Source organism: Lactuca serriola, chromosome 1 (assembly GCF_051521515.1).
Source record: "Lactuca serriola cultivar US96UC23 chromosome 1, Lser_US96UC23_V15, whole genome shotgun sequence".
Classification (NCBI taxonomy): Eukaryota; Viridiplantae; Streptophyta; class Magnoliopsida; order Asterales; family Asteraceae; genus Lactuca; species Lactuca serriola.
This window is the reverse complement of record NC_136408.1, coordinates 6,094,824-6,166,912: the sequence shown is the minus strand read 5'-3', so window position 1 is coordinate 6,166,912 and position 72,089 is coordinate 6,094,824. Positions and strand designations below refer to the sequence as shown.

The 72,089-nt window shown below is 34.4% G+C and overlaps 5 protein-coding genes and 1 long non-coding RNA gene across 10 annotated transcripts; 3 read left to right on the top strand and 3 right to left on the bottom strand.

Moving 5' to 3' along the window:
• Positions 1-2,924: 2,924 nt before the first annotated feature.
• Positions 2,925-10,189, bottom strand: LOC145089680 (3beta-hydroxysteroid-dehydrogenase/decarboxylase-like). 5 transcript variants are annotated; one of them, XM_079028141.1, is made up of 14 exons: positions 9,837-10,189; positions 8,933-9,337; positions 8,749-8,838; positions 8,532-8,665; positions 8,280-8,450; positions 7,876-8,001; positions 7,677-7,756; positions 7,420-7,618; positions 7,205-7,310; positions 6,955-7,129; positions 6,724-6,880; positions 6,452-6,518; positions 5,980-6,126; positions 2,925-3,173 (listed from the first exon to the last, which is right to left on the bottom strand). In XM_079028141.1, the coding sequence occupies exons 2-14, from the start codon at positions 9,165-9,167 to the stop codon at positions 3,160-3,162; spliced, it is 1,701 nt and encodes a 566-aa protein (XP_078884267.1). In that variant the 5' UTR covers positions 9,168-9,337; positions 9,837-10,189; the 3' UTR covers positions 2,925-3,159. The 5 variants fall into 5 exon arrangements, with proteins under 5 accessions (XP_078884267.1, XP_078884231.1, XP_078884341.1 ...); XM_079028105.1 differs by having other exon boundaries at positions 8,933-9,327; XM_079028215.1 differs by having other exon boundaries at positions 9,861-10,189.
• Positions 10,190-36,535: 26,346 nt separating this feature from the next.
• Positions 36,536-37,866, top strand: LOC145051055 (uncharacterized). The gene is made up of 2 exons (XM_078999206.1): positions 36,536-37,352; positions 37,430-37,866. The coding sequence occupies exons 1-2, from the start codon at positions 36,536-36,538 to the stop codon at positions 37,864-37,866; spliced, it is 1,254 nt and encodes a 417-aa protein (XP_078855332.1).
• A 238-nt stretch (positions 37,867-38,104) lies between these two features.
• LOC145051047 (uncharacterized) lies at positions 38,105-38,446 on the top strand. The gene has a single exon (XM_078999200.1). It carries the CDS (start codon positions 38,105-38,107, stop codon positions 38,444-38,446), a length of 342 nt encoding a protein of 113 aa, XP_078855326.1.
• A 373-nt stretch (positions 38,447-38,819) lies between these two features.
• LOC145067365 (uncharacterized) lies at positions 38,820-51,234 on the bottom strand. Its single transcript, XR_013688835.1, has 2 exons — positions 51,006-51,234; positions 38,820-39,013 (listed from the first exon to the last, which is right to left on the bottom strand). It is a non-coding gene; the product is annotated as an uncharacterized LOC145067365 (long non-coding RNA).
• Positions 51,235-53,109: 1,875 nt separating this feature from the next.
• Positions 53,110-54,585, bottom strand: LOC145089620 (uncharacterized). The gene is made up of 2 exons (XM_079028051.1): positions 54,268-54,585; positions 53,110-53,640 (listed from the first exon to the last, which is right to left on the bottom strand). Exons 1-2 carry the CDS (start codon positions 54,490-54,492, stop codon positions 53,437-53,439), a joined length of 429 nt encoding a protein of 142 aa, XP_078884177.1. The 5' UTR covers positions 54,493-54,585; the 3' UTR covers positions 53,110-53,436.
• A 1,078-nt stretch (positions 54,586-55,663) lies between these two features.
• On the top strand, positions 55,664-56,683 carry LOC145051041 (uncharacterized). Its single transcript, XM_078999194.1, has 2 exons — positions 55,664-56,138; positions 56,187-56,683. The coding sequence occupies exons 1-2, from the start codon at positions 55,664-55,666 to the stop codon at positions 56,681-56,683; spliced, it is 972 nt and encodes a 323-aa protein (XP_078855320.1).
• Positions 56,684-72,089: the final 15,406 nt, after the last annotated feature.

Sequence of the window (72,089 nt, the reverse complement as noted above, 5' to 3'; positions counted from 1 at the left end):
TATTAACAATAAGAAAAAAGAGTATCAGAAATGAAACAAAGAAGTAAGGACCAGGATCTTCAAAATTGATGTACCTCCAAAATTCTAAAATCGATTTCCTCAATATTTTGTTCTGATTTTCGAAACTGGTCTGCTTCAGTGCCTGTTCCTCTGTTTCTCAAAACTCAATTTCTTGTTCCTTCAAAAATTAGAAAAAAAATACTAAGCAGAAGAAAAAAAAGTAAGGAGTCAGGAAAAAAAAAATCGGAAATAACTTAATCCATATCTTCTCCTTCTGATTTTGAAACCTCAACATGGAATTTGAAGCTTCTAAAATCTACTTTTTCGAGATAAAGAAGTGAAGAACGATTTTCTAATTTTTGAGACAGATTGTAGGTTATTTGTTTCAAAATTTAGTGCAGAAAGAAGGAAGATTGTCGATTGCCTCATTCAAACAATATCGTTGCAGATTTAATTCTTGCCGCATGCGTAAGCAAAGAAGAAATCGAAGAGTTGTTTTTTTCTTTTCCTGAAATTTCTTACTTTTTCCCGCTCCTTTTATCTTGCTTGCGTCGACTGATTTTTGTTGCTTTAACCTAATTTTTGTTTTGGGCCATTAACTGAACAGAGGGTAATACAAATGCTAAAAATAACTTGCGCCCTCCGTTTTTTTGAGGCCCTGCTCATAAGCACCTTGTGAACTTGCCAAGGGTCGGTCCTGATTACCCCTTTGAGCATCTACAATGAATAATCTAATGAGATAGTTGAATGATATGACATGCCTAATTGAATTTAATGGATTAAACTCTACCATTGTAGAATGTCATATTGACATTCAATGAGTATGTAGTTCAATGGTTATTGAACTCTCCAATGGAAAAAATAAAACTTTTTACTTATTAGAAATATATTTCATTGAACTTTTATAGGGTTCAATGTATTATAAAAAAATTAAGGTAGAGTTGTATAGATAGTAAAATAGTGATGTGTTAATCTACTAAACTCTAATAAATCTAATAAATTGAATGCATTGTAGATGCTCTTAGTAGATAATTACATATGAGTATCATGAATGCCTTGAAAGCTCCTCCATACATCTTCATCTTAGTAGGATTTTTAAAATATAATTAACAATCAAATATATTTGATGTCTTTTTATATAATCACCAAAGTACTAAATAATGTTAGGCGTGCCTTTTGCGGCAATGTCAAACCTTAAATTTTTACAAGCCATGGTGAGCCACGTTGTTTGTAAGACGTGACTTAAAACTGCAATTTTGTATATAATTAATATTTTTATATGTATTTTCTAGTATTATTCATTTGTATATACATATATGACTTAAGGCGACATTTTGTTAAAGTATGATGTAATGACGTCGAGTACAAGTTTTAGAGTCATGGTGCGCAATGACGAGTTTTTTAGATCCTTGATAATTACATTACGAATATCCCTCCTAAATTACTTGTATAAAGTTATGCTCTTACACAAGTTGATCATGTAAATATATTTGTCATTTTACTGATATAAACCAAGGCTCTAAAAAGTTCGTCATGGCATGCCATGACTCTAAGGCGTTGCCGTCAAGTTTTGACAAAATGTTGTCTTAAGTCACACACACACACACACACACACACACACATATATATATATATATATATATATATATATATATATATATATATATATATATATATATAGGTTTAGGTTCTATGGAAAACAAAAAACCCTAAAAATCATAAAAATGCATAAAAAAATACTTAGAGATCACAAAAGTTTTTTTTGAATTTTTTTTTTTTATAAAAAGTCACAGCTTTTTATAAAATTTTGCTGAAAAAAAAATAAAAAATCAATTTTTTTTAATAAAAAAAAAGTTTTTTTTTCATTTTTTTTTTCAACGATTTTCTTTAAAAACCTACGATTTTTTCTTAAAAAATGTCAAAAAAAAGTTTTGTGATCTCTAGGTATTTTTTTATGCAATTTTATGATTTTTATGATTTTTTGTTTTCCAAATAATTTATATATATATATATATATATATATATATATATATATATATATATATATATATTATAAACCAAAATTGTCGCCTTAAGCCATGCTTTACAAACGGCATGACTTATCACAACTCAAAAAAATTTAAGAATTGACATTGCCGATAAAAATAAAACATGTTTAACGTTATTTAAAACCTTAATATAAACCATATATAACATCGAATATATAACAAGTGAATAATATATCCACATCATAAATATATTCAGTCGGCCATCGTCTAACTCATGTTCCCCTATCATTACTCACATTTAGTGAATGGTGGGATATATAACATTCAGATTAGTGTCCTTATAGAATAATTTATTACAGAATTTAGCCTTTTTGACCATTCACAAAATGATAGTGGAAAAGGACATGTCATAAAGAGCTATGACAAATTTGTCACGATAACTGATATCGATAAAAGGTTTTGTTTAAAATTGATAAAAAGAAAATATAAAAACCATGCAAATACTAAATGTTCTCCAACATATTGTATTATTTTTAATAAAAAATGTATCCTAAGTTTTTTTTTTTTCCTAATCTATGGGTGTAATAAACAAAAATATCTAGGTCCAAGAAAAAGTCATCGATTTATTGGAAAGTATTAGAGAGAAAGTGTATTCAGGGTGAAGTGGAAGTAAAAGTTTTCTTTTAAAATACAGATGGTCTTAATGTTGGTTGCCTTAATAAAATTGTTGTAGAACCATTTTTATATGTTTTAAAAAACAACCGTTCTATTTGTTAGCTTTTTATAACTTGATAAAGTTGTGTTTTAACTTGTAATTTAATATCACAAGTCACAATATTAAATATAACATAAAAGGTTTATCGTGCGTTGCACGGGGCAGAAGGTATTACTTTGTTTAGTATAACAACGTACTTTCATTTCATCATATTATAACTCTATAAAAACAAATATTTGGAAGTATAATGTTGTATTTGGATGTTGTACAAAAGATAATAGGATGCTATTGCTATAACAAATGAAATACTTGAAAGTACACTACTTTAGGTGGACCGTGCCCACCCTCATCCTCCTTCTCCACATCTTAATTCCCAAGTTGCTCAGGTCCCATTCTAGTGACGTCTCCTATAATCATCTGGTATCCTTTCACAGAAAACTCTCATGTCCCACATCCTCATTTTCCTTTCCCTGATAGGAATATATAATTCATCTTAATGATCTCGAACGTTATAAATACAAACAAAAAGTTTAAGCGAGAACAAAATTTAGCAATATTTGTGTTTAGATAATTGGAAAGGAAAGCAGAAGTGTTAAGACGTAAGACAATCTGCTCGAATAAATGATTGAATATTTGGTTTGTCTCGTAACCGGTGGGAGATGGCAAGTTAATGGAACATGATTTATATAACAACCAAAATGATATTTTTCTACAAAACTTTTTATATAGCAAAATGATTTCGTAGTCAAACCAATTCATTTCATAGTCAAACTAAAAAAAAATACAAAAAAAACCACAATTTCGCAGATAGAATGAGAGTAAATCGCAGATGGACCTATTCCATCTGCGAAATTACCCCTATATATACAGAAAAAAAAAACTAAAAAAAAAATAAAAGCACCTACGAATGTACAAGCACCTAAAGCACAGCTGTGCTTTAGGTGCTTGTACATTCGCAGATGAGATGTTCATTTCGCAGATGGGGCATCTCCATCTGCGAAATCGTAGGCTAATTTTGTTATTTCGATTTTTTTGGCTATTTTTGTAATGCAATTAGTGTAAATGGCTATTTTTGTCATTTTCTCTTTACATGTAACACTATATGTTGTCATTTACTCTCATTATATAGCAACATGATTTCGTAGTCAAACCAATTCATTTCATAGTCAAACTAAAAAAAAATATACAAAAAAAACCACAATTTCGCAGATAGAATGAGAGTAAATCGCAGATGGACCTATTCCATCTGCGAAATTACCCCTATATATACAGAAAAAAAAAACTAAAAAAAAAAATAAAAGCACCTGCGAATGTACAAGCACCTAAAGCACAACTGTGCTTTAGGTGCTTGTACATTCGCAGATGAGATGCTCATTTCGCAGATAGGGCATCTCCATCTGCGAAATCGTAGGCTAATTTTGTTATTTCGATTTTTTTGGCTATTTTTATAATGCAATTAGTGTAAATGGCTATTTTTGTCATTTTCTCTTTACATGTAACACTATATGTTGTGATATATTCTTCATAAACACCAACTTTGATGTATATTTGTTGTTTTGCTGGAGCAACTCTACATGAAAAGTGATAGAAAAAATAATTTGTAATTTTGGGTTGAACATGTACTAAAAGAAAAGTTGTAATGTTTTTAAATAATTCATATAACTACAAAAAGGGACCCTATAATATGAATTATTTTTGGTCGGTTGTACAAAAAATCCAAATTTTAAAGTCATCTTTAAGTTAACAAGCTTTATTTGTCCAAAAACAAAAAGTGAATGACAAAACACACATCCAAACTCCTCCAAAGACGTGTGTGGACTGTGGACAACACTTGGGACTTGGGAGAGAGTCTCATTTCTATATTTTTATTTAAAAAATCAATTTTATATTTTATGTTTATTTTATTATTTTATGGACTCTTGTTCAGCTTTACTCTGCATACGCAGCCGGCAGCTCATTGAGTCTGAAATGGTAAAATAATACCTACAAAATAAAGGAAAATAAAACATGGTATAAACAAATGCTATGAACTCTAAAGGCCATACCTACCTAGTTGACTTTGACCAAATTACAAGTACCTCCAAACAAATATAAAATTATCCATTCCTAGCATATACCCTTCTATTTTTCTTCCATATTTAATGGTTTTTTTTTATAAGAAACTAACTTTTATAAAATAATATTTTTAACGCAAAACTACTCAAGCATATAAAACAATGCCAATTAACTTAACATCATCTATCTTATCACCAATTTAATTCATATAACGTTTCGGGCGCTTTAATATAAATTTTTAACTTTACGTGTCTAACTACTATAATTTCATGTAATGAACGAATTAATATGTCATTATACAACTAGAAAAAATATCCTTAGAATTTATTAAATAGGTAACTACTTAACCATAAGATTATAAAAAGTCAAGGTTTTTTCACTAACATCTAAAATGTTATTATCATACATAATGTTTTCTCCATTTATAGGAATTTCTGTTTTGTAAAATATTCTATAAAAAATCATAGTCCTCGCATTTGGGTAACAACAAAAGGGTGCCCACTATTTAGTATTTAGTTTACCCACCATGATAATGGAACCGAACGGATTGTGGCCCACTTTAACCCACTATGATTAGGAATCCAATTGGTGCACTATCGACCATTGTGGTCCAGTTATGTAGGCCCTATAATATGCTCGTGTAATCATAGTTACCAAGTTAAATGAAGGTTCACATCTCAAAATGGATGATCGAATCACACTTTTTTGTCATAAAATTACGCATATATTTCTAAATGCTTCTTTAATGAACAAATAAATCATTAAAATGTTACGTGTTTAATCCAAAATCGTCATTGGAAACGTATATGGCATGGTTTCAAAGTGGTATATTCACAGAAATGGTCTCAAAAGTTCGATTCTTAACAACTACAATGTGAGTTTTAATTCCAATACAAATTGGCCTTCTTGAAGGAACTAGGCTCTTTTATACTGCTATGTATCTGATTTACATTTCATATCGTCTATCGTACTCAACATTATGAGCCAACTAAAACATCTGTCAATCCTAATGATGCACGACTTCCATACAACAAATACAATAGAGCCATTCAACATGCTTAACATAAATATAACCATAAAAATAGAAAGTATGGGGTGCTTGTGTGGTCTTATGATACCTTTTTTTTTCTTTTTGTATTATAAGACGTGTAATTTTAGACATACCGATGTCTGAATGAGATGTGGTCAAACTTTGTAACAGTCAACAGTTCAACTACTCACGTTTGTTAATGGGCTTGGAAGGATTAAATAATCTTGGAAAGAAGGAATTTGACAAGCGTTTGATCGGGACACCTTTTTCAAGAAATTCATCAATTTCGTTTTCCTTTTGCTCATAAAGGTAGAAAGCAACAAAGGCAAAGGGAAGCACTGCATAAAATGAAAACAACTTGTTTGTAGTGAATTAAATATTTAATTGTCAAAAACCATTTGGTTCAAATTTTATGGGATCTCACACTACCATCAATTTTCATTCCTAAAGAATCTATCCCATCCTATAATGATTCTTGTTTCTTCTCAAATAAGACCAATTCATTTTTAATACAAAAATATCCAAATCTTGTTTTGAGCTTAACAGGCATGTATTGCATTTGGTATGCATTAGACCGAGACTGGGACTGATATCTTTTTAGTACAAAAGACGTGAATGCCCTTGTTGTCAAAATAAATAATCCTAGTAAGATGAAGAACGAACCTTTCGAAAAGAAACTTTGAAGTGACAAGGATCCAATCAAGCCAAGCATGAAGAGTGTTATAACCGTCTTTTTATCATGAAAGCAAAACAAGTCTGTTATATATATATATATATATATATATATATATATATATATATATATATATATATATATATGTGAAAGAATAAAACGCAAAGAACTACATAAACAAAATAATAAATGTTGATTAAAGAATATAGTTTAGAAATTGAAATAACAAGTTGAATAGAGATTATACAATGGAAGTAAGTACCTTGTAGAATATCCTTGAGTCACTTGCACTGGAAATAGATGTTAGACTATTAGCTGCATAATTCCATGAAGAAGCCACTGATAAAGCAGTTTGGTGGTATGATTTATCTGTGAACTGAAACTTTGATTTTGGAATTTTGTCAATTGAATATCCCATGCTGAAACAGAAGAAACCATGGGTTACAAGCTTTTGTATTTACAGCATACTATTTTTAGATTAGAGGATACTCACAAACTATTTGGCAACCTCCCATGGATAAACAAAAAAATGGTTGCCATGATGAAGACTTTGGAAATGGAAGTAATCATGGTTTGTCCAGGTACTACAAAATTGACATAGAATCCAAACAAAACCACCATTGCACCAAGTGTCACTTTTGCATCCCTCCATAGAAGTATGTCTGCAACTGCAACCCATAAACAAAATAAAATGAAATTCAACTATGAAAAAACTAATTAGATTATTAATCAAAATCCCATACCAATTCCATTTCCAAGACATACAGCGACTTTAGAAGGTCTTTCCTTACTATGCCAAAGTTCAGCTCTGAGTTCAGCATATGAGTCAACAGTTCTTTTCACACCCTCCTGCAACAAATCAAGAGTATGATTTTTTTTTTTACTCAAAACTACGTAGTTTTAGGTGTTTTAAGTTAGGAATAAAAGATGTATATAGTAATGGGAAATGAGTGATAACCTGAAGTGGTACAATAGGTCTGTAGCCAAGTCGATCATTTGCTTTTAAAGAAGTAAAAGTTGTGTTGCAAGTGAGGAGTCTGATTATTGAAGGTGTCAATTGTGGTGGCTTCATCCCATAGGGTGCTAACCTCTGATATATACACTCTACTAAATGGGCAATTGGCATAATCACAAAAGCAGGAATCTTGATTTGTGGCCTGTAAACTACATCATATCAGAAATAAAGACAACATAACAATGTACTCCAAATAATACCTTTCATAGCCAAGGCCTGAAAGAATAAGTCCCATGAACTCCCAAAACTTGATCGGCTCCATGTTAGTTATAAAATAAGCCTGGAAAATCAACATGCATGAATAGATAGCCTTTTAAGGTATGAAATACTTCAAATCTACTAACTATACATGTGTTTTTTTTTTATCATGATTGATTATACAAGTAAATTAAGTATTACCTCGCCTGAAGCTCTCTTTGATACAGTGCCTCCTGATGCAAGAGCTCTTTCAGCACATACATGTGCATGTGCCACATTTTCAACATAAGTGAAATCATACATGTTCTTTCCATCCCCAATCATAAACTGCTAGTTCAGAATTCATAAATTAAGTCTATGTTTATATGTATTCATGTAAGATCATGTCATTTGTAGATAACAAAAAAACTGTAATATATTGTGCATAAAATCAAGAAGCCAACCCATGTGCATAGAGTCAATTTGATATAAAAATGTCAAAGAAACAATGCCAAGGGTTAGGAAACCTTTTTTTCACATCATCAGTAGTTGATGCATAACCATCATTTAGATATATGAATATGTGATTTAATTTCAGATTGAGAAAAAAAAATGTAATCTGTTACCTTTGATTTTCCTGCTCTTGCTGCAGCAACTAAAGATGGAACAAGCAACTTATCACCAGGACCAAAAATACTGCTGGGACGAATACAGCATGTCAAAAGTCCATTCATTCCATTTGCCTTGATAACTAATGCCTCTCCTTCAGCCTTAGTTGAAGAATATGAATCATTGTGCTGAAACATTATAATGCACCTCATTGTTAATTTAAGAAAAAAAGATAATGATTTTTCTTCTGACATTGATGGAAAGAATACCTTAGCAGGATATGGCATTGCTTCAACCCCATCAAGTATTCCATGTATCCCATCAAACACCACACTAGGAGAACTAGTATAGATAAGCCTTTTCACATTTGACACACTACAAGCATCAATTATGTTCTTTGTGCCTGTAGATCATCAAACAACAACAAGTCATTATTAAAAAAGTAAAATGTTTATAACTGAGACATAAATATTAAAAGTGATTTACCATGAACATTGACTGAATAATGCAGCTGGTGGTTATTGATTGATGAATCTGGAGCAGCCATATGAAAAACAACTTCAACTCCTTGACAAGCTTCACAACAACAAAAAAGGTGAATGTGAAATCTAAGAAGCAAGAATAGACATAGATTTGTAAAATTGGTATTTGGATGTAGCAACAAGGTTACCTTTATATACTTGAGATTTGTTGCGAAGATCCATAGATACATATTGAGCACGACCTGAGGATAATGCTTTCCCAAGAATTCCTCTCTCTTCATGGCTTTCAAGCTTGATATCAGGCCCAATATCTGCAATTCTAACTGCATATATATCATAACGGATCAGCATATCCACTAAATGCCTTGCTACAAACCCTCTTCCTCCAGTCACAAGACACCACATCTCTTGTGCATCAGCCATTTTGTACTTGTGGTACCAAATTGCCCCTGTGATCCTATAAACATACAGGTTCACACCTTCTTATGGCACAGACAGTTATTTGGAGCTATAAATAACACTCCAAAATGCAACCTACAGCTCCATCCTTTTCAAAAGCAAATATTTACAACTTTCAATCCGCCTGCATTCAACTTTTAAAAGCCAAATGAGTCTTGTATTCAATTTCACAAATAATTTTCTTCTTGTGTAGGAGACAATTATAATCACGTTTGACCATATAAAGATTACTAGAATAAGAAAAAATGGATATGAACATTTTAATGTGCAATCTTTTTCTGAGAAGTTGAAATTCATCTAGGTTAATATAATAGTAATAATAATAAGCTGCTTAATAGACAACTAGTTATACATAGTTATAAGCAAAGTTTCCTAATTATGCTTCCATTCAGGAGTTGAGAACCAAATTAACCTTTTCTTCACAAAATTCTACATCAATGTCGGGATCTACTTCACATAATTACCACAAAAAATTGATAACCACATCAGATAATGCCACATTGTCATTAAGAAGAAGACTTTTTGTTATAGGAATTTGAATTCTAAAACAAAATTTGGCTTTTCTTTTTTCTAACAGAACCATTATATATATACTAGTGAAGAAAAAATCGAAGTTAAATTTCGAACGTATACCACGATTCTTCGTGCAGGTGGTACCTGCAAATCGGAGATTAAACGGAATGGGACACCGGTGGTTTCACTACGGTGACAAAGTAGTTGCAGTTCTGATCCGGCGAACGATGGAATATAACCTCCAAAGAATATTACAACTGAGCATGCACATCGATATGATTCGATGACAAACTATCAAACACATCCGAAATAGGGTTTTCTTTTTCGCATTTCTTACAAAAGCCCCATGTGATTTTCACATTCGAAATAAGTAGCAAATATCACTCAAACATTACATATTTTCTAAAATTAAATTAATTATCACCGGTCTTTGACAATTCTTGCATCAAAAAACAAAAATTCAAAAAGTATTTTTTTGAAACAGAAAATCTTGATTTAGGTAAAAAAACAAATATAAACAATTTCGTAGTGAGCAATAATTTTGTAGGTCTAATTTGTGATTATTTCACTATCTTTTTTTTTTTGTCAAAACATCATTGTGGACATTTTTGCATGTCAAGCGTGCGAATTGGTTGATTAAACCTCAAACCTGAAGCTTCGTTTTAGCAATATAAAACTTATTTGGCTGTGAAAATCATCTTTGAATATTCCTAACACAAAAAGACATCAAGAAAATAGTTACATAACATGAAATCATGATTTCCATAAAAATATGAACAATTTTATAGTGAACAATAATTACACAACTCATACATGCAAAAAAAAGTACGTACTTTTTTATAACTTTTTCGGAAGTCAAACCTGCTATTTTTTTCTGATTTTTTTTATCGAAAATGTTTGTTGACGATTTTGCAGGCTGCGTCTATCAAATTTGTGGTTATCAGGTAAAAAAGTTTGATTTTTGTCTAAATCTTGAAAAACTTATAGAAAAAGATGTTAATAAAAAAAGGTCCGAAACTTATCTACGAAAAAGAAATGTAGATAGCGTTTTTCAAACAAAACCCATCTAAATATGCCAATTTTTTTGGCCCACCTCTTAAGGTGTGTTCTATTGTTTTTTATGAAAGAAAAAAAATTATAAAAGATCTCTTCCTAATAAAAGACTCTTTAAGGAGCCACATGTCTTCTTTATACACCTTCTTCATACCATGTGTCATGTTTTGGTTCACCTTATGTTTTACATTCCCGCTCATTTTGAGTCTACCTTAAGATCAATCAAATCCCACAAAATTTGCATACATTCCTCAATTACCGATCAGAGATTGTTTATCCAAACAAATCAGGGAAAATAGTTTGAATTCTATTTATTAGCCAGATTTCATAAATCTTGATACATTCCAATTTTAAAATTCGATGGGCTTCATATATACATCAAATCTCCTAATATAATGGATTATTTGTAGTTCCCTATTCATCGAAGATAGGGTTATCACATCAGAAAACCCTCATCCCATTTCAAGATTTGAATATTTTTGTGCATATCGATGGAATTCGCTCCCCATATCTAAACAAACCCTAAGCCTTCGCCAACAGCCTCTCCCCTGCTCTGCCATGATCAGCACGACTGCTACACTTTTATAACTGCTATTTCACCATCACAACCATCCATCAAGGCCACCACCGAACAATCATCACAACCTACTCAAGAACAAAAAACAAACGATGCTAAAAGGAGGGAAGCGAAATCGATGATAATCTCTTTCTCTCTCTCTCTCTCTCACTCATTTAGTTCAAAATCTTGAACCAAGTTCGATTTTTAGCCCTAAATAGATTTGTGTTATTTGAACTAGGTTCAATTTGTACGGAAACCGTCGTTTTTTTATAACCAGGTTCGTGGTCTTCATTTTTTTTCCTGGTTTTCAATCAATTTCATGTAATAACGAGTTTTTTTTGTGTAATTCCTTTTAGGGTTTTGAATATGTAAGGGTATTGATGTTTTTTTTTGTGGATAAAAGAAAGCAGAGGTTTTTCCTACAATGTTGGTTCCTAGGTTTTGTTTTTTGTATTCTGATTTCTGATCAGAAAATGTTTCCTTCAAGAACAGATTTCATAGCTTTCAATGAACCATCTGGATGTTTTTGTAAGTGTTGGTTCTTAGATCTGTTATCATTCGATTTGAGTATCTTGCTTTAGTTATTTTTTTAATTGCAAGTAAAAGATGTTTCATGTACCATTAACAATAAAACATTTAGATTTTTTTTTTTATTCATGTCAGGTTCTAGAGATGTTATGCAGGGATGAAAAAGGGTATAAATGGAAATAGTTTGTGCAATTTGCTTATTGAAAGAATCATCCCAAAGAAGTAAATAAAGGGTACCCCAATAACTGAAGGGTATAATCTATTTTTCCCTGAATGCTATCTTATTTCAGTTAACATGCATAGTTCTTTCACGGATTTCATCGAAGTTATGCCCTTTTTTATGCTTAATCATTGTGGTTTCATTATTTGAAATCAAAATTGAAGTGTTTTGTCACCATATTTGATTGTTTTTCATTCAAGCCTGTTTTTCATTAACAAATTTCTCTTATCTCCTGTGTCATATGCATACAAATATTTAGGCTTGTAAGCATTTGATATGAGTTTTTCCATCATTTGCTATAAGATAAAGTCATAACATCAACATTTACTCTTTTTCTAATTTTTGGTTCCAGGTTTCATTTAGTCTATTGCTTACTTGGTGATTTGGGCAACCATGGTACAGGACGGTCTGATGCTATTTTCATATTATCTTTTTTTTTTCCTTCAAAATTTTGATCAACTGTTCAATTCTATTGAGATATTGATTTTTCATGATAAGTGGATAATGAATGCTCTGATTGTAACGACCGAAAAATTCCAACCAGTTTAAACTTTTCAAAAACAACCTGATTTCATTAAACGCTCAACCCTCGCTATTAGAGGAACATTGGAAAACTGCCACAAGGAAACCCTAGGCTAACAGGCATCAAAAATCAGGCAACACTATCATGAAATCCTAAAGATCCCTAGCCTAGCACTAGCATGTTGTTCTATCAAAGCTCAAAAACAAATATCATGTATGGTATTTTGGGGTTACTTACTGGCTCCGGCTGATCGTACCTCCGCGTCCTCCATTACTCATTTTGAAAACCATTTTAAATTCTCTTTTGAAAACTCTCCTTGATTTGAGACTGGAGTCACACGAGTGTTCCTCTAATTCACTCAAACCAAGGCTCTGATACCAACTTGTAACGACCGAAAAATTCCAACCAATTTAAACTTTTCAAAAACAACCCGATTTCATTAAATTATTACAAAAAGGTTTTCAATACAGTTAAATTAAAGTATTCCCAGAATCACATCACAACATAAACATGAGGAGTGGTACGATCACACATTTTCCTTGCCACGGTCTCCTGAAGAACCTGAAAAACACAAAACCACAACTGTAAGCCCGAAAGCTTAGTGAGATATCCCCAAAATACCAACCACATATACCATACACGCATAACATGCCATATCATATCCGATCACAGAACAACCATGCACTTCGGGTCTACTGTGTGACTGGTCCGCCGCACCGGCCAACAGTCCACCTGGTCCACCCTCCGAGTCTAGCCATATACCTCGAGTCTGCAGTGTGATTGGTCCGCCCGCACCGGGCCTTCAATCTACCTGGTCCACTCTCCGAATCTAGCCACATACATCGTGTCTGCAGTATGAATGGTCCGCCCGCACCGGGCCTTCAATCCACCTGGTCCACTCTCTGAGTCTACAGTATGACTGGTCCGCCCGCATTGGGCCTTCAGTCGGCCTGGTCCACTCTCCGAGCCTCGGCATGTCTGGTCCGCCCTCTTGGGGCCTACAGCCTATCCGGACCGCTTGCTGGACCTTCGAGACAACCGGTCCGCCCTGGTATCTTGGCCTACACCACAAAGCAGGACCCGTCTCAACCCAACTCCAGTCCAACAACCATGTGCACATAAACATACAATCATATAAAAATTCACAGTCAACAAACCGATCAAACAGATCACATAACATATCATCATCCTAACCAGGATACCGACCTAACCGATCACTAGCATAGCATCACCCTACATCTCAGGATACCGACCTCAGCCAGGTCATTAACATATACCACCCTAGCTACCAGGATGTAACATATCAAAGCAATATCATAACAACAAATACTCGGATCTCAATCCGATAAAGGGCCGGCCTTGGTGCCTTAGACCCTGTTGATATAGTGAGGATAACTCACCTCGAAACTGCCGAATGAACAGATAACCCAAGCTGCTCCGATCACTGATACGATCTCCACCACTGGCTAACCACCAAAACACTGAACTCAAAACAATATCCAACAATTACCAAAATGCCCCTGGAAGTCAACTGGTAAACCCTTGGTCAAAGTCAAAGTCAACCCCTGACTGACTCTACTCGTCGAGTCAACCCGATGACTCGCCGAGTCCCCATGCTCAGAACTTTCCCCAATCCGCGACTCAACTCGCCGAGTCCAACAACTCTGAGTCCTTTCACACTCAACTCACCGAGTCATCCCTTGACTCACTGATTCACAGCTCAACCAAAAGAAAAGGATAGGACCTTACGACCAGGCTCGCCGAGTCCAAGGCTATCTTCAACCTACTCGCCGAGTTGTTCTTTCAACTCGCCGAGTTCCAGACCATCTTCAAGCAACTCGTCGAGTACACCTTTGTGACTCGCCGAGTACTACCAGATCTGAATCCATACAGAGGCTTTCCAAGCCATGCAGATGTTCTAAACCATAGATCTATCCTTCCTTAAGCTATCCATCACGTAAAGTGGCAAACTTTACGTGAATCCAAGTAGATCTAGGCATTTTACACTTTAGGGTTTGGGTTTGGGACAAGATAGCTTCACCAATCACTTATCAACAGGGACTTTATGCTATTTTGGATCATCACTACTCCAGATCTGAGGTAGCATCCTCAGATCCATCTTCAAATCCAGAAATGACTCATGAAATCCTCCAAAAACCCCAAAACAACCACCATGGATGACAATAAGGGAAAAAGGGTTCAAGACAGAGGATTCTTACCCCAAAGATGAGCCTAAACTGATGTAGACTTCAGATCCACAATCCCTCTTGGTGCTATCCTCGAATTCCTCCAACTTCTCTTCACAAATTCCTTCATCCAAGCTTTAATCCTCTCAATAATGGAGTTTCTCACGATTAGGGTTTTCTCTGGAACTCTCAGGGTAAATAGAGGTTGAAGAGAAGGCATAACATCCTTTAAATAGGGGGCAAACCCCGAAGATTAGGGTTTTCTTCACCCAACACCAACTCGCCGAGTCCAGCCGCCGACTCGCCGAGTTGGCCACTTAACACGCGACCAGAGTCGCAACTCTACTCACCGAGTCCACCCATGGACTCGCCGAGTTGCCCTTATACATTTTCACTTTGAACCTTGAACTTGCACTCCTGAACTCGGGATGTTACAATTCTCCCCCACTTAAATTAGGCTTCGTCCTCGAAGTCTGCGACAACTCAACTCCAGAAATACTCCCGCAACGCACCGCCTGGCATTAACCAAACCAGTTTCCTCAAAGCACAACCATAGAAACCCGAAACTCACTTTTCCTTCCCGCGGTGTTCCGACTACCGCTTCAAGCCGGCCACAGGCTTCGACCTCTGATAACCCCACTTATCAACCGAGTACTACCCATAATGCAACACTGCTCCGAATCACAATAATCACTCAACCCATATGAGCTAGATATAACCCTGAACAACCGGGTTCCCGATCCGATTCCAACTCTATCCACTCCATGCTGACAGAATGACACATTCTTCAGCTTCAGAGCAACTCCCATGAGTTCTCCTCTAGCGATCACATGCACATGCTGAACTAGCTCTAGTACCCTCGGAATTGGAAAACCCGCCACACTAACGACACCTCTAAACATCCCCCAGGAAGAATCACCACTACATACACAATTCCTTGATCAGAATCAAACTGGAAATCCAAGAATCCCTCCCAGCATCCTTTCTGAGCCTCTTGGCTCTACCCTCGCAGAAATCCTTCCGCAACCTCAGCAGACATCCCATCCGGATGTGATTCCATACCATTGCCGCAATCATGCTGCTCAAAGACCCTAATTGGATCACTCCAATCACAACTCTGCACTGCCGCTTTCACTCCCGTGAATTTACACTCCTACTCGGAGCTACATTCTTCTCTCTTTCCCTACCAAGGAAATCCACTTGGCCGCCTTGTCACCGCGACAAGTGCCAAGGTGCTCGCTCAACGCTACATCACTCCTTTATAGCATAATCGCTATCCATGCAACACATGCTTTGAATCTGCTCGGAAGGATTCTTGAGTCCATGTACCAATTCCACTAATCAAAATCAATACCCGAGGCTAGACCTTCTAATGCTAACACATCGCAACAAACAAAATCCCTTTCCTCGAACCGGTCTAACGATACCTGCAGAGTCTTCAGCATGACCGGACTGCCTTACCAGGCCTTCAGTCAATCTGGACCACTCTCAGAACCTTCAGCCAATCTGGACTGCCCTGCAGTGCCTTCAGTCTGGCTAGACCGCTCTCCGAGCCTTCGGCCTGACTGGTACGCCTACCGGCCTTCAGTCTATCCGGACCGCTCAACCAACATTCATTATTCTGAGTTATCTCTCCGGGAAACCCTCCCATGCATACTGTTCTAGCCCTCTAGGGGTTCCAAACTCTATCTCCATCACACAAACTCAAACCCGGCCTGATTCCTAGGCCCTCCCCAATCAGGTACCCTAGGTCTGTATCTCACCCCGCACGCCTGCCATTTACTCATACCAGCCTATGCTCTTGGCTGACAGAACACTACTGAATCCCTTACAGCTAAACAACCTTACATGCTCATCGATCTTCCGGAGAATTTTCCAATCCTCCCCCACTTATAACACTGACTATCAATCACCGGTCGCTATCACCGACCTCCCAAAACAACCCTGCACAAAACCAACACTTACATGCGGACTGATTCCCACTATCACTAGCAACTTTTACAAAAATCACATTTCCACACTGATCATCCTGCTCGAAAGAAACTCAATCTTCAGCTAACTACTCCTCAGACTGCAGATGCTACCTAGCATTCAGACCAACGCCAGATTTCCACTAATAACCCTCATGAATGATAACCAACGAAATTCCAAACACTAACCCATAACCAAACCATAACCCTCAAAGAACAACGAATACCACATCAAAACCACAAAATGAAACTAGCAGGTAAATAATGCTCCTCAATAAAAAAAAAGATAACAAGACATCAAGAAAGAAACATACCCGCAGCTGCATCCGGCACTGCTCTGACCTCCTCTGTTGTAAGCTGAAAAGAACGACCCTGAGCCCTTGGGGGCTTCGCTCCACCTTGACCTCCACCCATGATCCTTAAAGTGGCCGGTGCTGGAGCCTGCACCGGTCCTGCAGCAAGTTGTGGACAGTTGACCCTCAAGTGTCCAACCTGATGACAATGATAACAAATCCTCAAATCCCGAACTGGCGTTGACTGCCGACAATCCCTCGCATAGTGCCCCTCCTTTCCGCACTTGCGGCATGCACCACCGGACCTACAAACTCCGGTGTGACTCCTCCCACACTTCCCACAAGTGTGGCTACTCAGATCTCCCATTCTAGAATCAACTGTCTTGGACCGTTTTGGCGCCGGCTGCGACTGCACCGGAGCCTGCCTCAGCTCACGCAACTGCAACTCAATCTCTAACTCACGCCGCCTGGCGGCCTCCTGCAAATCCAACAAATTCTCGCACCTCTGCGTAGACACAAACTGTCTGATATCCCTCTTGAGCATGCTCAGATATCGAGACATCTGAGCCTACTCCGAAGCGAACTCAGGGCAGAACATCGCCCTCTCAGTGAACATCCTGGTTATCTTAGTCACCGACTCCGAACCCTGCTTCAGCTCAAGGAACTCCTGAGCCAATCTTTCTCTCTCAACTCGCGGAACATAACGAGTGCTGAACATCTCTCTGAACTGATCCCATGAAACCGCAGCCCTCTGCGCATCCGAATATGACCCCGTGGTCAATCTCCACCAATCCTTCGCCCCGAGCCTCAACAGGTTCAGAGCACACCTCACCCTCTGATCAACAGGGCATGGACACGTGATGAAACACCCCTCCACGTCTGATAACCATCTCATAGAAACAATTGGGTCCTGAACTCCATCAAAGGTGGGAGGCTTCGTATTATCGAAGTCCCGATACTGAAAACCCTGACCAGCTCCTCCCCCTGCCGCTGCTACAGCCGTTGTAGCCGCCGCGGCAGCCGTCTCTGTTAGAGCTGCATAGCGCTCATCAAAATACTCAACCATGGCGGTCTTGATCGACCCAAACAGTTCCGGCAACTCAGCCCGGAACAACGCAGCAATCTCATCACGCTGGATCTCATGAATCCTCGCTTCCAACTCGCATGTGCTCATCTGACCAATAACCTCGGGCGGCACTGACCCGCCCGGAACTCCCTCTCATGCTCCCGATCCTGACCCGGATCCACTCCCAGCATGCCTCGGAATCTCCATACTGAAAAACACCACAAAATCCCAGACACTTCCCACTAACCCGGGAACCAACTCTCAACCCAACCCTAGAGGTCATGGTTTCCCTGATACGTGTATGGGTCATGTGCTTTCAGTAGTATGGGCCCATACTACCTTCCACACCTACCCATATTTGTATGAAGTACTACCACAACACCCTACTGAAAACATGCATAACAAATGCTCAACCTGCGCTACTAGAGGAACACTGGAAATCTGCCACAAGGAAACCCTAGGCTAACAGGCATCAAAAATCAGGCAACACTATCATGAAATCCTAAAGATCCCTAGCCTAGCACTAGCATGTTGTTCTATCAAAGCTCAAAAACAAATATCATGTATGGTATTTTGGGGTTACTTACTGGCTCCGGCTGATCGTACCTCCGCGTCCTCCTTTACTCATTTTGAAAACCATTTTAAATTCTCTTTTGAAAACTCTCCTTGATTTGAGACTGGAGTCACACGAGTGTTCCTCCAATTCACTCAAACCAAGGCTCTGATACCAACTTGTAACGACTAAAAAATTCCAACCAATTTAAACTTTTCAAAAACAACCCGATTTCATTAAATTATTACAAAAAGGTTTTCAATACAGTTAAATTAAAGTATTCCCAGAATCACATCACAACATAAACATGAGGAGCGGTACGATCACACCTTTTCCTTGCCACGGTCTCCTAAAGAACCTGAAAAACACAAAACCACAACTGTAAGCCCGAAAGCTTAGTGAGATATCCCCAAAATACCAACCACATATACCATACACGCATAACATGCCATATCATATCCGATCACAGAACAACCATGCACTTCGGGTCTACTGTGTGACTGGTCCGCCGCACCGGCCAACAGTCCACCTGGTCCACCCTCCGAGTCTAGCCATATACCTCGAGTCTGCAGTGTGATTGGTCCGCCCGCACCGGGCCTTCAATCTACCTGGTCCACTCTCCGAATCTAGCCACATACATCGTGTCTGCAGTGTGAATGGTCCGCCCGCACCGGGCCTTCAATCCACCTGGTCCACTCTCTGAGTCTACAGTATGACTGGTCCGCCCGCATTGGGCCTTCAGTCGGCCTGGTCCACTCTCCGAGCCTCGGCATGTCTGGTCCGCCCTCTTGGGGCCTACAGCCTATCCGGACCGCTTGCTGGGCCTTCGGGACAACCGATCCGCCCTGGGTATCTTGGCCTACACCAACAAGCAGGACCCGCCTCAACCCAACTCCAGTCCAACAACCATGTGCACATAAACATACAATCATATAAAAATTCACAGTCAACAAACCGATCAAACAGATCACATAACATATCATCATCCTAACCAGGATACCGACCTAACCGGTCACTAGCATAACATCACCCTACATCTCAGGATACCGACCTCAGCCAGGTCTCTAACATATACCACCCTAGCTACCAGGATGTAACATATCAAAGCAATATCATAACAACAAATACTCGGATCTCAATCCGATAAAGGGTCGGCCTTGGTGCCTTAGACCCTGTTGATATAGTGAGGATAACTCACCTCGAAACTGCCGAATGAACAGATAACCTAAGCTGCTCCGATCACTGATACGATCTCCACCACTGGCTAACCACCAAAACACTGAACTCAAAACAATATCCAACAATTACCAAAATGCCCCTGGAAGTCAACTGGTAAACCCTTGGTCAAAGTCAAAGTCAACCCCTGACTGACTCTACTCGTCGAGTCAACCCGATGACTCGCCGAGTCCCCATGCTCAGAACTTTCCCCAATCCGCGACTCAACTCGCCGAGTCACCCCGAGACTCGCCGAGTCCAACAACTCTGAGTCCTTTCACACTCGACTCACCGAGTCATCCCTTGACCCACCGATTGACAGCTCAACCAAAAGAAAAGGATAGGACCTTACGACCAGACTCGCCGAGTCCAAGGCTATCTTCAACCCACTCGCCGAGTTGTTCTTTCAACTCGCCGAGTTCCAAACCATCTTCAAGCAACTCGTCGAGTACACCTTTGTGACTCGCCGAGTACTACCAGATCTGAATCCATACAGAGGCTTTCCAATCCATGCAGATGTTCTAAACCATAGATCTATCCTTCCTTAAGCTATCCATCACGTAAAGTGGCAAACTTTACGTGAATCCCAGTAGATCTAGGCATTTTACACTTTAGGGTTTGGGTTTTGGACAAGATAGCTTCACCAATCACTTATCAACAGGGACTTTATGCTATTTTGGATCATCACTACTCCAGATCTGAGGTAGCATCCTCAGATCCATCTTCAAATCCCGAAATGACTCATGAAATCCTCCAAAAACCCCAAAACAACCACCATGGATGACAATAAGGGAAAAAGGGTTCAAGACAGAGGATTCTTACCCCAAAGATGAGCCTAAACTGATGTAGACTTCAGATCCACAATCCCTCTTGGTGCTATCCTCGAATTCCTCCAACTTCTCTTCACAAATTCCTTCTTCCAAGCTTCAATCCTCTCAATAATGGAGTTTCTCACGATTAGGGTTTTCTCTGGAACTCTCAGGGTAAATAGAGGCTGAAGAGAAGGCATAACATCCTTTAAATAGGGGGCAAACCCCGAAGATTAGGGTTTTCTTCACCCAGCACCAACTCGCCGAGTCCAGCTGCCGACTCGCCGAGTTGGCCACTTAACATGCGACCAGAGTCGCGACTCTACTCGCCGAGTTGCCCTTATACATTTTCACTTTGAACCTTGAACTTGCACTCCTGAACTCGGGATGTTACACTGATGTTAAAAGGTGTTTTCTCAACAGATGGTGAATATTTTTTTTAGGTTGAATTTTAGAAAATGGTCATTTTACCTCTTTGTTTGGGGATAATTAAAAAAGAATAGACAATGGATAGTCCTATTGATCAAATTGACCACCTTTTAGATTTAGTACATCAATAGTGTAATTGCCTGGAGTGCTTTTAATCTTGGTTTGCTTTTTAGCTCCAATAGACAATACTAATGATGGTTGGGAAGTTGTAGGATTGCATGGAGTGCAATTTAATGTTGATTTGCTTTTTTGTGCCTTATTAGGTTATAATTTGTTTGTTCCAAAAAGGTTTCTAAGGAAATTTTATAAGTTTAATTAACATAGATTGTTATATCAATTAAGGTAAAACCAATTAACCTTCTATTTTGTGAGAGTTGAGAAAACAAAAAGAATAATGAAAATAAATCCATAAACGTCATGAAGTATGCATTTATATAGATCTTACAAGTTCAATGAATAATTTGAGTTTCTATTGGTAAGAGATTAAAAAGGATGGTTGAAAGTTCAGGATTATATGGAAAAATACATTTATTTAGACTTTGAAGCCCAAAAAGTCATATTTCATGTACTGTTATCAAGCTTACTAAATAGTTGATCTTTACTAAAGGCATTATTTTATGGATTAATGTCATAATTTTACTCTAGACTATAATAGTTATTGGTGTCAGAAGTTGCCTTTTTTGGTTTGGAACAAAAAGTACAAGTCTTTAATGGTGTGGGTAAATTAAAAAAATGATGAAAGCACAACTAGCCATTTTTTTTTGTATTTTCTCTGTAAGTTTCGAAAGGTGATGCTTTTGACTGCAAAAGTCAAAGTTGACTTGCATCCTTTTTGAGTGGTTGTCTATTAAAAAACTTATAGTATTAGTATTAGCTTTATGTTTTTATGATCTGTTCGTGATTTATCAATATATCTTCATTGATTTTCTTATTATAGCATCTTACTTTCAATTTTATAACATCGTCATAGGGCAAAATGGAAGTGGGATGTTTTTTTAGCACATAATTGAAACTTTTCATTGCTATTTTATCCTAACCGATACATAGCAACTTACTTTCGTTGATTTGTTTATTATAACATCTTACTTTCAACTCTACAAGGTTGTAATATAAAATAATGAAAGTGATGCCTATTTTAACCAATTTTAAGTACATTTTTTTTATTTAAAAATAGCAAGCTGCTTCCAATGATTTGTTTATTAAAGCATCTTACTTTTAGTTTTACAACATTGTAATAGAAAATACGAAAAGTGGAATGCTATTTTAAACACATAAGTGAAAATACGTTACTATTTTAACCAATAAAAGCAAATGTATTTTGTAATTTAAAACAACTCTAATCTTCAACTATGTTTCACAGTGAGCTATTTTTTTTGTAGGGACCATGTTTCTGGGGAATAAGTGTTGGTTGAAGGAATTCTCGAAGGATGTTATCTATATTTTTAGGTGTTGAAGTTAATTTTGGTCACATGTGTTGTTATATTGAGTTGATTTATTAGGTTGTAGACTTGAAAACAAGTGCTGACTAATTTGTCAAGTATGTTATTTTACTTTGTAAACCGTGGTTTCCACGGGTTATAACCTAGTATTATTATATAACCTTACAATCAGCAAAGTGGCATGAACAGTATATTATTATTTATAACTTCTTTAACCGTTTTAGAGATGTTTTATAAAGAGTTTTTGTCATCTTTCTAACGAGATAAAGACGCGAAAGACGAGAGGATGGTTGGTAATTAAAGGCATGCTATGAGGTTTTTGATTACATAGGAACAGTCCTATGCTTCGACATTAATCTCATACAAAAACAAATTTAACAAACCCTTTAAATATATATTAAATTAATTAAATATAAAAAAATTTATATTTACCTTCTTGGAAATGAAAACTTTGACTAAAAATAATATTTACTAACAACATTTGTTCCTGAATAAAATGCTCTTGGTTCACAAGGTCTAAATGGTTGTAAAAGTTAGGTTTTTGTATATAAACGTAAGATCTTGACAATACAAAATGAAATGTTAACATGTCCATGACGTTTTTGTGGTTACAAACTTACAATAACGTTTTAAGGATACTATAATTTAAACAATTAGTAAATTAATGATACAAGCTCCAATGATCAAGTATATATAAAAGAAAGAAGCAAAGGGCATAATAGTCTTTTTCAGAGTAAATATTAAGTTGCTAGTTTGTTATGTTTTATGTTAAGAGGTTGGTGACATAAAAAGAAAGGGGTTATTCAGTTAAGTCTCACTATTTTGTATGTTTCAAGATTTTGCCACAATATTAATTTTCTATAGTTTGACAATCTTGATTTTATCACAATACTTTGTATAGTTTGATAATTTTAGTCCATATTTTGTATGTTTCAAGATTTTGCCACAACACTTTGTATAGTTTGACAATTTTAGTCTTTGGCATGTTGTAATAAGAGATTGACCCATGTATTTTAACATTTGCTACTTTAAGTTCCATTCTAATTGTACTCAACTTAATGGCAGTAGTTCCACTCTAATTCTACTCAGTTCTTATCAAGTTACTTCCTATTAGTATCAATTAGGGAAAATGATATTGTAGCCCTACAAACTTTTGGGTTTTGTATTAAAAGCCCCCTTATGTTTTTTTTTGTAGTTTAGGGGTTTAAACTCGATTTTTTTGGGATTATCGAAAAAGTGAACGGGTAACCCGGTTACCACTTGACTAGGATCAGATTCATTGTTTGAGCTCGATGAATCGGACGCCTAGAATGTTTATGTGTCTCATGCATTGCATAAGACATTGTAAGGTTCTTGGATCACGAGGAGGTATTCATTGGTGGCGGTGAAGCGAGGAGAGCTTGGAGGAACAACATCGTCATTGTCGGTCAATGTTCTGGAATGGTCTAAGATACTCAAGAAGGATTACAGGGAGCATCGGAAGAGAGAGAGAGTAACGACGACGACAACGGTGATGATGATGACGATGACGAAGATGATGATGATTGCGGTGGAGATTGGATTTCGCCACATGAGTTTCTGGAAAGGATGAGAATTGCGTCATTTTACGTTCATGAAGGAATCGGTAGGACTCTGAAATGAAGAGATTGGAGCAAGGTATAAAACATAATTAGGAAGAAAATCAGGTTTGAAGATTAACCAAACCGATCCTTATTCCATTTCTTCTTACCAAATATTTGTGAAACCTTAACGCTTAACAGAGAAATCTCCATCTCTATTTTTCTTTAAATTATTAATTTATCAACACCAGTAAATGCCGTAACATCCGGTTTCGGGAAGTTTCTTTTCGGAATGACGGATTTTAAATTAGTCAAAAGCAGCTCTTAAGATTCAAAGGATAAACGTTGGACCTATTTAGATGTATATAAATTATAATGTGGGTTAAGTAATTTAAGCCTCTGGATTGTGTATTGGAGCCAAAAGGGTAAAATGGGAAAAAGTGATATTTTAGGCTTTTTGCATGTATTAATGAATTAAGTCAAAAGTAGTTGTATAGAATCATGGGGCTTGTCAATACCTTCACATGCATATAAAGATAACTGAAAATGGGTTTAGAATGAAGAAGTTATGACTGTTCGAAGCTGAAAGTTGAAAATATGGAATTATCCACAAAAGCGCAGAGCGCTTCCAGGCCAGTGGGTTGTCCCTTTTTTAGGGTTATGAGGGTATTTAAGGGTCATTAACCCTTAGGGTTGATCATTCTCAGCCTCTAACACCTTTAGATCATTTATTGGTGGAAGCCTTAGCATCCCTTAAGTGTTATGAGCTTATCCTCTCTTTTTAAACCATTTTGGTGCTTATTTGGGTATTTTTAGTGAAGCTTGAAGATCAAGAAGGATTCTTTGGTTGTATGGATGGTGTTTTCAAGTATAGATCCAACAATCTTACTTTATTTTTGGACCTTTTTAAGTATATAGCTTCAAACTTTCTCTTTGGTTTGGTAGATCTTGCTATTTGTTGTATTTTTCACTTTTTGGTGCATTTTGTTGGTGATCTTGGAGTTGGAAGAACTACAACACCTTTTTAGCACTTTGGAATGTCCCTTGAACCTTTTGGAGTAATAAAGTTGGGATCTTTTGCTTTCCCGATTAAGTTATGCAAGTGGTATGGCCATTTAGGTCACTTTTGAGTGTCAGAACTTGCATGTTAGGGGATATCTTGATGGATAAAGTTGGAAACTTTATCCATTAACACATTAGTGAGAATCGGATCTGGAAGTTGAGTCGTGAGTTAATGGATTAATTCGATTTACCCTTATGAAAAAGGTCAAAGTGTAGCGTGTCGGACTTGGGCAATGCGTTTTTCGGGTTTTTCCAGTTGCGCGTCTGATTATCTGAAAACACGACTATTTTGTCTTTGTGTGAGTGCGGGGGGCCTGTTGACTAGATTGATGACTTTTCAACTGAGATTGTTGACCATTGACTTTTTGACCAGTTTGACTGTTGGGTCAAACTTGAAGGGTTTAAGTTATAGACTGAGGTTTAGCTTGTGTTTGGTTTACGCAGTTTGTGTAGCTAATTCTTTAAACTTCGAGTAGTCGGATTCAGCTATGGAATTCAGGTGAGTCTTCTCGCTATACTATGTAGGACATTTGATGCTTGTTGCCTTTGTGACTCTTGCATGGTTGTTTGTATGTATGTTGGGTGGGGCCCATTTATATGCTTACTGGGTGAGACCCGTGGGCAAGGCCTGCTTACATGTTTATTGCGCAAGGCCCACTATGGTATGTGGTATCTTGGGAAACTCACTAAGCTTCATGCTTACGGTTTTAAGTTTAAATTGTTTTAGGTTTTCTGGTTACAAAGGAAGGGTGTGGCTTGATTGTATCGCATCCATTGGAGATTCCGCACTTAATGACTTTTATGTTTATACTCTAATCAATGTTTGAAATAAATGGTTTTATTTAGATCTTTGAAGTTGGTTTTGGAAAAAAAATGATTTTATTATTAAATAAAATTTTTACTATGAATTTTGGTAGGTTACAATGCTCATTTTGTGCCAAAATTTGTTGATCCATCTTAACAATCTCTTCGTTTTGGTCTAATTTTGCTTTTTTGTTAATTATGATGGTGAATTTGTTTCATGGATAACCATGCAAAGTGACAATCGGTAGTTAATTAAGAATGTAAATTTTGGATTTTGATATGAAATAGAGATGGTGATTGGTTGGTGATTACCCAGAATATGGAAGGGATATGGCAGCAATAGATGTGCACACTTTGTTAAGAGAAGGGATCTCTTGTTCTTCTAATTTTGTGACCGGAAATGGAGGACTGCTAGACACACACATACATGGAGAGGAGGTTGGAGTAAAGGTGGTAATCGTGTCGTGTTTCGCTTGACAGGTCGTGGGTTGGCGGGTCAAAAAACAACACGAACACGACCCATTTAACTATACAGGTCACAGGTTGGCGGGTTTGGAACATCAACCCGGATACGACTCGTCAACCTGTTTATCTATACGTGTTTGTGGGTTCGCGAGTCATATTCGGGTTCATGGGTCAAATTCGGGTTCGTTGGTAAAATGTATGGCTCTTTTTGCCTAGTTAAATTCTCTTGTATTTTTATTATGTATAGCGTTTCCTTGTTCACATGGAATTTTTCTTAATGCAGTGACATCTTTCTGTGAGTTTTTAATCAATCATCTTAATTCAGTAGTTTTGGAATTTTATCACAGAGAAATATGAATACAATACACATTTTTCTTTTGTTGCTTTAAGCCATGTAGATCCAGTCCCGGCCTGAAGGCTGGGCGAACTGGGCCATTGCCCAAGGCAGCAAATGTAAGAGGGCATAAGTTTCCGTACAATTTTTATGGGTCTGTATTCGTTTGAGCTAATTTTTATCCTCGATTAACTCTCTCAAACAGGGGCAGCGACGCAACGGCTTGTATGGGGGCAAAAGAAAATGCATCTCCTATTTCAGAACACGAGGAGACACGTCTTCACGCCATCTCAGAAAACGAGGAGACGGGTAGCTTGCATAATTGAAATCTGGAATGCATCGCTCTATGTTTGTGAAGAGTGGATTTAAAGTGAAAGGCTTGAAGCTTTTCGAGTGAATGTATGTTTTGTTGAAGTCCTTGAAATGAAATAAGTATCCAAAGTATCTATTTTGGATTGGAATTAGCAAATGCTTTTCTTATTCTGAAATGTTTTAATTTTTTAATTATTTCTTACTTTTGTGAGCATATTCATCAAAATTACCCAATGGTGCTTCGTCTACTTCCATGGCTACCATCTTTATGCTAGGGAGAAAAAGATTGACGATTAGCCTAGAGTATGTTTAATTCGATTTTTGTATAACCATCGGTATTTGAATTTTCTAATATTATGTCTTTTTTTTCCTTTCGTTACATACATGAAAAAACTTGAATTTATGGGAGCATATACATAGCAATTCTTATTAATTTTGGCAATGTTAAAAGCGTATGCCAAATGTTCGATGAAATGTCTGAACGAGATAAAAAAAACATTTGTCACATATTTTTTATGCTGTGATTTTTCTAATCTATCCACCATGTCATGAAAATTCACTGTAATATGATAAAAGGGTGGGATAGATTTTTGTCATGTTACTGAAAGCTTTTATAATTTGTATATAATCTTATATCTTTCTTAACCATTTTAGATTTCGCCTTATTTGTTTGGTCACAAAGTGTTAGGATTTTATCTTTAAAATTTATTAAATGTTATTTTCCTGTTGATTCGAGATGTGTTTTACGTGTGGATTATAAATATGATTTTTTTGGCTTGCCTGTTAAACATTTACTTAAAACAATGGCTTGAAAATTTTTTTAGCTTGTCTATTATACATTTACGCAAAACAATGGTATTTTTATATAAATCCTTTAACATGAATAATGGCTGCATTAAAAATAGTTATAATGTAATATCATGTGATTATGTTAATATCTTATGAAAACATGTTTGTTTCATAAAAAATAGTTAAAATATATAATGGCTGAAATTTAAAATGAATGAATATTAAATTTAGTACTGTTTTAAAGTATTGTTGAGTTATTTGTATCAATATATGTATTTTCTCCATTGTATAAACATTAGGGCATTATTTTTATTATCTCGTCCTGGGCATGAAAAATCAATGGACCGGCCCTTAATCCAGATTTCTCACAAGAATATGCATTAGTAATGGGATACATGTGAAAACAGTTTTCTACTTTTTTTTCATTTCGATACACCGCAAAACAATTTTTTTATTTATCGTTTTTTTTTGGGATATGCACGCTCATACCCAATAAGACCATGTTGAGCAAGAGGAGCGTAGAGAGAAAGAATCAATATCCTACTTAAAACATTTAAAAAAATATAATTTTTTTATTAAAATAATAACGCGTCACGAATCAACCCATATTTTTTTTGGCAAACTCATATATGAATCGTTCAATAAACGAATTAGTAGGTTGTGTTGGGTAATCTTTATTAAATTGAGTTGTTTCATGGGTCATTAGATTAAATTATGGATGTTTGTTTTTTAATAATAAAGAACCAGGTAAAAGTTATAATCAGATATTAGGAGCACATTAGGTAGAAAGAGTCGGCCACTTACCTAGTCTTTAGGTAGAATTAGTATTATATTAATTTACTCATGCTTTTGTAAAACTATAAATATAGTCATCTACGTGTGAACGAAAAATGTGCAGCTTTTTGGACAAAATACTTTCTTCATGTATCTTTCTTTTATCAGAATCACAAAGCAAAAAGTGTTGTTTTACATTGTTGTTTGTTGCTGCAGTGAAGTGTGTATAGAGAGCTGCCTCCTACATATTGTATCAGGGCCAGGTATAACGGGGTTGGTTTGAGAGTCGACTTTCGAAGGAGGGAGGAGCCTTTGGTTACAGGGCAGCGAGAGCAGAAGCAACAGGTCGGCAACAGAAATAGGGTTTGATTGGCAACAATTGAAATAAAGAGATAAAGAAAGAAGCAATAAACGCAAGTATCAAGAAGTAGCAGATAAATCAGCAAGATAACAAGAAAGTAGTTTGTAGCAAGTAGCGAACAAGAAAGAAATCAAAAATGAAAGATAAGCAGCAAGGCAGATCATGTTTGTTGATCAGAAGAAAGATGCAACAACAAAAGTTTGTTGTTTGTTAGCAGGTAAGAAAGAAGCAAGCAACAAGTGATTAAGAAGCTGGAAAGGGTCAGTTCCAAGCAAGAAAAGCAAGATAACAAGCAAGTGGTTTGTAGCAAGTAGCAAATCAGAAGTATGTAGCTAGTAGTGTTGGAAAATTTAGTATAAATATTTATAGTTTTACTAACTTGGGATATATATATATATATATATATATATATATATATATATATATATATATACACACATATGTAGTATATATAATTAACTTTAAGTGGGTTTGTGTTCTCTTCCGTGAGAACTGCAGGGAAATTTAGGGTTTTTGGTGGAGATCTGGATACCAGCTTGGATCGTGATATCACTTTCCGAACTGATATTTCTACCCTATGCCTGGATTACAAGAAATTCAGCCTAGGATAAACTAAGTGGACACTTACATTTCTAGGCACAGAAAAACGTAAGCCAATATGCTAGAGGATTCTGTGAAAGTATGATGAAAAACGAGAGCTTAAGATCGTAACCCTCTTCTGTAGAGGAAGAGTTGTTTATATATTAAACAAGATTATGTTTTCATTAGGGTTGGGTCGTCATTAGTTGCTTCTGAAGCAAGTAATGTTAATCTAAATTTAATGAGGATTTAGGGTTACCAAAACTAACGAGTTTCGTTAGTTTTACCATAATCACCCTCAAGAAATTGAATTTTCCACTATGTTCCCATATGTAAAATTCGGTGAGGGTTTGGGGTGCGGCCCCCATCCAGGGGCTCTGCCCCTTGGACCCCGCTAGGGGCGCTGCCCCTTTGGAAACCCCGAACCCGGGGGCGTTGCCCCCGTACCCCCGACTGGTCGTCGAACCGGCTTCTAATTCGATCTTATACATGCGTGCACTCCGTACAACTTCGTACATATATTAGAGTACAAATTATGAAGCCCCTTAGCTGAAATGTTAGTTCCAATTACTTAAAATGACATGGTGACACTAAAATCACCAACAAGAATTTCGAAACGATATATTATATGTCTAAAATGGAGTATATGTAAATGAGATATCGATACTCAAAGATGGGTATTTGAGAATAAATTTAGCAAAAGAGATGAATGTGGGAATGAGTCCCACATTGATAAAAAGACCAAAATCAACAAGGTTTATAAGCTTGAATGCATGAAAGGCTTACATGCTTGTGTCTATGGTTTTACTATAATTCCTACCCGTGCACAGGGGGGGTGCAAATCTTGGATTTCGTAGACCAAAAACACCGAACTTGTGCATGGGCGCGACTCGCGGACACGAATGCAGCTCCGAAAACTCAGACTCGCGCTACCCTTATCCGACATTACACACATTTTTAAGGTTGTTGTACACACATTGTTAAGGTTGTTGTACCCTGGGAACAAACGGCAAAATCTGTTTAAGGGAATCGAGTCAAACTCGAGCCTCAACCACCACGTTTGCTACTAATCTTTTGTTTACAGGAAACTTTCAAGAGGAAAACGAAGTCCTTACACTAACAAGTAGCGGTCAAGAAACATAAGAAAGCAACCAGTAAGGATGTCACATTTTCGCAAAGAAAGAGGCATGATACAACAAGAAGTTTGAGTAAGATTATGAGGATGAATGTTGGGTAATCTTGATTAAATTGGGTTGTTTCATGAGTCATTAGATTAAATTATGCATGTTTGTTTTTTAATAATAAAGAACCGGGTAAAAGCTATGACCAGATATTAAGAGCATGTTGGGTACAAAGAGTCGGCCACTTATCTAATCTTTATGTAGAATTAGTATTTCATTAATTTCCTCATGTTTTTGTCGGACTATAAATATAGACATCTACGTATGAATGAAAAGTGTGCAACCTTTTGGAGTTACAAATACTTTCTTCCTTTATCTTTCTTTCATCAGAATCACAAAGAAAAAGGTGTTGTTTTACATTATTGTTTGTTACTACAGTGAAGTGTGTATAGAGGGTTGCCTCCTATAGGTTAGCGGGTTGAAAAACTCAACTCAAACCCATTTATCTTCATTTTGGGTCATGGGTCACGGGTCGTATCGATGATTGTCATGCCTAGGTTAGAGGAGGTAAGGTGGAGTCTACAATGACATTAAAACCTATTATAGTGGGTTAAGTGACCTTAGTAATAGGTAAAACGGGCTTTAAGCCCTAAACTACAAAATAAATAAATAAATAAGGGACGTTTTAAAATAGACATGAAGCGTTTGTAGGGCTGCATTATTATCAATTAAACCATAATTTCTTGTTAAGTGCTTTTAACAACGTTTGTTTTTGTTTTTTTTTTTTTTAAGATTTAGGTGATGTTTGTTTTTTCTTAAAAATAACTTCAGACTACTTATTGTTGCGCCGCACAACACACATGCACTACTTGGCCTTTTTGTAGTTGTTTATTTTTAAGAAGACTTCAGACCACTTAAAAATTGTTGTCCATGTCTTGCGTGGCGCATCAGTAGACCAATTGCTTCAAACCTCTTCACACCTTACTTTAACTTACTGCAATAGTTTGTAGACGTTAAAAAACAAACAAACTTTTTATTAAATGTTGCAGCCGTTTGGTCCACCTTTTCTGCTACAAAGGGTTGCAGAGATGGTTTGCAGACTTCAGACATTTTCGCTTCGAAAAAACAAACAACACCTTAGTCTTTTCTCGATATGCTCTTTTATCAAACTCAATTATCTCCATGTCGAAATAAATACTATTTTAACTTAATAATTTTTTGGTGAAGAAAAAAGCATCACACCTGCATCAACAATTTAGCATGATTTGAGATTTTTGATTGGTTCATCTATACTTTATAACTAATATACAATTAACTATAAGTCTATAAGTTTGGTTAATAATGGATCGGTTACCCTATCAAACCAAAAATGCTATGTACTGATTGTATAGCTAAAATTAGGAATTGAACCATCTATTTTAGTTATCATGTTCATCCTTACTTTACACAGGTAGTTGTTGATATCGTGAAAAATGGTATTCCAGATGCTTCTACACTGATCATGGATTTTGGTGGAGTATTTTACACGTATATCAATGTTAGTCGTCTCCCTCTTGCTTCTTGGAGAGGTGGACGCCATCATTGGTCACATTAGTGTCTTGAGTAGGTTCGGGGTTCATTTTGTGAAGCTAGCTTGCTTAATTCTAGGCATTATTGTGTTGCGTATATACTTGAGAGAAGCTAAGGTACAACATCATTAATTGTTAGCCTCATGCACTAGCTTTTTTTTTTTTTTTTTGGAAACGGCTAACGATTTTATAAAAGGGTCACACCTAGCAAGAAACTAGATCCCAGCAAGAAAAAGTACAACAGAAAGATTACATGAGAGAAAAAAGGAAACATAGAAATACACCGCATTATAAATGAGCAAATGGAGACACGATCCAATTACACCACCGAATGTTCCTCATTGATCCCCTATATTTTAACCAGTAGAGAACCAATGCTTGTATGTCATCCATAACCTTAGGGGTTTAAGTGAGCCGAGCTACTCGGGATCGACTCGTTAAAAGCTCGACTCGAGATCGAATTAAACGAGCCCGAGCCGAGCTCGAGCCTAGATATGAGGCTCGTTTACTAAACGAGCTCGAGCCAAGCTTCAATTAATGGGGCTCGCGAGCCTAAACGAGCTTAAACGAGCCTCTATATATATATATATATATATATATATATATATATATATACACACACACACATACACACACACACACACATATATATATATATATATATATATATATATATATATGTGTGTGTGTGTGTGTGTGTGTGTGTATATATATATATATATATATATATATATACATAGAGGCTCGTTTAGGCTCGATTAGGCTCGCGAGCCCACTAAATTGTTCATGAGCCGAACTCGAGCTTCATGTTAAGGCTCGAATCGAGCTCGAGCTCGAGCTTCCACAAATTAAACGAGCCGAGCTCGAGCTTGGTCAGACTCGGGCTCGGCTCGGCTCGTTTACACCCCTACATAACCTGAGTCAGACTCCTTTTCACCTGGTTGAAGATCCTCTCATGCACTAGCTCAACAAAACAAAATTGATCGGTAGCATCATTAGCACTTGTGAAATGACAGTAACCTAAAATAATTAAGAAAATGTATATAACACTATTAAGACTTAAATCGAGTCTCTCATTTTGTATTCGAAAAACTTAACTAATCACATTAGAGATTAAAGACTTCCATACATAATGTCACATGTTTTATAAATAACAAAAATAAGTCTACTTTTCATAGAATTATATATATATATATATATATATATATATATATATATATATATATATATATATATATATATATTAGGGATGAGCAAAAGGACCGAATCGGCTGGAACCGACCCGAACCGGACCGGACCCGGAAACCGGCTTCAGCCAAAATCAAGAACCGAACCGGCCCAGCGGTTCTACCGGTTCCTGGTTCCTACCGGTTCTTGTCGTGTCTTCAAATGTTGGAACCGCTCCTTGAAAAATAACATCATACGGTTCCGGTTATATCGGTTCCGGTTTCAAAAATCCACAAAAATAACGTCCCGGTCCCGGCCCGACCGGTTCCGGCCGGTTTCATGGTCCATATGCTCATCCCTAATATATATATATATATATATATATATATATATATATATATATATATATATATATATATATATATAGGGTTAGGTTCATGTGAGACGGCCTAATTTTGTGAGACCGTGAGACGCATTTTTTTATTTATTTTATTTTATTTATTTATTTTATTTTAATTTTAGTTAATTCAAGTTTCGAAAATAATATTTAAAAAAAGAATTATTGGATTTGTCCATTTATTTTGCATTTTAAAATTATTTTTTAGAATATGTATAGTGTAATATTCTATTAGAATATTTCACGTATTTTTAAAAAAAATAGGATTTTTTTATTTTTTTTAGTTAATTCAAGTCCCGAAAATAATATTTAAAAAAAGAATTTTTAAAATTTTCCATTTATTTTGTATTTTAAAATTATTTTTTAGAATATGTACAGTGTAATATTCTATTAGAATATTTCACGTATTTTTCGAAAAAAAAAAACGGGATTTTTTTTTATTTTTTTTATTTTTTTAGTTAATTCAAGTTCCGATAATAATATTTTAAACAAAAAGGATTTTTGTATTTTTCCATTTATTTTGCATTTTAAAATTATTTTTAGATTTCGTCTCACGGTCTCACAAAATTAGAATGGTTTCAAATGAATCTTAATATATATATATATATATATATATATATATATATATATATATATATATATATATATATATATATATATATATATATGGCAAAAATTGTCCTTCCTTTATATATACATGTTCAATTGTGTCTATTTTAACTTTGCTAAGGATTTGGCAAAAATGGTCCTTCTTTTATATATACATGTTTTTTGTCAATTTTGCCCTCTATTCTTTAGTTATTTTGACACATTTTGTCCTTCCAATCAAAATTTTTACATTTTTTAGAAACCTTTTAACATTCAAAGTTTGGCCACAAAACTTTAAGGAATTGACAACTTTGGCCACTTTTCTAAAAACTTTCTAATTTCAACCCTTTAATTTTTTATTCATTTTGACATTTTTGGTCCTTACGGTCTAAACTTTTACATTTTTTCATAAAAAACATAAAATACGGTCCGGGGCAATGTCCGGGTTTGTCCTCATATTTAACTATTATTGTTTTTTTCTGTCCGTTCCATTTTTTGCCGACTCTCATTTTTTTATTTTGGTATATTTTTTATATATTGGTCTGCATATTTATTTTTTTGTTTTTTTCCTGCCTCTATCTATCTGTCTCCGTCTGTGAAAATTAAGGGTCGAATTATCCCACCTACATCTTTTAACAAAAACAACACTCAAATCAGACGCACACTGCACATGCGGAGCATAGGGGTGTAGATAGCATGTTACAAGGTAGGTCCTAGAACCTACCTTTTTTTTTTCATAGAACAGGATATATAAAAAAAATTTAGGAACTACCTAATTTTTATGAAAGGAACTACCTAATTATTTTTGGCAAAATTTTTTTTTATCATTAACCCATATATTTTATATTTAATAGCCCAATATCTTAACCCACTTTCATTAATCCACAGCCCAATCTAATTATTTTTGAAAAAAAAAAAGGTTTTGTGGTTTTGGTAACTAATTTTTGCAAAAGAAACTGAACGTCGACTGCCTTGTGCCGACTGCCATCTCCCTCCATTGGTCCAAACTCCAGCCACAACATTATAGAGCATTAGAGCCTAGTATTAGTAATTAAGCTAGACTCCAGCGAAAGTCAAAGAAGCCAAGTGAATGAAGTGATCAACACTTAACAGGTTTGTATTTGTAAATTGTAATGTTGTATTAATTATGGTTGATTCATTGATTTGTATAATTCACTAGTTATCCACCACAAGCTTTTAACTTTACACGAATAATGAATTAATGATTGAATATTGATTCATTTATTTGAAGAACATGTATTTATTACTTATTAGCAAACATGATGAGAGTAATACTTGAATTTAATTAGATTAAGGTGTAGTTAAATGACCCACGTATCAGTGTAATTATTTAGAATTCTTGTCTTGATTAGTTGATTAACCTTCTTAAAATTTGATTATTATCCATTCAATTTCACTATTTATTTAGACTTGAAATTTGAGCACATTGTTAAGTTGTTATTGTTTTTATTTTATGATATATATATATATATATATATATATATATATATATATATATATATATATATATATATATTGATAACAAAATATTGATAATGGTTATTAGTTTGAGACTCTTGTAACATACAATTTCATAATTCAATTTCATAATCAAGAATCAAGAATCATTGAATTAAGAATGTCTTTGCATAAGTTTTATAAAAAGAAATAAGATAACGAACAACAACATAAGTATACAAAGGTGCATTTAAACTCATTACCTGTTGATCCGTTTGAACGACCAAGTATAGAGTTTTATCATGTAAACCAAAGAGATGAAATTATAAGAGCATACTTGCAAAAAGGGTCTTTCCAACCTCTAAATCATAAATTCCCACCACGTGATTTTGGAGGTAAACCTCGAAGATTTATTCAATCTTGGTTTGATGATAATAAATATTGGTTAGAATATAGTATAAAAGAGGATGTTGCATTCTATTTATGTTGTTATCTATTCAAATCAAGTATACCAAATCAAGGTGGATCAGATCATTTTGTAAAATCTGGATTCAAGGCCTGGAATAGGAAATCAAGGAATAGATAAACACAAAGAAGGAACTCCACACACTATTGTTGTCCAAAAGTGCCAAAGTTTGATGAACCAAAGACAATCAATCACGTCTGCTTTTGAGAAACAAACTACTTTACAAGAGAAAGAATATTGTATTCGTTTGAATGCTTCAATTGATTGTGTTAGGTTCCTACTTCGGCAAGGGTTAGCATTCCGTGGTCATAACGAGAAAGAAGACTCGGATAATAAAGGTAACTTTCTTGAATTATTACAGTGGTTAGCCGATCGATGTGATGTTGTAGATCGTGTTGTGTTAAAGAATGCCCCAAAAAACGCACAAATGAAATGCGGTGAAATCCAGAAAGATATTGTGCAAGCATGTTCAGATGTAATTTTAAATGTTATTATGGGTGAGCTTGGAAATGATTTTTTTGCAATTTTAGTAGACGAGTCACGTGATGTGTCATGTAAAGAACAAATGGCATTGGTTTTGCGATTTGTCAATAGAAAAGGTGAAGTTGTAGAAAGGTTTGTTGGCCTTAGAAATGTTGATGACACTTCAGCTTTGTCACTAAAGGCTACCATTTATGATATGCTTTCAAAACGGAATTTGAGTCCTAGTAGGATTAGAGGACAAGGCTATAATGGTGCTAGCAATATGAGTGGTGCATTCAATGAATTAAAGACTTTGATTATGAATGAAACAAAATCTGCACACTTTGTTCATTGTTTTGCTCACCAGTTACAGTTAGCCCTAGTGTTTGTTGCAAAGAATCACACGACGGTTAATGATTTTTTTGATGTGGTTTCTCGGCTGTTAAATATTATTGGATCTTCTTACAAACGACGAGCTAAGTTAAGAAAAAAACAAGCAGATAAAGTTATGGAAGCATTGGCTGAAGGTATGCTTTATTTGGTTTATTTTCATTTGTTTATGCTAATTATTCGACTAATTCATTTCTTATGTGGTTTATTTTAGGTGAGCTTGAGAGTGGTACCGGTTTGAATCAAGAAGTCGGTATTAAACGACCGTCTGATACTCGATGGGGTTCTCATTTTGCATCTTTATTAAATATCCAAACCATATATGCTTCCATTTGTGATGTACTTGAAGATCTTGGTGAATTTGATAGTGATCGTGATCGTAGAGCTGAAGCAATTCACATCTTAAAATGGTTAAAATCGTTTGATTTTGTGTTTTGTCTACATTTGATGATTGATATCTTGGGAGTGACGGATCATTTGAATACAATACTACAAAGAAAAGACCAAGATATCATAAATGTCATGAATCAAGTAAGTAGTTCAAAAAAAGCAATTCAAGAAATTAGGGATATAGGATGGGAACCACTTTTAGAGAAAGTTACTTTGTTTTGTGCTAAAAACGAAGTTAAAGTTGTGGATTTGGAAGATTAATATTTTAATGGATACAGTCGTCGCAGAGGTTCATAGGTTAGTAATGTTTCTTATTACCAACTACCACACTGATTTATAAATTTATTGTGTTTTATTGTTAGTTATTAATATATGTGTGTGTGTATATATATATATATATATATATATATATATATATATATATATATATATATATATATATTTCAAGGTTAACAACTTGCACCATTATCAAGTTGATGTATTCAAGGAAGTGATTGATATGCAACTTCAAGAGCTGAACCAACGCTTTAATGAAGCAAACACGAATTTACTTCTTTGTATTGCTTGTTTGTGCCCAAGTGGATCTTTCAAAGCCTTTGATTTAGAAAAAATAATGAAAATGGCTTCACTTTATCCGGAAGAGTTTCCTATAGAATATGATCTTCGAGTTCTTGAAGTGGAACTTGGAAATTACATTAAAGATATGCGAGAAGATGAACGATTTAATGATTTGAAGAGTACTGGAGACCTTGCCAAAAAGAGGGTTGAAGAAAAGAAGCATATAATATTTCCTAAGATTTACCTTCTTATGAAACTTGCATTGATCTTACAGCAAGTGTAGAACGCGCATTTTCAGCAATGAAGTTAATAAAGACTGATATACGCAACAAAATGAGTGATCAGTTTTTGAGTGATAGTTTAATGTCTTATATTGAAAAAAATGTATTAAAAGGTATTGGCAACGATGCAATTGTGACAATGTTTCAAAATATAAGACCTCGTAGGGTTCAATTGTAAGAACTTTATTATAACTATTGAACTGATATTTAAATATTTTAGTCATACAACCCGACCCGTCACCGCTAGTATTTTTTACATTTTCAGATTTTTTTTAGTTTTATTTACATAAGGAACCATGTGGTTTTTTGTTCTAAATTCGCCACTGGCAGAGCATGGACAACATATCTAGTTTATATAAATAAGTGATAGAGACGAGAGGAAATCAATATCAATATATACTAATATTAGCAAACAAAACACAAAATAAAAATATATTTTCATACACAAGAATACAAAGATAACATCACTAGACACTATGTTGATGGAAAAGTGGATGAATCTAGTCGGTTTGACCAGGACCTCCAGAGCTAATCGGACTTCTTGGGGGAGGAATGGCCGCAAAGGTTTCCTGCATGCCATTTCACTAATATACATCATTATCAACAACATACAATTTAATGTAAATATAAATGTGTGTATGCAACACATACACCATGCCTATGGTCTCATATTTTTTTCTTTTTGAATCAAACACACATAACCCCATGTTACATTTTGTTCAAAGATTACAAAAGTTGGTTATATAAAATGATTTTGTATTAGTCTATATGATAGTTTTATTTTTAAAATAAAATATGATAAAAATCAAAGTTAATTACATATATGGGCCGGTATCAAACTATCTAAGATTTTTTCCATTTAAGTTATCTAAGTTCTAACTGTGTTCATTGAAACCGTAAACATAAGGGCAAACTACATAAAAAGAACATAATATTTTGGCCATTGTTCTAAGTTCTAACCACTTTAAATAAATTTATTCCACTAAAATCACCCGACTTTGTAATTTTTCTAAATATTGTGGCCACTTTGACCTTTCTATTGCCGGTAGTATAACCAGTTAAGTTGATGACTTGAATTTTTTTAGTGAAGTATCATCCATATAAAAGTCATTATATATTAGAGTAAATTAAAGTAACAGTCCCTATGGTTTAGGATAATTTGCGCGTTTGGTCCTTAACTTATTTTTTTAACTCGAAAGGTCCCTACTGTTTGTTTTTGTTACACGCTTGGTCCCTGTCTTACTTAAAATAACTATTTTGCCATTGATTTTTTAATTTATTTAAAAAAACACAGCCACAACCTCACTCTCATCACCTTACCTTACATACCGTATCATTTTTCCTTATCTAAATAATACTCCATCCGTCCTAAAATTATAGTTTATCCTTTCTTTTTGGTTTGTCCCAAAATAATAGTCTACTTTTAATAATAAATATTATTTTTACCAAAATACTCCCTCATTATTACTTAACCAACTAAGCATTTAATTGGATATTAAATGCAAAGTAAGGACAAAACTGTCATTTTATTATATAAAGTTAATGGTAATTAATGTTTTTCTTAATCTGTGTATTTTTTGTCTGTGGACAATAATATTGAAACGGAGGGAGTAGTCTTTTTAGGTAATACAGAGACCAAACGTGTAACAAAAACAAATAGTAGCAACCAAGTGCGTAACAAAAACAAACAGTAGAGATTTCCAAGTTACAAAAATAAGTTAGGGACCAAACGTGCAAATTATCCCAAACCATAGGGACTATTCGTGTAATTTACTCTATATATTATTTAAGGGATAATGAATTGCCAAGGTGGTTACCTTTTTGTCTTGTTGATATTTAGGTAACTTCATTTTTTCTGTATACATTTTACTATTTAACTTGTTAAATTGTCAAATTTTTACAAAAAAAGAAAATTGTCCAAATGTGAACAATTACAAATATATCATTAACCATCACAAAACTGTTGAAAATTCGTCACGAGTCCGTAAATTTTAATGTAAATTTGTTGGTGAAACATCTTTACTAACGGATTTTGTGATAAAAATTGCCGTTGAAAATGAATTTTTTTTTTATAGTGTAACCCTTACCACTGCCTACACAACCTTTAGAATTATCCTCTCTCTCTCCAAGGAAGTACGACAACTATTATTTAAATTTCGATTTGATGTGGTCTTTTTTTTTACTTCCTATTACCGAGGAAAGTGGTATTAAACTAGTAAAGTACAATATAATGTAGTGGGAGGATAGGAAATAATATCAATAACCAGAGAAGTATTCTTCCTTTGACTCGTGAATAAATATCCTACTCCGAGCTTCAAGAAATAAGGAAAATGGTTTGTTGTGACTAATAAAATCGTCAATAATATGATAAAAGGGGTAATGTGTAATAGGTGAAATATTTGCATTACAAGTTCTATTTTAATGATATGGGATACAACATCGTCCAACGAATTAACTAGATTTTTTTAAAGTGTGACACTAACTTGTGAGATAATTAGCTTTTTTTTATATGTATCTTGAAGCTAAAACACACGAGACATTTTGTTGTTTAAGAAAAATACATCAATTTTGTCCGATAAATCTCCTTCGATGCAAGATTCTTTAGTAATAATATGGAGGATATATGAATCACAAGTATTGTAAAACCAAGTTTTTATTCTAGAGTGGGTAGTGACTTTTCATTTATACGACCTAGGCACTTTCACATATCATCAAGAGAGAACAACACGAGAACAACACCAGATATTACATTTGGAGCTACGAATTTATAGTGCAAATCTAAACGATCGAAAACATTGATAATGGAATCAAAAAGGGCATGGAGGAAGGAACAATAGTAAAGGAAGTTTTTCACTACCATTCGGGTGATTTAGAGATTCATAAATGCCATGATCTATGGTTATTAGAATATGATGAAACAAAGTGATTGTTGATTTGATTGAGGAGTTCTCTTTTCGTTGGTAATAGAAAATAGATATTACTTTGGTTAGCTAGTTACAAAACCCAATTACATGTAATTTTCACTAGCTCCTTACTACTTTGGTTTCCAATGAATGTTGGTTGTTCATGAAAAAAGAGGGTGTCGAGACAGTCATATTTATTTTATTTTGTGGTTTTAGGGTTTATGATAATGAACAAACCCAAAAATTACATAGAAAAAACAAAACATAAAACAACAATAAGAGCTACATATAGTCATACCAACATTTCAAGGCTCATAAAAGTAAAAGGTGACGTCGGAAGGGTTGTTCAGAATAGTTCACAACACGATGCTTGGTTGACGATAGAAAGTGAACGGTGGCAGTAACATGAGAGGTTGTCACAGTTATTGAAACCAAAATAGATTAACAATAAAAGAAGATATGGTGCAATAGTGAAATAGATATATGTTGGTGTTGTTGCAGGAAACGCCAACATTGACACAATAATAACTTCACGAAAAGTCAACAACTAGATGGGGGTCGATGGTGCAGTACGAGGGCGGCACACATAATGCTAAGAGAAATAGGTTATGCAATGGTTGTAAATCGTCGGTGGCAATTACATGTTGGTGCAAATATGAATTATGTTGTTAATTGGAATACGGTGGTTTAGAAGTTTGAAAAGTGCTTGATAAATTGGAAAGTGAATTTGTTTTTTGTAGGAGAAAGGTCGACGTGGATTAAATATGTTCTTAACAGTCTTGGTATTTATTATATATATTTATGTTCAAAGTGTCAGAGTATGTGATTAGTGCTTTAGAGTCTTTGCGATCACGTTTTTTTTTAGGGTATGAGTGACTCGTATAGAGAGATTGCTTGGGTTAAATGGAATTTGGTGTTAATTCCAAGGAAAAATGTGGTTTGGCTATAGGGAGTCTAAAAGCTTTTAACATGGCACCATTTGTTAAATGGAGGTAACATTTTTTGTAATGACTAAGAAATGCTTTGAGTAAAGTTGGTACAATTAGTATTAACTAGTAAAGAGCCCGCGGCTACGCCGCTTTTGGGGTAATATGGAAAAAATCGGCAAACTTTAAAAGATATGTGCTAGAATTGTAAATCACCACAAATAGGGGAGAAAGTCGACATTCCCTAAAATTACATGTCAAAAGTGTACAATCGAAAGAATGGACACTGCTGGAGAAATTCAAAAATGTTGTGGCAATAATGTTAAAGTTGCCAAAATTGGGAAAATATGGTGACAAAATTCAATAGCAGGTTTTTTATGTTAAAATGTAAATTTTTTAGTACAAGGACGAAAAGTGTCAAATTCATTAAAGATTTGTGGCAAAAACATCAAAAATATAAAACTTTTGATTACAAGGACTAAAATTGTCAAACTCACTAAAGATTTGTGGGGTAATATGGGAGAAATCAGCAAACTTTAAAAGATATGTGCTGAAATTGTAAATCACCACAAATAGAGGAGAAAATCGACAACCCTTAAAATTAGATGTCAAAAGTGTACAACCGAAAGAATGGACACTGCTGGAGAAAATTCAAAAATGTTGTTGCAATAATATTAAAGTTGCCAAAGTTGAGAAAATATGGTGCAAAATTCAAAAGCAGGTTTTTTATGTTAAAATGTAAAGTTTTTAGTTCAATGACGAAAACTGTCAAATTCATTAAAGATTTGTGGCAAAAACATCAAAAATATAAAACTTTTGAGTGCAAGGACTAAAATTGTCAAACTCACTAAAGATTTGTGGCAAAAACCAAAAGGCATAAAATTTTAGTCAAAACGCAAAAATATAAAAGTTTTGAATTTAAGGGTGAAAAGTGTTACTATTGCTAAGGCCCTTGTGATTTAATATATATATATATATATATATATATATATATATATATATATATATATATATATATATATATATATATATATATATATATATATATATAAAAGTCAAAACACAAAAATGTAAAAGTTTTGAATTTAAGGGCGAAAAGCGTTAAATGCACCAAAGATTTGTGGTAAAAACCAAAAGCCCAAACAGTTACTATTGCTAAGGCCCTTGTGATTTAATATATATATATATATATATATATATATATATATATATATATATATATAAGTCAAAACACAAAAATGTAAAAGTTTTGAATTTAAGGGCGAAAAGCGTTAAATGCACCAAAGATTTGTGGTAAAAACCAAAAGCCCAAAAAATTACTATTGCTAAGCCCTTGTGAATATATATATATATATATATATATATATATATATATATATATATATATATAATGATGTTCATAGAGTGTTGGTGCGGTTTTTCCTAAAACTACTTGATCCTTAATTGCACATGTGTTTCACATAAGACTTAAACCCTCAATTTCATGGGAAGACATATCATCATACCGTTAAGCTAAAGGTTTTTGCTATACTGCAAAAAATCTCAATTAATTTAATGTCAATAATTAATTTATCCTCTCTATGTAGTATTTAATTAAAATATAGATACATTTAAAAGCCTAAATGATATAATGCAAAATTGTCAATTATTTTATAACGTACCCATATTTGTATTAAACCAACAAGAAGTTGATTTTTTTCCCAGAACTATGACAGTATATATATATATATATATATATATATATATATATATATATATATATATATATATATATATATATATATATATATATATATATATATATATATATATATATACACACACATTAGATGTGCACCCGCACAAAACGACGGTGATTAATCGCTTTTTTGACAAACAATTTTTTTGGGGAAATAATAATTATATTTTATTATTGGTTATTATGTAATAAAAAATTACTGGTTTTAAATAAAATATTTATGTTCATACCTTATTTTTATATTACATGTTTATATTATTGATGTAAATTAATTAATATTAGTGTTTAGTTTAAGAAATGTAAATTAATTTATACATATGAATTTAATACTTTAAATTTTTCATTTTTCTCCAAATTGAATTTCTTAATTACTTTTCTTAATTCAAGTTCAAACTTTTGGCAAGTATTAATGAATTATTTATGCATAATTGATTTGTACAAAATGTTTTATAACTTATACCTCTTAAAATTCAAGATATGACCAATATGCTTTATTATATAGTATAAGATATATATAGGGCTAGGTGATAATGTGGATGAACAACTATTGTGTGGACGTGTGGATAATGTTATTTTATGAAAATTACTAAGAGAATATGTTGCTTAGTAATGTGAATATGTTCAATATCACAAAACTATTGTTATTTTAATGGATTTTCACCAATTCTAATTCATTTTTGTTCTCATTCATTGTTTTTTTATTTATTTTAATTCTTACAGAATACGACTCAATAAACATTCTGATAACATTCTGACAGAATGAGAATAATTAAAAAAAGTGTATAATAACCTTATAGACGATTTAATTATTGAATATGCTTAATAATTAAAATAATTATATAAGATTGAACGTATTTTTATTATCAAACAACATATTTTCTTTGTAATTCTCACATAATAACATTATCCACATGTCCACACAATAGATGTCAATCCACACTTGAACCTAGGTCTCTCTCTCTCTCTCTCTCTCCATATATATATATATATATATATATATATATATATATATATATATATATAGAGAGAGAGAGAGAGAGAGAGAGAGAAACCTAGGTTCAAATGTTGATTGATATCTATGGTATGAGCATAAATATTATATATATATATATATATATATATATATATATATATATATATATATATATATATATATATATATATATATATATATATATATATATATATATATATATATATATATATATATATATATATATAGAAGTATGATCAAATGAGAACGCCTAAAAGGTTGAGAACGCGAGAACAGATCTAAGCCCTCTAAATTTTAAAATCAAAGGTTAATATTAACGGGTCATTTATATAAATTCTGAAAGTCATAGGATTAAACTGTAAATTTTTAATTGACTAAAAGGGTACTATAGTCATTAGGTTTTATCCTATTTTTATCAGCTCCTAAAATCTCTCTGTCTCTCTCACATCTCACTTACGTTTCCTTTAAACCCTAATTGATGGAAGCCAACACTAAAAAAACGTACGCCTCCTCCCTCTCATCTCTCCACTGCCAGCCGACCCTTTGAGTTTTCTTCATCTTAGCCGCCGCACAAGACACAAAAACACCAACACTAAAATCTCCATGGATCAGCCATCATAGAAGTCGATACCACCAATAGTTTTTTTATGCATCGAGACCCATAAAAAAAAACCCTACAGTAGCCGTTGGACAAAAGAAAACCCTATAGCATCCACTGGAAATTACAATGTTGAATCTAAGCCTTTTTCAAATCCTAGAAACCTGATATCAACTAATTCATGCGAATCAGAAGGTCTCTGGGGAATAAAAATCAATGATTTTTGTTAAATGCATAAAAAGGTTCACTTCTTAATCTCTATCCGGTAAGATGAATCCTATTTTTTTGGTTTTTGTTGTTTTGTATTTTAATTTTGAAAGAATATATTATCTACGAGTTTACTTTTTGGATGTCTTTTAAAGTTTAAATATTTAAGATATAAGAATTTGGTATTCTGAATTTTACAACGCTAATATTGCTTAAAATTTTGAACTTTGTCATTCATTTGAGTTTTCTGAATATGCACATGGTTCAATAATTTAATATATATTGATCTCAATATGTTTTTAATTTGTTTGTCAAGTTGGTATTTTGGAAAAAGCCCCAACAAATAACATGCTCAACAACTTGACAAAAATTAACGGTTTATACTATGATATTAATTTATGATTAGAAGTGTATTATTTTTTGTTAATGATATATATAGATATATAAATATATTCATGTATGAATATAAATATAATTATACGAATTCATATGTATTTTATATTTTGTTCATGTCTCTTCATTTATAATTTGACGTAATATGTGTTTTTCTAAATCCTTTTCATTTAATTGATTGTTCATTGTATTTATTTCTTTATTTGATGGTGTATAGAGGAAATCGAGATGCTTCTATAAACGGGATGTTGGAGTGTTAATAGACAACCAAACAATACAAAGTGGAAAAGATCTCGCCTTATTCATTGATGATTATATAATAATAGTTTATTATTTTTATTCAAATTTTTGTTTATGTTGTATTCATATGTGATTATAGAAAAATAGATATGCATTACATTGTAACTTTTTGTGTTACTATTTATGAGTAGATGGACAATCTATATATATATATATATATATATATATATATATATATATATATATATATATATATATATATATATATATATCCAATATGTTCTATTTATTTATGATTATAGTTATATTGTAATTTTTTCCTATAAATTGTGTTATAATCGTTTATTATTACAACTTAATTCATCTATTCAATGACGATTACAACAAATTCATATATGATTACAAATATGTTTTATTTTTGTATGATTACACACATTTAGTTGAAAATGATAAATTCATCAATTTTTTGGATATACTGTTAAAAAAATAATAATAAAAAAACGTTTTTTTAATCATGGTAAACAAATTTTTTTAATAATCTATTTGATTAAAAATAGATTAAATTCATTTATAGTATTTAGGTAAAAAATCAATTAATTAGACAACATCCCATGATTGTAGGATTTAATTAATTATCCATATTTAATTACATTGTAAAATTCCTTTTATGCTCTTATGGAATGGATGGTCTACAATTGTTCTCGCGTTCTCAACCTTTTATGTGTTCTCATTTGATCATCTCCCTGTATATATATATATATATATATATATATATATATATATATATATATATATATATATATATATATATATATAAGCCCAAAATTTCTCGCATAATTATTGTTGAAAAAAAATCATAAATGGTTCCTGTGGTTACCCAAAATCTGAAGTTTAGTCCCCGTGGTTTAAAAACCTCATAGATGGTCCCTGTGTTTTCAAAACTTTTGATGTTTGGTCCTTTTTGCTAACTGGGGTTAAATTTGTCCGTTAACTGAAGGATATTTTCGTCAATTCACAACCACAGGGACCATTTATGATGTTTTCTCGTATTTAAAAAAAAGAAAAAATTAAACATAATTAAATATATAAAAGCTCTCTCTCTCTCTCTCTCTCTCTCTCTCTCTCGTATAACTAAATTAAGGTCTCAAAGGTCCATTTTAGATCTATCATACGTACATTCAACATATCTAATATATATGTAGCTATCTCTCTGGAAAGTAGACTTATAAGGAGATGTATCCTTCCTCCTACAACAACCAGGACACCTCTTTCTCAAGTAGTAACCACCCAAAGACTTCTTTCATCAACTTTAATATTCAAAATCATTCAAAATTACCTTCTCAAGATTATTACCACCCTGCATCCTCTTCCTCACAGAACTTGAATGGCCCTCATTACATCCCTTTAGAAGACGAACCTGAGATTTTCCAACAACAGCATCGGCCCTTCTCTACTAATCATAACTATCACGACACTGTCATTGTAGCTCATGAACACTCAACTCGGAAGACTAGTAATCTGCAGTACACCATGGAAAAACTAACCAATAATAACGGAAAATATGCTACAGCTATTGGCAACGATCACCTTAACACTCATGTAATTCTTCAGAATAACTCTTCAATGGGAAAGAAAGCTTCCAAGAAAGACCGTCACAGCAAGATAAACACAGCTCAAGGCCCCAGGGACCGAAGGATGAGATTGTCTCTTGATGTTGCGAAGAGGTTCTTCAGGTTGCAAGATATGCTTGGGTTCGATAAGTCACCTTTCTTCCATAATCCAGCCCTAACATATCGATCGCACTCACAAATTTCTCTCAGCGTCGCCAACATCAATCCAATCGCCAAGTCAGCTACATCCTTGGTCAACACATCAGGTGTATTAGTAACCCTAATCCCTTTCTGCTTACAATGCCCCAAATCCACCTTCTCTAACCCCACGCTAAAATTAGATACAATCTCTAAAGTCGGTAACGAGTCAATCAATTCTCGGTCTGCACCAGCGTTGGCGTTTCCGACAACGGCTCGGATTGAACCGAAATTCTCCTTGAAGAAGTCGTTTTTCTGGGGGAGATTCCACAAACGGAAGAGATTGAAGCGTTTGTCGAGTTCTTGTTCGAGGTAAGAAGACATGGGGTAGGTCATGAGGACACCGATGGCTTCCATGATCGAGGTCGGTGAGTAACTGAGGTCCACTGGTGTAGGAACGCTTTTATTCATCTTGGAAGAATGAAACCTGGTTCAAGAATCTTATCAAAGGGGGATGAGGGTTACCGGGGTACCAAGGAAGAAGAGGGGAGGAATCGATGTCAACGAGAGAGAGAGAGAGAGAGAGAGAGAGAGAGAGACCTTTTATATATTTAATTATATTTAATTTTTTCTTTTTTTAAAAAATACGAGAAAGCATCATAAATGGTCCCTGTGGTTGTGAAATGACGAAAATACCCTTCAGTTAAAGGACAAACTTAACGGAGTTAGCAAAAAGGACCAAACATCAAAAGTTTTGAAAACACAAAGACCATCTATGAAGTTTTTAAACCACATTGACTAAACTTCAGATTTTGGGTAACCACAGAGACCATTTATGATGTTTTTCATTATTGTTCTAGCCCATTTAACGAGTTTTATGGTTAACCTGGTTAATTTTTTTGCAAAATTTGTCCTAAAAAGTTCAAATTTGGTCCATGAGGTTTGCAATAAATTACACCATATTGTTTTTTAACATTATTTTTTGTTTTTTGTATACTTTATTTATTTTCGGGTTTTTTTATAAATATATATATATATATATATATATATATACATTTTTTATTTTCTTTTTTATATATATTTTATTTATTTTCATTTTTTTTCACTTTATTTTTCAACAATTTGAACTTTTTTTACCTTTTTACCTTTTGTTTTCTATATATATATATATATATATATATATATATATATATATATATATATATATATATATATATATATTTTTTTTTTTTTTTTTTCTATTTTAGTTATTTATGATTTTTCTAATGTTTTTATTTATTTAGATTCAAGAACTTGAATTCAAATTAAATTACTATAACAAGTTTTTTTTATAGAGACCGACTATTATTATATTTTTGTTCTTTCTTTTAGTCTATTATCAAATTGAAAAATATTATGTTGAATTTAAACTATTGATATCACATATAAAAATATGATTTAATTTGCAAGTTATGTAACACATTGCAACACTAAATCTCAACAAAATCTTTTTTTTTTTTAATTTTCATTTTTTCTTAACATAAATATAATAGCACTAAAGAAAAAAAGAATAAAAAAATAAGTTGGACCGAAATTACAAATATAAACATAACTATTTTATTTACTTGAGTAAAAATAAAAAAAATTAAAAAAACTATAAATTATCAAAATTGTAATATACTCTAATATATTAATACATTTTACATTTTTTGAAAAATGTCAATTAAAAGTTAAAAATACAAAAAAATAATAACAAATAATTGAAATACAAGTAAGAAAAAAATAAATAAAAAGATAAAAAGGTTAAAAATATAATATGAAAAGAAAAATGAAAAAAATTATGAAAAAAAAAAAACTTTAATATGCTCTATATATACACTAAAAAATAGAAAACGAAAGGTAAAAAAAAAATCAAATTGTTGAAGAATAAAGTTTAAAAAAATGAAAATAAATAAAATATATATAAAAAAGAAAATAAAAAATGTATATATATTTATAAAAAAAACTCGAAAATATACAAAAAACGAAAAATAATGGTAAAAAACCATGTGGTGTAATTTTTTGCAAACCCATGGATCAAATTTGAACCTTTTAGGACTGATTTTGCAAAAAATTAACGAAGTTAACCATGAAACTCGTTAAGTGGCTAGAATAATAATTCTGTGAGAAAGTTGTGATCATAACAATAATAAAAAAAAATATTAGGGTTTTTTCCAATTACACATTAAAAATTTAGAGCTTTTATAATATATATATATATATATATATATATATATATATATATATATATATATATATATATATATATATATATATATTAAACAAAGTAACTCAGACACACAAACATTGAGTACCGACTTTTGAACATGAAACATCTGTATCAAAAGTCCTAACAAAAATGTACGTGTTACATTAAAAGGTATAAAGACAGGATAAATTATTTCTTGACATTAAACTAGTAAACACCTCAACTTTCGCATGTGTATATTGCTGGTCATTTTTGTACTATAAAATTATTGAAATTGACTTACCTGTCAATGTTTTAAAAATAGATCAGAAAGTATGATTTTAAACATTTTAAAAAATTGAATCTTGTAATAGAAACAAATAAAAAATAAACCATTGGAAGCTTAAGAATAGTACTAGACAAAATTTAAATTTAACCTGGTCATACATTCATTAAAGCAAATTATGAGAATGAGATGCATAAAAATGTGTGAGACAGAGTAAAACTAAAAAGTAAGAATAAACAATGGCCATATAATATATTATTTTATGGTTCTGTGTTTTGACAAAGAATGGTTTTTGCTTGCACAAGTTTAATATAGCACTTACAAATGTTATTGTATGAGGATTATGGCTAGTAGATGTCGATAGTGGCAGCGATGATGATAGTGGTGGATTAGCCTGGTTTTCTTCGTTATCACCATCAGGAACATCTGCTTTTATATTTCTCCAATTTTCTAACCCCAAACATCTCAATATCGACCTCAAAGCTTGTTGTATATGCATGCAATACACAAACTCATCCTCCATTTTAGATGCTAAAAAGAAGTGATTGATCGAGACTCGGATCTATCGATTTTTATCTAAGAATCTGAAGCGTATATTTAATAGGTAAACCGTAAAGGCACTTAATATGTGGGGTTGTTATTACGCATTAATGCTCATAAAAGACAAGAATAGAGTATTCAATATGGGTACGTTGGTGGTGGTCTGGTCGTGGACATCAATGCTTGAGAACAACACTCAAAATCTAAAGTGTTATAGTCATCAAGAACCACCAACACTTTCCTTTATGAAAGTCAAACTATAAAAAATATTTTTTAACTTTTAAATTGGAGGTCCGGGTTCTAACTTCTAATCCACACATTGAGAGAAGTTCTACTAATTAATATAACTTGGACCAATCTGCTTCTATAAAATTAAAACTTAAAGCAAATTAGAAGAAGAAGAGGAAGAAACCTAGAAAACTGTTGTAGCAAATCATATGAGTGTGATGAAATTTTGAATGACCATGAACCTTCGGGGAAAAAAATTACTCTTTTCGTTTCAAAATTATTGTTCATATTTGACATTTTAAGTCTTTTTTGTTAAACTTTTACTTTAAATAATTTATTTTTTGTTATATAATTTTTTATGCAAGATATATTAATAGATTGTTTTTTAAATGTATTTTCATTGCTATAAGTTTCATCAAAAATTATATAACACAAATAAAGTTATTTATGACCAAATTTTAAAAGTCAAACGTAGATAATAATTTTGGAACAGAGGATACACACATTAAGTCATGAACAATAGTTAAGATTTATTGCCAAACCCTTAAAATAAATACTCATTAGACACGGTCGCATGCCAAGAAGCAGTGGTGAATTAAGAAAGAAAAAAATTTAGGAGTTGCATTAATAGAAGAAAAAAAATGCCTCAATTCCGACGGAAGTTCCCGTCACTAAAGAGTTTGCCGACGGATTTACACTTATATTTTGTGATGGATTTTCAACGGATATGTGAGTGATTTCCGATGGATTTTTGACTGATTTCCAACAACTTTTGTGACGAATTTACAAATTTTTATACTTTTTGGACGAAATCTTATAGTTGTTCACGCGTGGAGAGAGGCTCCACGTAAGCAAGTCACACGTGAAGCTCCCTCCACTACGGATAGCCTTAATATATATGTCTGATAGGATTTTATTTTTCCAACGTAATAATTGCATATAATAAGTGTTTTTAGACTTTCATATGGGATTGTCCTTTTCTCTCTCTCTCTTTTTCTTTTTGAATAGCAAAATTTCATTAGAATTTAGACAATGGGTTCGGCACCCTCTTCTGCAATGTTGACGTGGCTCGGCAAACCCCAACCCACCTCATGCCGAGCTTTAATTGCATCCCATCTCTCTCTCTCTCTCTCTCTCTCTCTCTCTCTCTCTCTCTCTCTCTCTCTCTCTCTCTCTCTCTCTCTCTCTCTCTCTCTCTCTCTCTCTCTCTCTCTAAATTGGTCCAGCAACAACATCATCTTTGTTGGAGCTGAGGTGGAGCTCGACAAGAGCAACACCACTCCCCCAGCCTTATAAACAACAACTCTAGCATATGGGATTCTCATGCATAGGCATGGTTGCAATAAGCTAATACTGGGTTATAACTTTTATCCATTACAAAACTTGGGTTTATTGGTTCCTTAATTTGTAGTAGCGATTTCATTTCAGTTGTTTCATCTTGTATTAGTTTCAGGGTTTGATTGTGTTTATCTGCTTAGTAGTTTTCTTTCCCTGCAGTGTTTAGTTAATTTCTGGTGTATAATTATTCATATGGCCTCAGAATATATATATATATATATATATATATATATATATATATATATATATATATATATATATATATATATATATATATTTGCCATTTTCGATGAAAATGTATATATCAACTATCAAGCAAATAATATGAAACCACACTATCATGCATCACCAGTTTATTATCTTTTATTTGGAATTCTACAAAATCAATATTCAGAATATTAAATTTACATTAGCTACCAAATTGTACAAACCAGAATATATAAAGACATGAATAGGACCAAACCACACATACGAAAAAGAGACCATAGTATAACTTGGACATACATATACATTAAACATGTGATGATGTGAAATGACTGATGATCACAAGACCAACAAACGTACTGTAATTTATTAGTGGCCATATCTATTGATTGGTCTTACCATCACCACTGCATGTGATCACCATCGTTTTTTTTTTTGATGCTTCAATGGCTTTTTCCACCACCCCCGCTGCTAATTAGACGAGTAGTAAGGAGGCTCATATTGTTTGTACCATTGTCCAGTAGCTCAACATAATGTGCTTCAGCGGTTGTGCCTCCACTTGTGTTCATAATTTCATCTATAGTAACCATACTGAAATTACTCTCATCACCACCAATATCCCTTGTTGATACTACAGGCTTCTCAATCTAATGGCAATTACACATAATTAATGTATTAATATAACAACAAATTTTAATTAAGATATATGCCAGATTGAAACGTTATTTAATAGACACAAAATCAATTGCGTATAACTCAATTAATTATCCACCATGTCTCTAGATCTAGATGACCACCTTATTTTCACAACAAATTCAATAAGTTTGTCATAAGATGTCAACAACATATAACAAATACAACCCTGAGAGCATAATGCGCTCACTCAATAGAAAAGTACTAAAAGAAAATTAAAACTGCAAAAATGGTAAATAAAGCAACATAATGGATGAATATTCTTGAACATCCCAAATTAGAGATAAAGGGCCAACTTTTTTTTTATAGTTCTATGTGTGGTGGCGGGTTTATATATAATACTTTATATGCCAACTAGTTTGGTAGTCGATTTTACGTTCAATTCGTATACGGATTAGGTGTAACAATATGATCTAATTTTCTTAGAGTCTTAAGAGGTTCGACTTAAGTACTTCTATACTGAAAACAAAACCACTGGAATCTTCAGTTAATTCAACGAAGGGAACATAATATATATATGCAGGAGAAGCGCTTGAGAGCGTCATTATAGCTGCAGATAAATTTATTTGGAAGTTACTTACAGATGACGTCAGAGCTTCAACGAGTGGATCGGTGGTAAACGGATCATCTACAGAGGGTAGGGGTTCATAAGTGGTTTGTGGTGTCGGACTAAGTGGTGGTGGAGGGTTATTCACGACCTCTCCTTCAACGGGAGGAGTGTCTTTTCCTCCTGTACTTTCTAACCCTAAACACTTGAGAAAACCTCTCAAAGCTTCTTGTATGAAACCAACTCTTCCCTCTTCCATTTTCTTTCTTTCTTTTTTTTTTTTTTTTTGATGTAAAAGAAAAAGTTCAGAGTTATTGCCTGTCTTCTTTCAAGAGAACAAGAGCATTTATTACAGGAGTTATTGCCATGTATTTAAAGGCATTGAAGGTTTCAAATATTTGTTTAATATTTAGTTTGATAGATTTACGAAGAGGGGCTCTTCTGAAAATTTAAATATATTTTCAAATGTTCGAGACCAATCAGAAAAAAAAAAAGCTGTTATTGTTATTATATTATTTTAATTTTTAAATAAATATGTATGTATAATATATAATAAAAAATTAGGCTGTTGTCATATATATATATATATATATATATATATATATATATATATATATATATATATATATATATATATATATATATATATATAAATTCCAACATGTGCATCTGCATCCTTTTTTTTAATAAAAAATGTTTGACCCTCTTTTAGATATGAGAATCACTTTCACACTTAGTTTTTGTAGTTGAACACTATATGGCTGTAGTCTTGAATCGATTTATGATATTATGTTTTTTTTTCAGTCTTTGATGAACCATTAGGATACTATGTCTTTTCTGTCTTTGGCAACCGGTATTTGATGGTAATTGTTCTGTTTTGTTTTTTTTTTTCGACCCGGTTTCTGTTTAGACTAAAATTTGGTTTGGGGTGGTGTTGGATGATATGCTTGCATAATCTTCATTTCCTTCTACAGTGTCGACAATGAAGCTTTTACATGTTTCTACAACATCGGTGTTAGTATACGATGACATGTATGCTAATTAACTTTATTTCCATTTTGTCTTCCGAAATCTCATGTTCCATGTGGCTTAAGCCTTCTTCAAGTTTGTGTGGTTTTATGTTCTCTCCATCAAATCATAAGGCCGAATGGTATACTAACCACGAGCCACTTCGTGGTTGAGGTGGCCACGAACCACGCTCGTGCATACCGCCCCGGTGGTTCGTGGTTAGTCGTGGTCGTTGTCATTCGTGTTCCCGATGACGGACTCAAACGAGAATTGTTATTGGTGTTCGAACTTTTTGGCCGTTTTTTTTTTTTTTTTTCAAACACAATTTACTAATATAAATAACACTTCTATTATACCAAAATTTACACCCCATTCTATTCTCTAAAACCACAAAACACATACACATGGATCCCACAATACATATGGAATTTTTAAAAAGTTTTGATTCGGATGACGACGTAGAATTTGTCGAGACATTCTTCAATGTTGTGCAACACGTTCACGCCGAAGAAAGTTCGAATGCAGCGCGTACAAGGGCGGTCGTCAATCGTGATCGCCAAGCCGCACACGACTTATTGGTACGTGATTACTTTGCCGATAATTGTCTTTATAATGACGACTCATTCGAACGCCATTTCCGTCTAAATATGGCTATATTTTTACGTATTAGTAATACTTTAGAATCTCGTTATGATTTTTTCAAACAAAAACCCGACGCTAGAGGAAGAATGAGTTTTAGTAGTATACAAAAATATGCGGCTGCTCTTAGGTATTTGGGATACGGTATAGCATTTGATGCATCTGACGAATACTTGAAAGTATCCGAGAGGACCGCAGTTGAATGCGTAGATTGGTTTTCTGCATGTGTTTATGAGGTTTTTCACGAAGAATATTTGCGTAAACCTACTTAACGTGATATTGAGAGATTATATTCGGCTCATGAAGAGAGGCATGGATTTCCTGGTATGTTTGGCAATCTAGATTGTACGCATGTGGCTTGGGAAAAATGTCCAACTGCATGGCGTGGTCAGTTCACTCGAGGAGATATAGGTGAACCAACTATCATCCTAGAAGCTGTTGCATCTCAAGATTTGTGGATATGGCATGCCTTTTTTGGAGTAGCGGGGTCTAACAACGACCTTAATGTTCTTGGCCAGTCTCCACTTTTCAACGATATTTGGACCGGCAAAGCACCTGATATGACGTTCACGGTAAACGGGCACGCGTACAAATACGGTTACTACCTTGGTGATGGGATATACTCGGATTATTCTACATTGATGAAGGCATACTCGGTTCCTCGAAGTGAAAAAGCAAATTTTTTTACAAAAAAACAGGAATCGGCGAGAAAGGATATCGAAAGGGCATTTGGAGTCCTTAAGCAAACATGGCATGTAGTGAAATATGCTACACGACTATGGGATAAAGAAAGAATTAAATGAATGGTCCTAGCATGTATTATAATGCATAATATGATTATTGAAGATGAAGGTCGAGCGATTTGCACGTATGATCCGAACGACGTTGTCGTTCCAATTGAGGAGTTCGTACCCGGAACGAATGCTTTTTTAGAGCGAGTTGTTGAAATTCATAACAGTGAAACGTGTTTCAATCTTCGAGAAGATGTCGCGGAACATTTGTACCAAAATAGCATGAACGACGATTAAGATTTTTATATATACGTTTGTTCGTTTTCTTATTAATGTAATGTTTTTTTTTTCTAGATTAACTAAGTAATGTATTTTAAAGTTGTTATTTTATTTTTATAATTAATGAAAAAATAGTTTTAAAAAAATGAATGCTTTTTAATTATAAAAAATGTAATTTTATTGTAATTTTTGAATTAAAAAAAGTAATTTTATTGTATTTTTAAATTAAAAAAAATAAAAATAATGATGTGGAGTGGTGTGTTAGTGGTACGTATCCCATGTTAGTGGTAGTGGAATGTGGTGCTGATGTGACACCCACCACATATGTTGTATGTGGTGGGTATAACGGATGGTCTAATAATAGTTAAGTTAAGTGTTACGTACATTTGCACCGTTTCATACTTCAACATACACTTTTTTTGCACTTAATATCTTGCAACTAAGAGACAAACAACATCTCCAAGCTATGGTACTCACTTGGAAATGTAGTACATACCTAGTAAGATTTTATATTAGGGAATCTATAAAAATGTTCAAATATTTTGAAAAGATCTATTCTAATAAATAAAAAATCTTTTTGCACATGTCACATTCTCGTTGATTTGGCCACATGTCATTTTGTGGTTACTTTTACTTAAATTTATTCCACATGACATTTTGTGTTTTTTTTTCCATTTTATTAAATTCCACATAATATTTAAATGTAATAATTGTCATAAATGTAATAATAAATGTTTATCAATATCATTAATTGATATTTCTTCTAATTTCAAAATTTCTAAATTAAGGCTCATTAGTTTCCTATGTTTATTTATCTAAACTATTAGTTTAAATTAAAAAAAACATATTAATTTTAATAATTCAATATTTTTCTAATTTTTGTTATAAATTTAAAATTTTCAAAATGTTAAGAATTTTATATTCAATTTTTCTTTTAAATAAACTCATGTAATACATGGGTTTACAACTAGTTTTTAATAAAGTCCTAAATTTTATTATTTAAACAGAAAAGTCCCGACTTTTTAACCTTTTGAATAGAAAAGCTTAAGAAACCGACTAACTTATTCATTTTAGCAATTTTTGACTTGTTCAGCAGGTCGTGAAACAAAATCGTTAATTTTTCCAAAATAATAGGATTTTTCTGAAAATTTCGTCAAAACTTGTATAGAATGTATAAACGTATTTTTTACGCATTTATATCTGTTATATATATATATATATATATATATATATATATATATATATATATATATATATATATATATATATAAGTATTTTACACATTTTAATTGTATTTTTATGTGTTATTTTTTTATGTATTACGTATTTATATATTTTTTTGTATTATTTATTTATTTAGGTTTTTATATGTATATGTTTATATATATTTTTTATGTATTTTAAATGTATATACATATTTTTTTACGTATTTATATGTATTTTTAAGTACTTTACACATTTTCATTTATTTTTATGTGTTATTTTTTGTATGTATTACTAATTTACGTATTTTTCAAAGTTTTTTATGTATTACATATTTATATGTATTTTTACGTATTTATCTATTTTTTAAAAAGTTTTTTATATAGATGTTTCTATATTTTAAATGTATAGATGTATTTTTTTTACGTATTTAAGTATTTTTTTTTATTTCAGGTCATGTAAACCATTTTATCCAATTCGAATAACTTTTCATGTATGTCTACATAGTTTCCCACATACCTACATAGTTTAAGTTTGCCCTATTCATTTATCTTAAAATTAAACATCGAATAGGAAAAACTTAAATCATGTGGATATATAGGAAAACCATCTCGACATATTCGAAGAAGCTGTGCGAATTAGATGAAATATTGAAGACGACTTGAAGTAAAAAATACATAAATACTTCAAAATAATAAGGTTATACATTTAAAATACATAAAAATAAATAAACATTTATATAAAAAAAACTTTTAAAAAATACATAAATACGTAAAAATACATATAAATACGTTATACATAAAAAACATATAAAAATAAAAAAATATATGTAAAATACTTAAAAATACATCTAAATATGTAAAAAAAAAAAGTATATGTCTATCCATTTAAAATACATAAAATACTATAAAGTGTATATAAAAAACTTTAAAAAATACATAAATACATAAAAATATATATAAATACTTAATATATAAAAAACACAAAAAAAAATACATTTTATATATGTAAAATACTTACAAAAAATACATACAATACGTAAAAAATTACTCATATATATTTAAAATACATAAACATCTATATAAAAAAAACTTAAAAATCCATAAATACGTAAAAATACATATAAATACGTAATACATAAAAAAATAAAACATAAAAAATGATAACTTATTTTTTTTCCTTATTTTTATTGCTTTATTTTAGTATTTTTAGCTCTTTTTATTAGTATTTGCATTGTATATTCTTTATTTTCTTTATCATGGATCGTATCGGGTACTTTCTATTTTGCATGAGATATTTTGCACTGTTTTGGAGTGTAACATCCTGAGATTTTGCAGGTATTTCTGAATCCTCTCTTTTATTATTTTGTCATTTGTAGTCTGTGGGGGTTAAAGGAGTCGACCCCCGAGAAGCCTAAGGGTTAAAAGTTGCAACTTTGGGAATCAAGAGAGTACGCTAAGCGTACATAGGTACGTTGAGCGTACTAGGCGCGCCCTAGTACGTTGGACATACACTTGTGTACGTTGGGTGTAACACCCCGAATTTAGAAGGTCAAGAAAGGAAAGGAAAAACCCCAAGTCAAGAGGTCTACTCGTAGAGTCCAGGGAGGAACTCGACGAGTAGGAGTGAGTTCCGTGTCGCGGATTAAGTGGACGACTCGGCGAGTCGGGGGACTGAATCGACGAGTCTGGCCTGGGTTGGGAAACCCTAATTTCGGGACTTGGTGCCCTATTTAAGAATCATATTCTCATTCCCTCAGCCTCATCTTCAGCCTCTAGAGCCCAAACCCTCACCCACAAAACCCTAGTGCACCTTGTGAGTGTTTGAGCCGCCTTTGTGAGATTTGTGTACTCTTGAAGAGGAAGAAGGAGAAGAAGGAAGTTGGAGGTTCAAGAAGGAGGAAGTAGATCCAGAAGATACACTCCAGTGGCTACATTTCTTGGTAATCAAGTCTTCATCTTGGCTTTTGATTTAATAGATCTCTTTATTATCCCTTTTATGAAGATTTTGGTCCATGAATGGGTGCTTGTGGGATTTGGACGTCCCCAAGCAAGATCCTTTCAAATCTGAGAGTATTGTGGATAGTTAAGGCATAAAAGTCGAAGCTTTATGCCATTAGAACTCCCCATGCAAAGTTTAAGAGGTTGGTTTGGCCTTTTGAGCAAAAAGGGTCATGCATAGATGTAAAGGCAGTATGTTTGCATGTTATTCTGACCCTAGAAGGTTAGATCTAGGTCCTGGATGCTTTGTGCTCGACTAAAATCGTCTAAATATATTTGGACATAGAGTGACTCAGCGAGTCACTTATAGGACTCGACGAGTCAGGCCGTTTCCTTGCCCAAAACCCTTCTGCTAGAAGGTATGAGTTGAGTTGGTTAGGCACTCAGCCAGTCTGGGTTCATAGTGGACTTGAAAATTATCGTACTCGACGAGTTCAAGGATGAACTCGGCGAGTCCGAGGCAATCTCCCAATCCATGAAGACGGACTCGACGAGTTGTTCATAGAACTCGACGAGTCATAGACTGGACACGTTCACATAATGAAGATGAACTCGACGAGTTCAAGGATGAACTCGGCGTGTCGGTTGAATATGGTCCCGATGTTATGGTTGAAGGTGAACTCGTTGTGTTCTTGCTAGACTCGACGAGTAGAGTCGGGGGTTGTATCATTTTAGAAGAATAGGGACTCGACGAGTTGGTGGACCAACTCGGCGAGTCAAGTCAATTGGATGTTGACTTTGACCAAGTTTGACCTGGTCTTACTTTTGAGGGTATTGTGGTCTAAGTGTTATTTTTGGGTATTAATAGTTCGGGGAGCCGAAGGATCAGCAGTTCAGGAGTCGCCTGATAGCAGTCAGAAGTGTTCAGCTAGTCTTCAGCAGTGCAAGGTGAATCTCCTCACTGTTTGTATGGGTCTAAGGCACCAATGCCAGCCCATTATGTTTATGTTTATGTATAGTAGGAAGACTCGGGGTTAGCCCTAGGAACGTATTGTATATGTTCTGGGTTTCGACCTGATGTCGGGCGAGGCCCGAGGAAGGTTAGAATGGTAGAGGTTTTTGTCATTCTTGCATGAGTATGTATGATAGACTCAGGACCGGGGATCCAATGTCAGGGTAAGCTCGTGGTATGTTAGATGATAGTATGTATCTGGGTCGGGGGTCTGATGTCGGGGCAATCCCGAGGAAGATTCTTATGTTGTGTATTAGATTATACTTGTTGTCTCTGTGATACTTGTATGTGCCTGGTAGGGAGGTGAGTGTGGGCGATGTCCCGTTTCTCATCACTAGTTGAGTATGGATGGGGTTCCATATCTCAACATTAGCAGAGTAGGGGCGAGGCCCATGATAGGAAGGGAGTGACTGTGGGCGGGGGCCCGTATCTCACTACTAATAGGAGTATGGACGGGGTTCCACAATTTTAGTAGCAGGACAGGGGCGAGGCCCCAGTTAGGCAAGGCCTTAGATCAGGGAACAGTTGGATAGTGTTTATTTATTAGTATGATATTTGATTATATGCATGTATGTAGCGGGCGAGGCCCAGAGGTAGGCGGGGCCTAAGAGAGACCGATTTGTATACCGATCAGGGCTCGATGCTAGGTGGGACATGATGCCAGGCGGGGCCTGATGCCGAGCGGGGCCCAATGTCGGGCAAGGCCAGATGCAACGGGCGGGGTCCCAGTATGTGGTTATGTGTTCATGGTTATGTGTATATGGTATGTGGTAGGTTGGGGAACTCACTAAGCTTCGTGCTTACGGTTTTCAGTTTTGGTTTCAGGTACTTCCGGTAGCGGAGGCAAGAACTCGGGGTGATCGCATTGCACACACACACACACACCAAAGGAGTTTTAGCCTGGGATGTTTACTCTGATAAAACGAACAAGTGTTTTGAAATGATACTCTTTTTTGTTATATAATCCTTTAGACATGGTTGAAATGAATTAATACTTATAGTTTTATTAATGTTTTAAAAATAAATTTTTGTTCATGATTTTGGGATGTTACACTGGGCGTACTCACGTCAGGTGGAAACCCTAATATTTAGGTTTTGAGTACTATATAAACAACCTTATGAGCTCATAACCCTCCCTTACCTCAGCTTCTACTGTTTAGAGCCGTTTTCCCCAAACCATAATCATTTCCTTGAGTGTGTGAGCTTATAGAGTGTATTTTGAGTAGTTTGAGAAGAAGGTGTTGCATCAAGGAGTTGGAGAAAGAGAACAAGCTAGTAGATATGAAGTTGTTTGGTGCCCTAGAAGCTCCAGAAGGTAAAAAGCTTCAAACTTTATGCATGAATGTTATAGATCTTGCCATTTTAGCTTTAAGGAACCATTTCTTATCCTAAAAGTCCCAAGTCGGTGCATGATATGAATTGTACGAAATAAATGTCCTTCAAGACTCTTGAAGAGGTCCTAAGTGAGAAAAATGAGGTCCCAATGGCTTAAGATGTCCCATCATGTAGTAGAAAGGTCTTAATGGATTAAGACCATGGATTAAGAGCTTTCTGGACGTCCAAAGTGATAAAGTTCGAGACTTTATGGTTCTAAGACACTTTTGGTCGATGGATCTGAAATATGGGCTTAAGTGCTTAAGCTATTAAGCACTTATTAGGGTTTTGGCAAAACCCTGCGTAATTTCTGTACGCCCAGCGTACTGAGTCAACCACCCCGATGATGGTCAACGCAAATGGAAGTAAGCCCAGCATACCAGAGGAGTACACCCCACGTACGCCCTCTGTTGGGCTTTTGACATTTTGGGCTTCGGAGTTGGGCCAGTTTGACATGGACCTTCCTGAACTTTCTGAACAATAATGTTTTGGGCCAGTTTTGGTAATGGATTTAGATTAAGGACCAATTAGGGAGTGGGGCCCAATTTGGAAAATTGGGCCATTAGTGGGCTTATGTATATGAACTTTTAGATAGTGAATTTAATATTAGGCCTTGGCCCAAATTAGGGAAAAAAGGCGAAATGGACTATGTGGACTCTTAGTCAAGATTAGTATTCCCATTTTTTTGACTTAATATTCATTATTGGATAGTTTGGGATTTTTGGGGAGTCAGCGATTCGGGAGTTCGGTTCATCAGTTGAGATCGACATTTGCGAAGTGAGTTTTCCTCACTATACTCAAGGGTCTAAGGCACCAAGGCTGGCCCTTTTGGATTGTTATTCGGATATGTTATATGCTTGAGTATTGTATGATCAGTTAGATCAGTATCCTGGTAGATATGATGATATATATTGTTATGATTCGTTAGATCAGTATCCTGGTAGATAGGATGTTATATGTGGTTATGATCTGTTAGATCGGTTTGTCTGTCTAGAGACTGTTATTTGGTTATCTGTTATTTGTGCATATGTTTGGTTGATGGTTGAGGCTTGCCTGCTTTGTGCGAAAGCCAATAGACATGGTCATTCCAACCTGATGGTTATGGGTCGTCAATATTCCATCTCGAGGATGATTGGACTCGTAGTATGTGGGCATTCCAACCTGTTGGTTGTGGGTCTAGGGTATTCTATCCTGAGGATGATTGGACCCATAGTATGTTGGCATTCCAACCGGATGGTTGAGGGCCTGGGGTATTCCAACCCGATGGTTGACTTGACCCATAGTATGATGTTTGTGATTATATGTGTATCATTGTGTGTATGGGTATTTTGGGGGAACTCGCTAAGCTTTGGGCAGTTTCAGTTTTGTTTCGGGTACATCAGGTGATCGTGGGAAGGCAAATGTGTGATCGTACAGCCCCTCATATTTATGACTTTTGTATCTGGGATACTCTGATATTAGACTATTTTGAATTTTTTTTTTTGTAATGATTAATGGTTTTGAAACGTTTTTAAAAGTTTAAATTTGGCATGATTTTTATGAGTGTTACATGGAGCTCATTGCGGTTTGACTGCAGTTGGGCTTGGTGGGCTTTTCGATGCATTATTTGGCTTTACGAATCCATTAGAGGAGATTTGGGCTTAAAAGTTAAAGATTTAGATGAAGTGGGCTTGTGAAGATGGGTCATGGATTCCTAATTATGGCTTGGACTATCCATATTTGAAGCTTGAAGATGATTGGTCAAATTTGAATCATGTGAGGCATGGAGGGGACCAAGGGAATCTTGGGTAGTGGGGTGTGTAGTGGAGAAAAATGGGCTAATAGCATTCTAGCAATATTTGCAAAGGTGGAGTCTCAGTCGCACAACACTTGTGCGAGTACCCACGCAACTACACACTTTTGGGAATTTTGGTCATTTTGTTCACCGTTAACCTTGGAGGGGGGGTGATCTTTCAGATACACCCTGATTTTCCACCATTGGAGACCATTAGAGGCTATTTTGGAGCTTGATACTCATTTTCTCATCTTTCTAAGTAATAGACAGTTTCTTGATGCAATTATACTTTTGTGATTGTTATTTTGTTGCCATGAGTGGCTAATTTCTCTATTTTGGTTAACTTTTTCTGAAACTCTTGGATATTTGTGGGTTTTTGAAGGATTCATGCTTAATTGTCATTTATCTTATGTTTATGATTCTAGTTCATATTTCTTATGCTTGTTTAATAATTTGATCATGAACTTGGTACTTGGATGAGCAATTGTTGGTTTATTTATTTGGTTTAGCATTGAATCATTGAATTCACTTAGAGCAAGGGCTTTATGATGGTAGAAATCATCTCTAGCTTATGAATCATGACTACTTTATGGATGTGTAAGCATTTACATCCTCTAGGAATTGGGGATTCCTTCATTCTTAAGGCTAATAAACTTCTTGGGTTTAATTGCTTCAATTGAATCCTTGATTTTGATTACGAAGGTGTGTTGTGGGCTCCCCCAACCTCCATACTACCTATGGGGAATCTTGGCATAACATGCTTCATGATTGTTATAACCAATTTGGGATGAATTATAAGCTTCATATTGAATCCTAATGATAAACACACAAATGTTCATTGTGTTGAATTGCTTTGGTTAACCAATTCTCTCCAATATTTGAGCATCTCACCATCTTGCTTAATTACAAGGTTTTTAGTTATTCAAGTATTTTAGTTTTCAAGCAATCACAACGCCCCCCTTTTAGTTTAATTGTAGTTAGTTAGCTTATTTATACTAGTTCTATTGGATTGCATTGGTGATTGAATACAACCATTTCCCCGAGGATCGATACCCCTTTTTACCATTATATTACGTTTTATTTGCAAACAAATAGTGCAATTTGCTTGGTGGACTTGACATCCCACCAAAAATACATAAAATATATGTAAAATTGTTAAAAATACATATACATACGTATAAAATATGTTTATACATTTAAAATACATAAAAATACATAAACATATACATATAAAAACTTAAAAAGATACATAAATATGTAAAAATAGATATAAATACGTAAAAAAATATGTTTATATATTATATACAAGTTTTTATGGAATCTGTAGAGAAGTCTCATTATTTGGGAAAAATTAACGATTTAGTCACATGACTTGCTGAACATGTGAAAATGGTTAAAGTGAATGAATGGTTTCTTGGATTTGTGTAACATCCCGAGTTCAGAAGTGCAAATTCAGGGTTCAAAGTGTAAATGTGAAAGAGTAACTCGGCGAGTCCATGGGTGGACTCGGCGAGTAGGGTCGCGATTCTGGTCGCGTGTTAAGTGGCCAACTCGGCGAGTCGGCGGCTGGACTCGACGAGTTGGTGTTGTGTGGAGAAAACCCTAATTTCGGAGGATGAGCCCTATATAAAGGTCATTATACCCTTTCCCCAGCCTCTTTACCCTCTCTTGAAGTCCAGAAAACCCTAGGGAGCGTTTGTGAGTGGTTTGAGAGCATTTGAACCTTGGAGAAGAGATTTTGGAAGAGATCTTGGAGAGTTAAGAGGCTTGGAGCAAGGGGCTTTGCTAGGATTCAGATTTCTCTTCTGTTGGAGTTTCCTTTTGAGGTATTATTTCGTTGCTTGAGCTTTTATTCTTCATTTTGAGGTTTTTGGAAAAGATAGCATGTGGTGTTTTGAGTTGGAGGTTAGACCTGAGGTTGCTACCTCAGATTTGGAATGGAGAAGGTCTAGAGTGCATTAAAGTCCCTGTTATTGAGTGATTGGTGAAGCCATCTTGTCCCAAACCCTAACCGTAGAGTGTTATATGCTTATATCTCATTGGATTCACTTAAAGTTTGCCACTTTACGTGATGGATGGGTTGTAGAAGGGTAGATCTATGGTTTGGATCATTTGCATGGCCTGGAAAGCTTCTGTATGGATTAAGATCTAGAGGTACTCGACGAGTCACAAAGGTGTACTCGGCGAGTTGCTTGAAGATGAGCAGGAACTCGGCGAGTTGGAAGAACAACTCGGCGAGTTGGTTGAAGATAGCCTTGGACTCGGCGAGTCTGTTCTTGGACTCGGCGAGTCTGGTCGTGAGGTCCTAACCTTCTTCTGGTTGAGCCGTGAATCGGTGAGTCAAGGGAGGACTCGGTGAGTTGAGTGCGAGGGGACTCAGAGTTGTGGGACTCGGCGAGTCTTGGGGTGACTCGGCGAGTTGAGTCGCGGTTTGGGGAAGTTCTGAGCATGGGGACTCGACGAGTCGCGGGTTGACTCGGCGAGTAGGGTCAACCAGGAGGGTTGACTTTGACTGAGGACTTTGACTTTGACCAAGAGTTGACCAGTTGATTTCCAGGAGTATTTTGGTCGTTATTGGTGATTATTGGTTTCGGTGATTTAGTGGTGGAGTTCGTGACGCTGGTCAGAGTAGCGTGGACTGTTCTTCAGTCGGCAGTAGCAGGTGAGTCTTCTCACTATACCTTACCTAGAGTGGTAACAGAGTTATGTGATAAAGATATTATATGTTATCTATGTGATGTGTGGCACTGCATTATTTCTGTGTGATTTATGTTGTGTGTCTATCAGAGTTAGGACCGGAAGGTCCACAGAGCTAGGACCAGAGGGTCCGCAGAGTTAGGGCCCAAGGGCCCATAGAGTTATAGCCTCGAGTGGCTAATATATGTTATATGTGGTATTGTTAGAATTATGTGCCAGTGTATTTGTATGTTGTTTATGTGTTGAGACTTATTGTGATATGTGATTCAGAGTTCTCAGAGTTAGGACCTTTGGGTCCATAGAGTTAGGGCCAGAGGGCCCACCGAGAGTTGGGACTGGAGGGTCCCACTGAGACACACTGACCAGAGGGTCAACAGAGTTATAGCCTTGAGTGGCTAATATGTGTTAGAGTGGTATTTTGGGGAACTCACTAAGCTTCGTGCTTACAGTGTTTTGTGTTATGTGTTTCAGGTTTTCTCCGGATCACGGGACGGCACCGGCTCAATTGTACACACCAGAGGAAGCGGTTGTTTTGAAGATCCTAGTTTATTAATTGATTGAACAAAAGAGTCATGTATTGTAATTTAAACAAAAATGGGATTTTTATGAAAAGTGTTAAGGAGAAAAGTAATTTTAAATGAAAAATTTGTTTTGAAAAATTTCGGCGTTAAAAGTTAAAAAATCGAGACTTTTCTGTTTAAAAAATAAAATTTAAGACTTTATTAAAAATTTTCCCAAAATATTGATTTGCATTAAATTATTTAAAATAGTTGAGCATAGTTACCTTTGTTACATTCCTTAAATAGTGTATTTAGATCAAAATCAAAGTGGCATGGGTACTACTACCTTCTCCTTTGAATGGACCAGATTCTTAAATGGAATTTGGCCTTGAATGGTATTAGGATAAAAAATCGATAAACACATGACAATAAGGATGCAAAGTAAAATTTAGAAACACACAGAATTAGTGTGTTAAACACAATCAGAATGATCGTGCTAATTTACGGGCGAACTAGCTAGATATATTATACATAGAAATATAGATCCTCATACACACGCTTTCTACTTACAACTACAGGGGTATAAAAAAGACTATTTATAAAGAAAAAAGTTAACATATGACTATTTGTGGGTCAGGCAGACAAGCCCAAGATGTTTTCATCTGAACAAGCCTCCAGATTCGGGCACCGCAGATCTTTCTATTGAACATTGTTGACCTTACTCAAGCAACACAATTGCCACTGCAAAACACCATAGTGGCAATGAGGTTAAGGCGCTGAATACGCTACACAACTTAACAAAACTAGTACCTTTTCTTTTTTGTCTCTAGGAAATTAGTTTGATAGTGTGGTTTTTTCTCATACGGTAGTCCATGGAAATAAAAGGTTGGGGCCTCGTAAGATCAACATTTTTATGTGGCATGTGTGGTTAGATAGATTGCCAACGTGCCTCAATCTTCATAAGATATGTGTCACTCTTACTACGGTTTGCTGTCAGATTTGTAGTGTGTCTGATGAGTCCATGTTTCAATATTTATTTGCGTTGTGTTCATTTATTTAGGAGTTATGGAGTTCGCTCTTCACATGGCCTAAAACTCATAAAGCCCTCTATTTCATGTTAGTTCAAGACTTGTTAGAACTATTCTCTTCCATGTTTATCAATTTCACAAGTGAAGACGCTACATAAAAGCTATCTTTGCAGCTTTTTTGGAAGGTTAGGAGGTACATTAACAGAAAGTTCATGTAATTGAGGCTTTATATGTCGCTGGATAGTCGTAGTAAAGGGAATTTAAAGATAAAATGGTTAGATTAATCTTGTAACACATTTACGTACTCTCACCTAATCTAAATTTCTTGTAACTTTTTCTAGTACCTTGTTAATGTTTTTAATAATTTTTCATTACTAGAAAAAGGCTGTTGTTCCTCCCAAATTTTCCTAGAAATTTTCGCACGTTCCTACGCATTTTCGATGGATTTCCTAGAAATTGTGAAAAATAGCTTTCCTCAGGAAAAAAAATAAACATGTTGCCAACGTTATAGCATATAGATGAGATTAATGTCGTAGTAATGTCTATAGAAAACAAAAATAATCATTAATTACATGCATGTGAACTTGTGAAACAGAAATAAAAATTTATAGTTGTCTATTATCCCACCTCCCAATTCTTAAAAAATGATTTAGTTGACTATACCACATGCAAGTGTTTCCTTCAATAATATTTTCAAAGACCATAATAATGTTAAAATCCTTCTTTTAGTCCAATAATGTAAAATCTTGATTTCGCACCTCTATATTGTTTTTTTTTTTCTTTTTCTTTTTTCTATAGCTATTTAATTTATGTAATCTACTGAAAATTCTTACGGTAATATATTTATAGTTTCACAACAATATCGATTAGACAAGTTTGATTTGATTTTAACGAACATAACTTATATACCTTGTTAATTTAAAACATAATTAGTATGTCTAAAGAATTACTTAGGGAGGAGGAAGTCGTTCCCTCCCAACCCACTGAATTCATTGTCATGTCAATTTTTGTCTCTTCTTTTTCTTTATTTTTTCCAACCCACAACACACGGAAATCATATATTTCTCAACTAATAGCAATAACTTTATAAGTGTAGACTTAGTCATATAAACGTGAGCATTAAATACTTCCAGTCAATAGATATAACGTAGATACATGAGAGAATATCTCTTCTACAGTTCTCAATTCTTGTATATAAATCGATGTACAGCTACATATGAAGACATGTGAAATTACTCCTATCTGATTTCCTTTATGGTATCAGAGCTCAATTTCTAATGGCGTTAGGTTCACCAAATTTCCTCAACTTAGCTACCACTACCGCCTCCAATCTAAACTTGCAAATACCTTCTATTACTGTTAACCTTGATCGATCCAACTATCCTCTATGGCGCACAACAATCATCTCGGCACTTGAAGCCTTTGATTTGGACGATTACGTTCTTAACCCTAGACCACCATCTGAAACAATTGGCGTACCTGTTGTTGCCGTCGTCCCGACTACGACCACATCACCTGCTATTGTAGTTGTTCCTGCCACCACCGCTCCAAATCCAGAATACACAATCTGGAAGAAAAGAGATCAATTCGTACTTATATGGCTAAAATCCACAATGTCAGATAATGCTCATGCCCTAATTGCTCGCACCAGTTCCTCACAGCAAGCATTGAAAATGATTGAAACTCTAGTTCAATCTCAAACCACGGCAAATTGAATGCAGCTCAAGACTCAATTACAGACTCTTCAAAAAGGATCTATGTCTATGATTGAGTATATTGAAAAGAAGAGATCAATTTCTGATTCTTTGACTGAAAATCTTCGTCCGATTGATGATGAAGATCTCATTAGCTACATACTCGGTGGCCTTGACTGGTCCTATGGACCATTTATCACCGCCTTCATGATGAAGACGAAAAATCTCATTGTTGATGCTCTTGCAGGTTTTCTATTGCATGAAGAATCCAGACTTGAACAGGAGCATCTACGCCTTGATACCACCACACAATATGTCCCTGCTCTTACAGTCAACCGATCAAATCCACACCAGCAGAACACAAACACTGGTTCTGGGTCAAACTTCTCCAATGTCTCCCGAAATCAAGACTAAAGGAAGCGACTGCCTGTATGCCAAATTTGTACTAAAGTAGGACATGAGGCCATTAACTGTTGGCAAAGAGGGAATTAAACTGATTTTCCATCCAGAAAACCAAATCCCGGGAATCATCAACGTTAAGCAAATTTGACTCACAATTTATCCACTGCCATTGATCCCTCCTGGTATTTTGACACTAGAGCAACAGATCATGTGTCTCGAGATATCACCAAACTGAACACTGCTGATCCATACGTGGGTGATGATAAGCTCCAAGTGGGAAACGATAACCATTTGTTTATTTCCCATGTTGGCTCGTCTTCTTTGCCTAATCTCAAATTGCCTAATGTGCTTGTTGTCCCTAGACTAACCAAAAATCTTCTCAGGGTCTCTAAATTAACAGATGATAATGATGTTTTCATGAAATTTTGGCCTAAAACATGTTCTGTTAAGACATTGCAGGGGCAAACACTTCTTCGCGGGGATAAACATAAAGGCTTATATCGTCTGCCCTCATAGAAATCCCAACAGTCTCCCATGGTTCTTCAGAGCAGTCGCATATCCTTACATGGATAACAAAAGTGATTAGCTCATCCACACGAGCCTATCCTTCGTCGTTTAGTGTCTACATTTAAATTACTTGTTTCTTCCAATAAATTTCCTAATATTTGTGACTCTTGTCGATTAGGAAAAAGTCATAGATTGCATCTTCCAGTTTCTTCATGTTATTTATTGATGATTGTACCAAATTCATATGGATTTATTTTCTATCCCAAAAGTCTCAAGTTTATTCCACCTTCTTGAACTTTAAAACCATGGTAAAAACCTAATTTTCAAGTGACATCAAAAGTGTACAAACTGATTGGGAGGAGAATATAGAAATGTATCCACTTTCCTTAACAATCATGGTATAATTCATCGAGTTTCATGCTCCCATACCCAAGAACAAAATGGGGCTGTAAAACGTCAAAACCACATCATAATTGAAAAAGGACTCACTCTCTTGGCTCAATCTTCTCTTCCTTAAATTTTCTGCGAACATGCATTCAAAGCAGTCACATACTTACACAATCGTACCATTACACCCATTCTCAAATATGAGTCACCATATCAGCGGTTATATCATAAAATTCTAGATTATAAATTCCTAAAAACCTTTGGTTGTTAGTCATATCCATACTTACTACCATACAACTCACACAAAATTGATTTTCGCTCTAAACCATGTATTTTCTTAGGCTACAGCGCGTCCCATAAGGGTTATATTTGTTATCATCAAGTTACATCTAAGATATATCTCCCGTCACGTTGTATTTGATGAAACTATATTTCCCCATGAAAAATTACCCACAGTTAACAAACCCCATAGTTCTTCACAACCCGAAAATACACCATCAGTCCTAGCCAACATTGATACCCAACAACCTATTGGATTAGTGTCTAAGTCCATAACTATTTTGGTATGTACTTGACCCGATGGTGCATGGTCCTTTTGGGTTGCCTTCACCAAAGCAACTTGATTGGAGAAATAAATAAAGAGAGAGGTTATTATGATTTATTAATATGTTATAAGAATAA

Coding starts and splice junctions, on each gene's coding strand:
- LOC145051047 (XM_078999200.1), top strand. CDS start 38,105: ATGCAACTTCAAGAGCTGAACCAACGCTTTAATGAAGCAAACACGAAT.
- LOC145089680 (XM_079028141.1), bottom strand. CDS start 9,167: ATGGCTGATGCACAAGAGATGTGGTGTCTTGTGACTGGAGGAAGAGGG. Junction 8,451..8,531: donor CAATGCCATATCCTGCTAAG/GTATTCTTTCCA, acceptor ATAATGTTTCAG/CACAATGATTCATATTCTTC. Junction 7,619..7,676: donor TCAGGCCTTGGCTATGAAAG/GTATTATTTGGA, acceptor TGTAGTTTACAG/GCCACAAATCAAGATTCCTG.
- LOC145051055 (XM_078999206.1), top strand. CDS start 36,536: ATGAACCAAAGACAATCAATCACGTCTGCTTTTGAGAAACAAACTACT. Junction 37,353..37,429: donor TATGGAAGCATTGGCTGAAG/GTATGCTTTATT, acceptor GGTTTATTTTAG/GTGAGCTTGAGAGTGGTACC.
- LOC145051041 (XM_078999194.1), top strand. CDS start 55,664: ATGGAATTTTTAAAAAGTTTTGATTCGGATGACGACGTAGAATTTGTC. Junction 56,139..56,186: donor TTTTCACGAAGAATATTTGC/GTAAACCTACTT, acceptor CGGCTCATGAAG/AGAGGCATGGATTTCCTGGT.
- LOC145089620 (XM_079028051.1), bottom strand. CDS start 54,492: ATGGAAGAGGGAAGAGTTGGTTTCATACAAGAAGCTTTGAGAGGTTTT. Junction 53,641..54,267: donor TTGAAGCTCTGACGTCATCT/GTAAGTAACTTC, acceptor AATTGCCATTAG/ATTGAGAAGCCTGTAGTATC.